Source organism: Wyeomyia smithii, chromosome 2 (assembly GCF_029784165.1).
Source record: "Wyeomyia smithii strain HCP4-BCI-WySm-NY-G18 chromosome 2, ASM2978416v1, whole genome shotgun sequence".
NCBI lineage: Eukaryota > Metazoa > Arthropoda > Insecta > Diptera > Culicidae > Wyeomyia > Wyeomyia smithii.
This window is the reverse complement of record NC_073695.1, coordinates 200,791,466-200,862,592: the sequence shown is the minus strand read 5'-3', so window position 1 is coordinate 200,862,592 and position 71,127 is coordinate 200,791,466. Positions and strand designations below refer to the sequence as shown.

Sequence of the window (71,127 nt, the reverse complement as noted above, 5' to 3'; positions counted from 1 at the left end):
TGATAGTCATGCGGTTTCAAAGGCACCAATCTTGAAAAAGATCTATCATCCCCTGAAGTTCCATGTCGTTGAATAATACTGGACCAAGGTTGCTACCTTGGGGAATGCCAGAGCTGTTTGTGAAATGATCTGATTTGGCCGCAGGTATTATTATAGCAAACATACGAAAAAGTTTTGCAATCAGTATTCGATGATCAACACGGCCGAAGGCGGCCTTTGAATCGATTTGATCACCATTCTCAATTTTCTTTAGGCAAAATGACGTAAACTGAACAAGAATCGTGTCAATAGAACGCCCGGTATAATGTTTGATTTGGAAGCAGAAAATATGATATCTCCTACCAGAAATTCACGTAGTTTGGAACCTGCACAAAGCGATGTAATTCCGCGGTAATTGTCCACATTACGTATATCTCCTTTTTTGTGAACAGAAAACATAAACGACTCTTTCCACGGTGTAGATAATGTAGATTCTTCTATCGAACGATTGCAAATAACGGTGAGTGGGAAACTGAGCAAATCGACGCATTTTTAAAATCAGAGACGGAATGCCATCTGAACCAACAGCACTTGAGGGTTTCATTTCTTTGATTTCCATCAAGATGTCACGTTCAGCAAATCTAACGTTGCCAATGTCCAAAACATCATGAGGGACATTTGCCAAACCATTATCGATCAGCTGAGTGGAAATCGATTCCAGGAGAAAAACATCGGCAAAATGCTTTGCGAATAAGTTGCAAATTTCTTCGCGTGTATTGGCTTCTTCGTCATTTAGAAAAACTGTAGTAGACCATTGTCCTTCCTTTTCGTATTCATGAACGACGAAAAAACGTTGGGTGCTGCTGGAGATTTGATTCCATGCGCCTAGTGTACCATACATGAAGCAATTTCTTATACGACCTGTTTCTGTGGCGATATTGAATATACATTTTGTAATGGGAATTCTCATAGTGAATTGTTTCAGTGCACTCTGAAAATTATGCACGTAAAATCCACCTGAAAAATCACGTAAGTGACTGACCTTAAGAAAATCTGCCATTTTACGTGACGTTAGTAACTTTCACCTAAACTTCACGTACACTCTGAAAAATATGCACGTAAAATACACCTGAAAAATCACGTAAGTGACTGCCATTTTACGTGACGTTAGTAACTTTCACCTAAACTTCACGTACGATTCACTGTCAATTCACGTACAACCGGTATATGGTTTCAGCGCGTTGGTATTTGTGTTTTTTTAACTTTGTCAGTGTTAGTGCGGCTGTGGTTTGACGTTTCCGACAACGATGTTTACGGGAATTTTTAGTATGCAAAAACGTCAATATGGCGGACAAAGGACTCCTGAGTTGCTCCAGCTAATTCAATATTGGAAAACACGCAATGTAAGTAGCCAGAATAATATCTATATTAACAAAAGAAACATATAAATCTTTTGAATTTTTAGTTGTTGAATTCTTTCCGGAACGACTGGAATCATCAACAGTCACTTTCGAGCAGAACAACTCCGGCACCAGCTGCGTTGACAATCGTTCCGGCCAATCCTGTTTCTCTCCTGTCGGAAATGTCGATTCGGAGCATGTAATTATTTGTTGATAATTGAAAATAATCAACGTGTATTCTATTTACTTAAAGATCACATGGATTCCATCTGAATTGTAAAAGTTAAAAATACGTGAAAACCATGTGGGGTTTATGCGTTTTATTTATGGTTTCACCCAAATATCACGTAAAAATGTACGTGAAAATCAGGTAACAATTACCTGACCAACACCTGGTTGATTGACACTAACACACTGACACATGGTCGGCTTTCGAGAAATCGGCAAAAGTTACGTGAAAAGAAGGTGGATGAGAATCAGTCACTTTTCCCGGTAAATTTTACGTGCATTTTTTGCAGAGTGTGCCTTGGCACAGTGCGTTGGTTGTATGGTAAGACGGGACAAAAATCAGAACTACATGATTTTGTCGGCTAATGACATTGATGTAATAAGGAAAGTTGTTTATTACCTTCCGAGCAACTAATTACATAAAAGCCTTATAAGATTCACTGAATGGCAAAAGTGTCCCAAACGCCAACTTCCTAGTCTAATATCAGAAACCGTTTTTTTCTGTAAAAGTTGTCCATAGTAATGAAATCGGAGGTTTTTATACATTATTCAATTTTAAATAATTGCTAAAGTGACTCAAATGCAGTTATAACCAGTGCTGATAAAAGTCATTTTCCCCAGCAAAATTCTTCGAAAATTACAGCCAATCATTTTCAATTTTCACTTCCAATGATCGCAGCACTCTTTCAGATACACTAGATTTTCGTCCTAGTAACGTGCTGTTATACTCAGATGAAATAGATCGCGGGCATCGTTCACGGTTACGGAATAAAATTTGACGACAAATCCAACCAAATGATCTTCACTTCAAAGCGAAAAAGCAAAACAAACAGTTCACCCAACCAAAATGAACCTCACCGAAACACTTTTTCACTGACACTGACCGATGCCTTGACAATCTTCGTTAACTGATAAACTGATTTTGTTGTCTTGCTTTCATCGCATGAAATATAATGAGGTGTTTTGACAGTTCACTTCCATGCAAAAAGCGGGAAGGGAGAACCCTGAAAGGATTGTAAAAAACAACGTTTATGGATGCTTTTTTTCACTTTCACTCAAGAGTGTCAACAAATATCAACCCTGGTATAACGAGAATAAAAAAAAATTTTTGAATTTGTTTTTGTTATGATACTTATTTGATTACTACAAAAATACATGTACATACTCAGATTCATCTTCTGACAGAGACAAGATCATACATCAAAGTCTTTTGATTGCCATTACTCACAACATAGTGCATTTTTAACTGTCAAAACATCGTCTAAAAAAACGTAAATAGCGGTTGAATAGGCAAGTTTCGGCAGCTGAAACCACTGCTAGCCTTTAAAGGATACTATAAACGATGAGTGGGGACAATATTAGAGATGTATTTTGATATATATTTCTGTAATGTCCAATTGAACTTTGAACACCTTTTTTAACACAAAATACGCATGATTGGCGTTTGTTTTCGTATGTATGACAATAAATCTTAGAACTCTGCCCTCAAACGTCTTTTACTTACTTGCTCTTTCAGTTTCCAGTTTAGTTAGTACAATGAAAACCCCCACGAGCTGAGGAAACATAAGTTAAACTGAATATTCTTTTCAGAAAAATCATTGAGCACATGTTGTGATAAAACTTTTTTGCAGTATAAGCATATTACAGGTGTATCAGTGATCTCACAAGGCTACTTATACACGCAGTATATTTCGAACATAAATAAAGAGCACTGCGTACTTTATATAGTGAAATATGAAAGTAGAATTTTTTAATTTTGTCTACGGGACGCTGCACTGTGCGACGCTTCACAGTTCGCAAGAAATTGTTGGACCATGGTGGTTTTCTTCGGGGAAGTGGAGCCGGAACATAGTGGTGCAATAACTCGTTGAGTATTTTGACGAGTAACTCAACAGCGCAATCGACGTTTTGAAGTGCGGAAGAGAGCTCCAATCAGTATTAGTTAAGGCATAATTGAGAGCTTCAAAGTCTGCCCTGTTGAAGTCAAAACCATTGATAAAGTCGGCTACTTCATACTGCAAAGGTTTGTTATATGCTACTGATTAACATAGGAGAGGGTGACTTGGGTCCAGGTCGATTAAGGGATCGTCTACGGGAAGGACTGTGCACTCAGGGGTGGCGTCGGCATGGATTAACCAACCCGGTGGCATCGGCCTTGTTTCCTGAAGCTGTCGTGAAAGACAGTGGCGCTAGTCTCATCTATGTTTTTGAAGGTTTGTTCACACAGAAGTGTAAGCATGACGAACGAAGCATAATATATGTGTTACAGAGTTATGCGCTCGAATCAATTCAATCATTTAAAAAAAAGGTCAGCTTAGCTTTGTAAATGTTCAAAAGTAGCGTTGATATTTTATCTCATTGACACATACGTTGAGATGTTAATCATTAAATCATCGCGCGATGTCAGCTGCCTGCAAGAAACACCGCCGTTCGAAATGGGCAAGAATAAATACATCACCCAAAAACAACACATAAACACACTGCCGCTGAACACCGATACTGTATGGACGTATGAACACTGCTTTTTTTTGTGTTTCGATGAATCAGCATGTAAAATTGATCCAGTGATCCAGCTAATGCTGGCTTCACTTATGTTGTACGTAAACGTCAGTAATGCCACCGGGTTGGGATTAACACAAGGTCTAGGATGCGATCACGGCAGTTTTTGATGTAGTTTAGGATGGCCAACCATTCTCTGAGATCTGTGTCTGAGATACTGGAACGTCGGACATGAGACTCAATTGCCGGAAGCCAAGGACTGGGCTCGATACGCTTCAGCATCGCTGGCGATCACTCTGCAGGCGTCAACGCGCTTTTGGTCGCTATTACGATCCTGTAGGTGTTACCCACGGGTTCGTATTAGCGCTCGCGCATATGCCTTTTGCTGCTACCCTCTTGCTTACCTTTATTGCACTCTTCAACATCGATCTTGCAGAATCGAATGCTCGCGGCGCTCTGTTCTTTGTTTCGCGCACGCGGCATCCTCCGTCTTGCACGGAGCCACGCACCAGTAAACCGGTGGCTTCCCATTCCTAGGTTGGTGAGTCCTAGCCATGGTGGCGTCGCACGCCCGCGATAGTGTTGTCACCTCTTGACACTTCGGATCGAACCACGTGTTGCGGTCGTTGCCAACTCCTCTCGCACTGTATTTCTGGACCGTATCGTAAATGTGCCTCCACTGTTCGTTCAAGTCTCCCACCGGTTCACCAACCCGCTAATCAAATTTTCGAGTGTACACAGCAGTAACTCCGTCAGCTAACAAACTCTCGATGTCCAACCATATGCTTCACGAAATACTCGAGTTGTACTTTGCCATTAGGGTGTGCTACAGACTGTATAAAAATACTTCACAACTCAGGATGGCAAATACAATTCCAGGACCATACACAATGGTACACGTCAGCAGTCAGCCAAATAACAACATTCCAAGCAGAGATGCCAGAGGTATTTCGTGCAAATCCATAAATTCTACCCGCTGTACATCCTGTACATCTGTAGATTTACGACGAATTCCGTAGATCTGGTAAGACTGATTCTAAGCTGCTGCAACTGAATCCAACAGTGATTTGTAATTAACTAAACAGGCATGTTACTCTTCCCCAAGCAGCAAAATTTGTTTCGATTGAACTTTGTGCATCACAGCAACAAATTCTCATGCGAAACTAAGTTGAAGCTACATTATAGTATCTTGTACAGTACAAAAAAACGCAGGAGGCGGAGCAATTGCAACATTTTCGTTGTTGTGACACAAGTTTTAAAAATAAAACAGCAATGTGTATGAATTTATGCATGAAATTTGATAACAACATGGTAAACGTTGCATGATAGAATTTCGGCAACGAAGATGTATCGTAACCAGGGCCGGCTTTACATTATTTTCCTGAGGTGTAGCTTAGGGGGGAACCTACTGATACCTGAACATAATTTTACGACAAATCGACAGTGCATCAACAATAAGGTGCCAATGGAATGAATATGAAAAATAAGATTTTTGAATTTCGTTCAGTATTATTGTTTGCATTAAAAAAAATGGATATTTTCGGATGGTGATAGAAAAAAACCGAGATAATTGATTTTAATTAATTGGGTTGTTACGGATAAAAACTGCTCGAAATCGTTACAATGACACATATTACACTCTTTTACTGGATATATAAAAATCAGAAATCAATGAGTAGCTAAACAACCCGATTTCCCATTAAAGGTAATTATAGAAATTTACTAGTAGAAGCAATTTCACGCCTTTGCGAGTGGCCTCCCGGGAGTTTACCGGAACATTCGCCATGGTGGACAAAAACATGCGTGTGGGCATGTTTCTGAGTTCTTTCTTCGTTTTATTTATCAACTCCTCCTCAATTTTCGCGACAAAATTGTTGGTGTAGGTCTTACGCATCTGGTATGTCCAGAGACTCTGGATGGGGCGCAGCTGAGGTTGACCGACCTGGCTACGATTTTTAGCCGCTCCATCTCCTCCAACGATTGCTTCGAGTAGTGGGCCGACACCAGATCCGGCAAGATCATCGCGTCTTTGCCCTTATGATATTTCTTGATGAACGACGCATCTTCCGGCAGGCACTTCGTACTATAATTTTCCCCCTTTATGGTCAATACGAAGCTTCTCGCTGATTGTCAGCCAAAGCAGCACCTTCTTTGGCAATTTGGTGTGTGAAATGAACTTCTCCTCAGAGCTCATCTCCTTCATGGGGGAAGTAAAATACGAAATGCCCTGCCAGTTGTTGCCATCCAGGGTGAGATAGGTATCGGCTCTCCCATCACGTCGCGATTCGCCGGAAAAATCGACTTAACCATCTTATTCAGCCGCTGAGATACCGGAACAAGAATAACCGGCATCCCTTTTCCGTACGATGTTCGTTTTCAACGCGGCGGGGTAAGGTCCTTTGAGAGCGCATACTTCTAAGCGGAGTAGCTTCACTGTTCTCGGCATCGCGGTCAAAGTTCGACTCAATTTTTTTCTGTTGACTCATGGGTTACTATGATTGATGCTGTATGGGTAGTTTCGTCAGTGCGTGAATGAAAAATCGGCAATTTTTGAGTCTTTTTAATGCAAACGTTAAAGCTCAACAATTTTGTCTGCTCGAAAAAAGTCTATCTAGGGAACATCCATAAATGACGTAGCTTTTTTTAAAGGTTTTTTAACCCCCTTCCTTCCCCCATCGTAGCATTTCGTCACAAAGTCAGACCCCCCTCTAGATAATTACGTAGCTTTATAACACCTCCCCCCCTCCCAAACATGACAATTTTTTTGCAAATTTTATTACCAAAAATGTACCTTGTATCATGAATGAACAAGAAAAGACAAGAAAGTAATAAAAATGATCCTAAACAGACAAAACAGTGATAAAAAGAACAATTAGAAAAAATCCAAACTTTTTTCTTAGTTTTATATTTGCTTCGTAGCTTGGCTTGACCCCCGACCCTCCCTCTCGTCACAAAACTGTAGCCCCCCCCCCTTTCCCACTCGAATGCTACGTCACTTATAGATGTTCCCTTACAGTCGTGAAAGTCTTATATTTTTGCCCAACAAAAAAATGCGCAAGGGTAGCTCCTGAAGTTTTCGGAATCGAATTTTTTTTGATGGCAAATCTCTTAGAAATGCATGAAATGTCGAGATCTGATGTTATTTCATAAAAAAATGTTTAAAATAATTAATTTTCAAAGGACATGCGCTGGAAGACTCGAGCTACACCAGAACACTCAAGAGACACTCCCAGCCAGAACATTTTTTCCATCGATCAAAAAACTGAAACTTTGACCGCTTTGAGGCTCTACTTCCCGAAGTCCGATTGAGCTCAAATTTGGCATGGGAAATTCGTAAATGAAATTCGAAAAATCGATTTCCATTGGAATCCTAATCAACTATCAAAAAAAGTGAAAATAAAAATTATTCAGGTTCGTGCAAAATATAAAATACACTTAAGTCGCTTTTTACGCGGGGGATACGTGCCGCGTAAAAGAAACCGCGTAAATTCCGGAATCCGCGTAAATTTCGGAATCCGCGGAAAAAACAACGCCTAAATTCCAGAATCCGCGTAAAAAACGCGTAAATTCTGGAATCCGCGTAAAAAAACGTGTAAAAAAGACCGCGTAAAAAGCTACCTTGGTGTATATCAAATCTAAGACTAAAAAATTGCCTACAAACGGTAGCTATATTATTTTTTATCTAGGAGCCATCATTTAAAAACAATTGATCCTTTAAAAAAGCCGTATATGAACAAGAAGAAGAATGAGATTAAAAAACAGGAGGGTTGTGTGCAAAGCCACGACCGCAAGGTTGAAGTAGAATACTTTTACAAGAAAGATAACCCGGCTGCTTGCGTGTCAGTCATTTTTTCTAGTAAATAAATGTGATCAATCGAATTTTGCGCTTCAACAAGGATTGCCCATTTTCAATAATATAGTAAGTTGCTTGTCATAGTAGGGCTTGACAATTTTTAAATTTTGAGATGAAATGTTTTCGGATGTCGTGCTAATGACTGTCTGTGTTACTAAAGTGCCTCACTGCAACAGCCGCTATCGATGCGGAGATCCGCTGCAACTAGTGCGCTAACCATAGCCATACCACAGTTGTGGCCGCTATACGCAGCCATTGTTATCCACTGTCCCTGCATCAGCTGGCCCAGCTGCTTTCATTGCTGGAATCCGCTGCAACTAGTGCGCTATCCACTACTACGCCACAACTGTGGCCGCTTTCCGCAATCGCTGGTATCCACTGCACTGCTAGTGCGGCTGCTAAGGGAGGACGACTGCTGTTGTCGTTGTCTAGAACTATTATGAGCGGCTTCGGCTGAAACAGGCGCTTATAAAGGCCAAATAGCATGTTTTAAATTGCAAGGTATATGATTCTGTCGATCGTGCTTCGGAAGCAATCATATAACGACCAATCAAAGGTCGAATTTTTCGTTTTGACAAGGCTTGACTATCTTCAATAGTACAATAGTGTGAATAATAAAATTACAATTATCTTCTTTTGGGAAGAATCTTAGATGATTTTCCAATCTATTGCTGCAAGAACGAAGGAAATCCATCTAATACTAACCGATTTATTAGCATTTGAAATTGGACATATTTTTCACTCTTTTCGGTTTAAGATTTTCATTTCACGTATTTATGTAGCCGAACTTCCTGAGAGAAGTATTCTACTTCAAAAGGGAGTCTTTCATCAAAGTATTTCGCAGGTATGATTGAAAATTTTGCACTTCAAAACAAACGCGGATATTTGTTTCTTTTTAATACATATTAATTTTCATTTTGCGGCTACTGCTTTGAAAAGCTGAATATGAATAAAGAATCGCCACGTAATTAAGCCGATTCTAAACAATTGCAGTTTTTGAATAGTTTTTGATTAGACACAAATCAGAAAAACAATTCTTTCGTTACAACAAGCTTGGTATGGACTAATCAGAGAAAACAAATTCGAGAACAATCAAAAAAATAATCCTTTTCCCCGAAGAAACTTCACAACTGTACATAAATCTGTAACCTCTCGCCACAGATGATTAGAACAAGATAGCAAAAAACTTACAGTTTTTTCATACATTTTGCCTACGACACCTTCACAACGGTTAGTGCTGCCATCTGATGACTTAAATGCGCATAAAACTGATATTAGCAAAATCGATTCATCGTGCATAATCCGCCAGATGAAAATGAAAACTAGATGGTAGCACCATATAAGGATATTGAAAATTATATGGCAGGATCATACAAGAATATTGAAAAAAATTGCTTCACCTTTCGCCACCTTGCCATCGTCATCAAATTCTTTCGTTCACGCGCAGCGACAATTGTATCCGCTCTAGTCATCTTTGCTCTCGCTCAACGATATTCATAAAAAAAAACTGTTGCTCGCAACATTACTTTTTTTTTTGGTTTTGACCGATTGTTTCGTATGGGTGAGTATCAGAAGGGGTGACGCCAAACCAAAAGACCAAAATATGCCCACGTGGTTTAGTAAAGGCCTTCAATTGGCCGATAGATAGCATTTCATCTTTTTAAACCTTTTAATAGGAATGCCCTGGTGATGATCTTTTGTCGGATTTCATTTTCAATAGGACTCACTACGTTAGAATAGATTGGAACACATTTTTAGTAATTTTCAATTCTTTTTAAAATTGTTCTGTTTTAATGTTTATAAGGTAAATGGTAATAGGGTAAATACTTTGCTAACAATAAAATAACATTTAACTCAGGATTGATTCCGAATCGACATGTGATCATTTTACGTCGAGTTATCACATGGGTACATCATATTTAGTCTTTTTATATCCTTTACACTCATTTGATCACGTTGTCCGAGCTCAGTACCATCCTGCGAATACAAAAAAGCGTCTTAATTCGGTCAGTTGTCCAAGGCTAATCACTAGCGGCTTCATTCTTACCAGCGCAACAATCGTCTCCTTGCCGTTAGAAGTGAATGCTAAACCACTGCGATGCATAATGCTATCATAATCGTACGGTATTCCAAAGTCATTATCGATTTGTGTGGAATATTTTTCCAGATTAATGTAATTATGAGTATTTATATTACTGTAGTTGACTTGTACGTAGAGGTCGCGATCTGGTCTACTAGAAGGATGACTGAATCCCAGCGTATGCAGTAACTGATGAACGATGGAACCAATCGTAAAACATCCACGAGGATCCAGATTTACGACCTGAGCACCACCAGTCATTCCTAATGTTGCCCAGCAACCGGATTCTTTCGTAGTGACAACTATGAAATTTTTGTTTGTGAGTTCCCAGATCACAAACTTTACACAACTGCGGCTTTCTATATAGTCCATAGCTTGCCGCAAGATTACAGCTTCATCGGTAGCTATTACATTAAATCAAAAACTTATTAAAATTTACAAGACTGAATTCAAAGTTCTCGTTACTTAGGTTGGACAACAAGTAGGGTACCGTATTGTCGGTCCAACGGGTATTTTGTACTCGACCACTAGATATCACTAGATCGCCATGTTGTTTTTGTCCAAGTTCTTCATAGACGTGAAAATAATGTCCTTTTACAATTACCACGGTGAACGTGAGAAGAAGGAACAAACTCTGTCGAAAAAGAAACGAAATAACATTGGTCCTAGTGTCGGAAATTTCTAAAGTACCAAAACACTGCTTACCTTCATCGCAGGATTAGTTTATGTGTACACTTACAATAGGAAATGATAACTGGAGAACTTTTGCGGCAATCGCGCAGTTTATTCCGAAAAACATTTGTTTGCTTTATGATAATATAGCTGCGTACCTCAATTGTAATTATTTAACCGTCGAATTATATGCCGACTGCATTTGCGCGCTTTGCAAAAAAAAACTTACAATTTTTCAGGCAGGTAGGTATACCGAAGCAATGTTAAGATCGGTGATATATTCATAAAATATCCTGTTGAAAGTTTTGAATGAAACTCAACTTTGCATCAAACTTTGATTTGATGGACTAGGACTAGAAGCTACAAACCATTCAGCACGAATTAGTAGCGAAATCAACTGAACAATACAGTTACGTACAGGTAAATAACATTTTGCATAACTTCTTTTTGACAGTACACCCAACGCAAACGGGGAATATTTTATTACTTTTGGGCAATTTTTTATTACTTTTTGTGTCTTATGACTGCGCATTATACACAAAAAGTAACAAACAAAAAGTAATAAAAATTATGACGGCCACACGCTTGTATGTGTTTCTGCAGGAGAACATACAGCCAAGCACCGCAATGCATGTGTTGGCAAAACTTCACTCGCTGCATTTGTATTGATGCAACGATCTGGTTCATTTTTGTCTCCCTTCATCCACACATAATCAGAATCTCAACCGTCAACCTCAAATGTCCAATTAGAAACACTTTCGTTTCGTCCCCCAGTGTTTACTTGAAATGGAAATATGTAATACTGTCTGACCAGAGTTGCCGAAGTTGCGAATATTGTTCTGGATGGGCACGAGTTTTGTATATTCAAACAGGTCCAAATGAGTTTCCATGAACCAATGATTATGTGCTGTAAATAGCTTGCAAGAAAGCGAATGTTTTTATTTTTCTCTAACGCAGTTTACAGATCGTGATGTCATTTTAAGGCGCATTTCAAGTCTTTGAAATCATCAACGTTTGCATACTCTATGACGGGGAAAATGTTGCTTGGCAGCTCTTGTCATATTTTTTCGCTACTCCGTATGCATACAACAAGCGAACTAATACACGCCCACCGGATGAATTGGAGATTGAAAAAACTTGTAACATGTGCAACTTATGCGACGGTGTGTGATTTTTTTTGACTTAAGGTGGAAAGGGAGCATTTTTCGACAGAAAAAACGTTGCATGTGGTTGAAACGACCATTATTAGATAGTCGTACTCTCATAACACGTGCTAAATATATGACAGTATGTGTTGTTACTTGACTGGGGAAGAATTTTGTTGCTTTTTAAGTAATGGATTTGTTACCTAAAAGGTAATTTTGCGCTATTGCTTCTAAAGTAATAAGGAAAAGTTTTGCGTGTATGTATCTTTGGGACAGCTAGGATGTGAAAACTAGATGTAACACTAGTAATATGACAAAAATTTACTAGAACACTTTCGAAAATACTTTGATACAATTTTAGTACAATGAAATCACTATACGCGATATTCGGACATCATTGAAACCATCATCGAACAGGAGTCCTGATTACTGTCTTATGTTTTACATTCTTCTTAATAATCCCAACACACCAACATAGAAATATTTTCGTTACGTTGCAATTTGATGGGTTGTTAAGTGTTTTTTTTTTTAATTCACAACGTCATGTTCGAATGAGATGTTTCTCCAATAGTAATACCACTATGTGGCTATTAAGTGATTATCAAATTCTACTTATCTTAATCTGGGCCGGAAACTGCCGCAGACAAAGTAAACAACAGCCTTTGTCTACACAGCGTCCAGAATGAACAATTTTCGTGTCTACGATGACATTAGATAGCGTATCTGTCTGCTAGTTATTTTATTTCGTTTATTGCCATTTTGCTATCCAGAGGACGTTTATTTGCAAGAAGTGTTTATCCTAAATGGTGGTTATCTTATCGAAAAAATATGTTTAATTAGGGTAAAGTACTACTTCCTCGTAGCATATCGTCTGTATCCGGCTTTTTCAATTTGAAATATCAAAAATTCCTCCTCATGCTTGAAACTCCTGTTGTTTAGAATATGGTGTAATAACTTCACAAAAGTTGCAGCAAAAAGAAGCGTGGAAGCAACATCAACATTAGCAAATACATTGTATGATCTTTTAAACCTGAGAGTTTCTATTAGTTTTTATTTCAATCGAAGTGTAAACTAGAGAAATTCTAACATGTTAACCGTAACGGTAAATTAGTTTAACCGCATATAAAATTTGTAATGTTTGATTTTATGTTATTTTACTAAATGTAAAGTTGGCTAGGTTCAATAAACACTTAATGCAAAATAATCAGTGCAAAAGTTTAAATTCAGATGAAAAATATTTTTTACAAATATCTGCTCATGGAAATTCTCTGTAGATTCCGAGGTGACGTAGTTTACTCAAAAAAGAAAGAAACATACTCCATTTTGGAAGTGCCGACACCGATAAAAGATGTGTAAAAACGTCATTTACCAATAAGTGGTAATGCTCCCGCTATGTGACGCCCGCGTCACTTACAAGCACTGATATCGATAAAATATCGATACGGCAATATTTATGCAGTGCAACTGGGGCACCAGATTAGATGAAGAAAAAAAACTGGGGCACAAGACAGATGTCGTTAATTTTTTGATTCAATTTTTTTAAAAAACATAAATATGTATTGTGCCGTGTCAAATAAATGCTAGTTGATTAAAAAAAAGACACACGAACACGATTTTCCAATTTTTTCATGTAAACATAAATGTCTGTTCTCTGTAGTACCGATTTCAAAAAAACAACTTTGGTGTAGACGGATAAATTATTTTTACGGCAAAATTTGAACTCATAGGACTCAGAGGATTTTCTACTAAATTGTAGGTACCTAGTATGTAATTTAAAAAAAAGGGGGTAATATTCTTTTTACACCGGAAAAATGATACCTACGATCGAAAGATAAATATATTTCAAAATTTATCAAAAGCGATGGTTTTTTATTTAAAATAGAAACAAAATTATTGGTAAAAAAAACAATATCGCACGCTTAGCCTTGGGGCTAATAGCGGTCTCGATCAACTAGATTAGTTGAGAGATTTCGTTATCGATATTGTTTTTTTGGCACATTTTGCATGTGTAGGATAAGTACAACGATACACCGTGCCCGAGTGCTGAGTCGAGAAAATTTCCGGCTCGAAAAGATCCTCGACTCGATCGGGAGTCGAACCCGATATCACAACCGTGTGGGACAGCTAGCCGATCGACATCGCTAACCACAGAGCCACGGGGACCACAAACACATTATTGGTTTTATTCATTACTCTGGCGGAAATTAAGTACATAACCCTAGTTGCATGCAGAAAAAAGAACGTATCAGCAGCAAATACGTTTGCAAATTTGAAAAAGGCCACCACCGGCTTGGAAGTTGAATCATTTCAAATAAGGCAGTTACGGCGGTTACATTGCTAGAAAAAGAACACTAGTTTGAAAAAGTGAGTTTTGTTATATTATTATCGTCGATATTTCACACGTTTCGATCAATTCATATATTTGAAATCCTTACTCTACGATTCAAGTTTGTTAATTAACCTAGTTTAGACCTACAATCGTAAAAAAGTGAGATAAAAGTTTGTGGAATAACGAAAGTAACGGTGATCGTAGAAATAATGTCCACAGTAATTAGTATGATATACTACAAACTAATTTAAGTCTTGTGGGCATGAGTATATTGATAACTTATTTATACCTTGTACTGGAATGTTTTTTAAGAAAATCTAGCGACAAATAGTTTTATTTTCGCCAACTGTGAACAGTGAACAGCGGATTTGAATTTGTTAATTAATTCGAATATTTGCAAAATATGCGCGACTTTCAACTGTGAACCGGTGATGGAATCACTGGAATTGTTCTTTTTCCTGACTGATAGATGGCCTTGGTAGCTTAAAGCTGTTCTTTTTTTCGTTTTTAACCTTCATTGATGGCCGCCATGACAGTGCATTTTTAGACATAGACAAAATTGATGAAAGTTATGCGAATCAATACATTCAGGGAGTCTGGGGTCCAAACAAAATGATTAAAGCTGTGAAGACTGTGAACCTCGCCCTAAACAACCAAATGAGGTGAACATTCCAGAAATGGTGAACAAAATCCATGAAGCGATATCAGACGACTGTCGATAGTGTTATATATAGCATCGGTTTTCTGGAATGCACGTGGAAAAATGTTTATTTATTACTTGATTCGACTCAGTCGAAAGAGCTAATTTTCTGTTTCTTTTCGAAATCTCACTTCTAGAAAATGCGCGTTATACGATTTTTGTGGTTTCTTGTATTCGTGGGGTCTACTTGCTGTGCGCCACTAGATACAACAGCCGAAGACCAGGAGTTAAGTAAGATTTCAGCCTAAATCTGAAACTGGAGCAAATATCTGTTTTATTTCAAATTTTCTACTGTTTAGATGATCCAATTGCTAGTCCACTCGAGCAAGCCGGTGGCTATTTTCAAGGTGACATAATTTTAACAGCAGCTCAAGAAGATACCCTTAAAACCGGCAAAACTTCCTTGATCGGTGCAACCTACCGATGGCCGAGTAACACCGTGTATTATACAATCGATACCAACGCGTTCAGTAAGTATTTGTAACATCTGTCAAGTACTTTCAATCAATCATTAGGCTAATTCCATTTCTCTTGAATAGCACTGTTCCAACTGAATTCCATCAAATCAGCGTTACAGCAAATTATGCTCATTAGTTGTGTGAAGTTTGTTGAGCGTACCACTCAAACGGATTACGTTAAGGTGACGGGCCAGTACACCGGTTGCTGGTCCCATCTGGGCCGTCGTGGAGGAATGCAAAACGTGAACTTACAGCCAAACGGATGCATGAGCCGCGGCACCATTATGCACGAGTTCCTGCACACGTTGGGATTCGTCCATATGCAGAGTGCTTCGGATCGTGATTTCTACGTACAAATCAATTGGTCCGCTATTCAAGCGGGCAAGGAGAGTAACTTTGACCGGTACTCATCTGCCATAATTGACGATTTTGGTGTTCCCTATGACTACGATAGTGTCATGCATTACGGAGCAACAGCGTTCAGTACTTCTTCAGCCGCCACGATTATTCCGTACGAAAGTGGAGTCACCATCGGCCAGCGAGTCGGTATGAGCTACAAGGACATCAAACGCTTGAATCTGCTGTATCCTGATTGTGGCTAAATGATTGGTGAAACAACGGTTGCTTCCATAACGACGAAATGATTGTATAAAGCTATCGATCAAAAGATTGCAATTTTAATTCGTGATTTCCTTCAAATACGTGCCGTTTCCGATTCTGAACTTCTTTCAGATTTTTTAAATACAACAATAATAACGTACACACTTAATTTATTTCGGCATATTTCCCAACAGCTGATTGAGCTCGGCGAAGTTTTTAACAAATGTCAGCAATATATTTCGACGAACATTCAGCAAATATATCGATTTACCGTAAACCAGCAAGTATTGACATTTTATTTGCCGAAGTTCTTGGGAATTCTGCCGAAAATTTGTAGAACATTTCGCTGAATTTATCAGCTGTTTAGCTCTCGGCAATAAGTTTTAGTGTGTAAGTGAAGTTCTCAACAATTACAGCAATTATAGATTGTCAACTACTATTTAAAAATAAACAGAGAGAAAAGCTTTATAGATTCTTAGATTTTTTTAACTTCTTAGAATACTGTGATGTAAGAAACCCAAGAAATTTCAGAAAATATATAAGAACATGCAAAACTATTCAAAAGACCATATTACAAATCCTTTTTTCTATTTTAAAAGTATAAGCAGTAGTTAGTATAAACTAACAAATCAAACGCGACAGTAGGGCTATGTCGAAAAAAAAAGAATCAAGCAAACAGTGTTTTAGTTCGGTTTTGGAAAACTAAAGATGAAAAACAAGTCTGAAGAAAGGAATGAAAAATGCATCGGATAGTAGAACAGCTTTCGTCTAGTAGGAAGGTTTAAATAATGTTAAAACTTATCTTTCAAAACAGTTTTACTCTCAAAGAATATATTGAGAATATCCAATTAAAATGTGATAAGTACACAAAGTGTTTATATTCTCTTATTAACAGGAATTCTACACCTTTTCTCAAGAATAAACTGATACCTTACAAACAAATATGTTGTTGTGCAACCAGAAAAAAGTAGCTTTAAAGGATTCAGAATGAACTTTTGAAAATAATTTTGAAGCGTACTCCCTGGCTCAACATGAATGAACTACATACACTAATGTGGAAATATATGTCAAACCAAATTATCAACAAATTCCGACGAAAATCGTTGCAATTCTAAACGCTTAGCTTATGGTTCACAATGATTCACGAGCGTTGACAGTAGAGATGGTCGGGTACTAGTCAGGTTCGGGTTTGGTAGAAAAAAAACCGGGTTCGGGTCGGGTTCGGGTTTGGAAATGTCGGGTGTCGGGAAGGTCTAAAACTGGAAACCCGACTATTTCAAATAAGCATTTTTATAAGATAATTATGTGTAATTCCATGCAACTATAAAAACCACCTACATTTCAATACCATTCAAAGCTCAAAGCTTCAGAGTAGCCTCGAATTGGTACAAAAAATCGACCCCCAAAAAAAAATCTTGGGTTCGGGTTTCACAGTTTCGGGTTCGGGTTTCCCAAAAATAAAATTTTCGGGTTCGGATTCGATCGAAAAAAAAAAGTTTTGGGTTCGGGTTACAACCAAAAAAAATCGGGTACGGGTTTGAAAAAAGCCAAACCCGACCATCTCTAGTTGTCTCGGTGAACTTCGGGTTCGCACAAACCATCGGTTCTAATGCGCTTAAATAACCGCGACTCTTTTTCGTGAGCCGTTCGTTCTTTCGCTCTTATCTAAGAAGCGGTCAATATGAACGGCTCGTGAGCCGTTTACCCATCCCTAGTTCTGGCCCTAAAACCAGTGATGGAAACGAAACGAATATGATGCAATCGTCGTTTATTCATCATATGTTCACTTCACGATGTGTACAGGCCGGGACTAAACTCGAATCCTCTCCCCAAACCTCCCAAACCCATAATGAAATGATGACAGGGTGCATAGGTTTCTGGGAGAAAACAAACACATGACTAGACTACATCAGCTCTGAGAAGCGATTCGATCGTTGCGTTTGTCTCTCCATAGGCCGGTAGTTACGGGAAGAAAGGATAGCAACAGGAGAAAATCATGCCGCCTGAACAGCAGCAGAGGTGTGGTGCGGTGAGAGAGAATGTGTGGGGGAAGGAACTACTTCGGCAGCGGTTGAGTTTAAGCGAGAGTAGGAGAGCATACACTGCCATTTTCTTTCTTTTTCTGACAAAAAATCATATTCATGAGTCAAAAGAATAAGGATATAACAAGTTCTGATCGCTCTGTGTAACAGAGACGAATAACTTCATATACCGAGTTGTGCACATTGAGAACCACGTATTGTGGAGTACACTAATGAATAGAAATATATCGTAAAGAGGAAAGCAAAAAGAGTGCACCAGCACCGATACTTTGTTTTTCGCATACTGACGACGATGTCAACGCATCCTAGGCTTGTTTTATATGTATTCATTAATCGCTAGAGGTTTTTTTTTCCTTCGCTGCCTAAAACATGAATGTAGCAATCAAACAAACCATAGTTCATTTTGAAACCTGAACTAAACTAACGGGTGACAACTAAAAATTTGGAGTTTTTTCTACAGCTGTCAAAAAAGGTGGAAGAAATTAAAAAAAAACTGATTTATTTCCCATTAAGATACATTCCTTGTGAACCTACAAAAAATATTGAACATTTGAGAAAGGTCCGTTACCAGCCTCGCGACGAAGTTTTTTTTTTTTGATGCCGAAACAAGAGCGTTGTACGGCCTTCAAGTCCGCTTTTCGAATGCATCGTTTGATTTTACCGATCAACTGTTCGTAATTCGATGATTTCCAGTTGTTTTTGCACCAAAGGAACTCAAAATCCCAAGGAAATCTTCGATTGGACGACACTGGGGTGGATTCGTTGGATTGCGTTTTTGGGGTACAAATGGAGTCGAGTGGTTGCTTAGAAACATTTGTGTTTTTTGAAGTACTGGGATGATATTTTTTCCGGCTAAATCACATACACAATTCATCTGTATGTTTTATAAAAAAAGGGAATCATAATGTTGTTCAAACATTCGTTTTGGTATATATTTGAATTGATAGCCAAACCACTAGGCTTGAACCATGATTTGACAAACAGGGTAAAGTCCTTTTCTGTTCACTACGCAGGCTGGTCTTCAGCTTCCTTCCTAGCGGATTATAGTTGAGGTTTGCAGGAAACCATGCACAATAAAAACCGGAAGATTTTCGCTTTCAAAATGGTTTACCATCACCTCTTGTCAAAATTGTTTTGCAGTTTATACCGAACCGTACAATGCACTTGCGGAATGCTCCTTGTTTGGACGTCATTTTTAACCGAGCTGAGCATGCATAAACAAAACAAAAAATACTGACAAAATAGGAAAGATAGAGCTAATTTCATTTCTCTCTAAGCGTGTTCGTTGTAGAGTGAAAAAACCCCAAAAAATTGCATAATTTTAGTTGTCACCCGTTACCACAACATGATCTACCACTACTCTCTCCATTATGCGAGAACATTACAAGCCAGGGGTTACAATCGATATGAAAAATGTCGCCAAGAGGTACGCTGGTAAAAAAAGATTGAGAACCGCTGATCTAAACTCTAAACTAGTTTCGAAACCGTTACATAGGTTCACTGATAGGGAAACTAAGATGATATGTTTAACAAAATTATCAGTTCCAGCAAAAAAAACGTAACCATCAACAATTACAATGAAGTTCAAGTTTTAAAAAAATCACAGGAGGGTTGTGTGCAAAACCACGACCGCAAAGTTGAAGTAAAGTACTTTTACAAGAAAGATAACCCGGCTGCTTGAGTGTCAGTCATTTTCAAATCGGATTTGTTTCGTATATACCGCTTGTTAAGCACAGTATCAACAAATCGTAATAAACATCGCACTGCTGTGCATTAGCAGCAGCATTAAACCTCAGTTGCAGTTTATGAATAACCATTCATTATGCTCTTCCCAAAACATTTAGTAGCCTTGAAGAAGGCCGATTGCTGCAATTGCATTTTTCATTCAATTATCAGATATACCCGCTGCAACTGCTACGCTATCCGTAGCCACAGTTGTGGCCGCTATACGCTGCTTTTGGTATCCACTGTCCCTGCATCAGCTGGCGCAGCTGCTTTCGATGCTGAGATCCGCTGTAACTAGTGCGCTATCCATTGCTATGCCACAACTGTGGCCGCTTTCCGCTATCGCTGGAATCTACTGCACTGCTACTGCTGCTGCTAAGGGATTACTGCTGTTGTCGCTGTCTAGAACTATTATGAGCGGCTTCGGCTGAAACAGGCTCAATTGCAAGGTATATGATTCTGTCGACCGTGCTTGGGAAGCAATCATATGACGACCAATCAGAGGTCAAATTTTTGTTTTGACAAGGCTTGACTATTCTCAATAGAACAATAGTTTGAATTATAAAATTACAATCATCTTCATTTGGGAAGAATCTTAGAAGATTTTCCAATCTATTGCTGCAAGAACGAAGGAAATCCATCGAATACTAACCGATTTATTAGCATTTGAAATTGGACATATTTTCCACTTTTTCGGTTGTAGATTTTCGTTTCACATCCCTATGTAGCCGAACTTCCTGAGAGAAGTATTCTACTTCAAAATAATTTTGACGTGGGACTACGACTTTGTTTACTATACTGGGATGCATTCTGTAAAACTGGAAATGAAACTGGCAAATGTTGCGTCAAATTTCAAACGTTAATAACAGCATAACCACATGATGGATAACAATAACCAATATGTTGATGGATAGATAAAATGTAGAACAATTTTGTAATATGCTAGTTATCACGCTAATTTCATTGCTAAGCGGTAAAATTGATAAAAAGTTTCAATGACAAATTTACGCGAATAATGAACCAATTACATGCGAGCATTCCTAGCACAGACGACGTGAATGGACACCATCCGTTTCCTGTGATATTCTCTGTATCAATATCGAAATAAAATTTGACAGAGTCTCCCCGTCCTAATAGGTCGATTTATTATTGTTCCATGAGCTTAGACTAATATGATGTCTCGAATATAAAAGTTTTCCGAAAAGTTTGAAACAATCCCCATTGTTCATTAAACATACAGTTAACGGGAAAAAGCCGTTGTTAAAAATAGAAATTTAGTTCGAACAATCCCCATTCTTGAACAATTTCTAAGCCTGCTTTCAGAACCTAATAAAAACTGATGTCTTGAAAGAAAACATGCCGGTAAAAGCAACAGTACCAGTGGAGTAAAGAACCGCAGGACTCTCTTCGTCTATGATTGCAGCGGTACACTTCTATTCGTACTGCAGCGGTACTATTCATATTGCAGTGGTACACTTCTGTTCGTACATTTCTATTCTTGTGCAAAGGAGGAAAAACTGCAATGCTGCTGTTGATGGTGATTGAAAGTTTATCTCATAAATATTATTACCATAAATTGCTCAACGAGAATTGAAAATTTTTACAACGGATATTTATTTAATTTCATCTTCGATATTCACTAAATAATCGTGACCAGATAGTGTCGAAAGAGTAAATTCCCAAATATACACGTTTATAGAAGAGTAAGAGCCTGCGAATGCTTGTGAATTTGTGTTTTTTGAAGTACTGGGATGATATTTTTTCCGGCTAAATCACATACACAATTCATCTGTATGTTTTATAAAAAAAGGGAATCATAATGTTGTTCAAACATTCGTTTTGGTATATATTTGAATTGATAGCCAAACCACTAGGCTTGAACCATGATTTGACAAACAGGGTAAAGTCCTTTTCTGTTCACTACGCAGGCTGGTCTTCAGCTTCCTTCCTAGCGGATTATAGTTGAGGTTTGCAGGAAACCATGCACAATAAAAACCGGAAGATTTTCGCTTTCAAAATGGTTTACCATCACCTCTTGTCAAAATTGTTTTGCAGTTTATACCGAACCGTACAATGCACTTGCGGAATGCTCCTTGTTTGGACGTCATTTTTAACCGAGCTGAGCATGCATAAACAAAACAAAAAATACTGACAAAATAGGAAAGATAGAGCTAATTTCATTTCTCTCTAAGCGTGTTCGTTGTAGAGTGAAAAAACCCCAAAAAATTGCATAATTTTAGTTGTCACCCGTTACCACAACATGATCTACCACTACTCTCTCCATTATGCGAGAACATTACAAGCCAGGGGTTACAATCGATATGAAAAATGTCGCCAAGAGGTACGCTGGTAAAAAAAGATTGAGAACCGCTGATCTAAACTCTAAACTAGTTTCGAAACCGTTACATAGGTTCACTGATAGGGAAACTAAGATGATATGTTTAACAAAATTATCAGTTCCAGCAAAAAAAACGTAACCATCAACAATTACAATGAAGTTCAAGTTTTAAAAAAATCACAGGAGGGTTGTGTGCAAAACCACGACCGCAAAGTTGAAGTAAAGTACTTTTACAAGAAAGATAACCCGGCTGCTTGAGTGTCAGTCATTTTCAAATCGGATTTGTTTCGTATATACCGCTTGTTAAGCACAGTATCAACAAATCGTAATAAACATCGCACTGATGTGCATTTGCAGCAGCATTAAACCTCAGTTGCAGTTTATGAATAACCATTCATTATGCTCTTCCCAAAACATTTAGTAGCCTTGAAGAAGGCCGATTGCTGCAATTGCATTTTTCATTCAATTATCAGATATACCCGCTGCAACTGCTACGCTATCCGTAGCCCCAGTTGTGGCCGCTATACGCTGCCATTGGTATCCACTGTCCCTGCATCAGCTGGCGCAGCTGCTTTCGATGCTGAGATCCGCTGTAACTAGTGCGCTATCCATTGCTATGCCACAACTGTGGCCGCTTTCCGCTATCGCTGGAATCTACTGCACTGCTACTGCTGCTGCTAAGGGATGACTGCTGTTGTCGCTGTCTAGAACTATTATGAGCGGCTTCGGCTGAAACAGGCTCAATTGCAAGGTATATGATTCTGTCGACCGTGCTTGGGAAGCAATCATATGACGACCAATCAGAGGTCAAATTTTTGTTTTGACAAGGCTTGACTATTCTCAATAGAACAATAGTTTGAATTATAAAATTACAATCATCTTCATTTGGGAAGAATCTTAGAAGATTTTCCAATCTATTGCTGCAAGAACGAAGGAAATCCATCGAATACTAACCGATTTATTAGCATTTGAAATTGGACATATTTTCCACTTTTTCGGTTTTAGATTTTCGTTTCACATCCCTATGTAGCCGAACTTCCTGAGAGAAGTATTCTACTTCAAAATAATTTTGACGTGGGACTACGACTTTGTTTACTATACTGGGATGCATTCTGTAAAACTGGAAATGAAACTGGCAAATGTTGCGTCAAATTTCAAACGTTAATAACAGCATAACCACATGATGGATAACAATAACCAATATGTTGATGGATAGATAAAATGTAGAACAATTTTGTAATATGCTAGTTATCACGCTAATTTCATTGCTAAGCGGTAAAATTGATAAAAAGTTTCAATGACAAATTTACGCGAATAATGAACCAATTACATGCGAGCATTCCTAGCACAGACGACGTGAATGGACACCATCCGTTTCCTGTGATATTCTCTGTATCAATATCGAAATAAAATTTGACAGAGTCTCCCCGTCCTAATAGGTCGATTTATTATTGTTCCATGAGCTTAGACTAATATGATGTCTCGAATATAAAAGTTTTCCGAAAAGTTTGAAACAATCCCCATTGTTCATTAAACATACAGTTAACGGGAAAAAGCCGTTGTTAAAAATAGAAATTTAGTTCGAACAATCCCCATTCTTGAACAATTTCTAAGCCTGCTTTCAGAACCTAATAAAAACTGATGTCTTGAAAGAAAACATGCCGGTAAAAGCAACAGTACCAGTGGAGTAAAGAACCGCAGGACTCTCTTCGTCTATGATTGCAGCGGTACACTTCTATTCGTACTGCAGCGGTACTATTCATATTGCAGTGGTACACTTCTGTTCGTACATTTCTATTCTTGTGCAAAGGAGGAAAAACTGCAATGCTGCTGTTGATGGTGATTGAAAGTTTATCTCATAAATATTATTACCATAAATTGCTCAACGAGAATTGAAAATTTTTACAACGGATATTTATTTAATTTCATCTTCGATATTCACTAAATAATCGTGACCAGATAGTGTCGAAAGAGTAAATTCCCAAATATACACGTTTATAGAAGAGTAAGAGCCTGCGAATGCTTGTGAATTTGTGTTTTTTGAAGTACTGGGATGATATTTTTTCCGGCTAAATCACATACACAATTCATCTGTATGTTTTATAAAAAAAGGGAATCATAATGTTGTTCAAACATTCGTTTTGGTATATATTTGAATTGATAGCCAAACCACTAGGCTTGAACCATGATTTGACAAACAGGGTAAAGTCCTTTTCTGTTCACTACGCAGGCTGGTCTTCAGCTTCCTTCCTAGCGGATTATAGTTGAGGTTTGCAGGAAACCATGCACAATAAAAACCGGAAGATTTTCGCTTTCAAAATGGTTTACCATCACCTCTTGTCAAAATTGTTTTGCAGTTTATACCGAACCGTACAATGCACTTGCGGAATGCTCCTTGTTTGGACGTCATTTTTAACCGAGCTGAGCATGCATAAACAAAACAAAAAATACTGACAAAATAGGAAAGATAGAGCTAATTTCATTTCTCTCTAAGCGTGTTCGTTGTAGAGTGAAAAAACCCCAAAAAATTGCATAATTTTAGTTGTCACCCGTTACCACAACATGATCTACCACTACTCTCTCCATTATGCGAGAACATTACAAGCCAGGGGTTACAATCGATATGAAAAATGTCGCCAAGAGGTACGCTGGTAAAAAAAGATTGAGAACCGCTGATCTAAACTCTAAACTAGTTTCGAAACCGTTACATAGGTTCACTGATAGGGAAACTAAGATGATATGTTTAACAAAATTATCAGTTCCAGCAAAAAAAACGTAACCATCAACAATTACAATGAAGTTCAAGTTTTAAAAAAATCACAGGAGGGTTGTGTGCAAAACCACGACCGCAAAGTTGAAGTAAAGTACTTTTACAAGAAAGATAACCCGGCTGCTTGAGTGTCAGTCATTTTCAAATCGGATTTGTTTCGTATATACCGCTTGTTAAGCACAGTATCAACAAATCGTAATAAACATCGCACTGATGTGCATTTGCAGCAGCATTAAACCTCAGTTGCAGTTTATGAATAACCATTCATTATGCTCTTCCCAAAACATTTAGTAGCCTTGAAGAAGGCCGATTGCTGCAATTGCATTTTTCATTCAATTATCAGATATACCCGCTGCAACTGCTACGCTATCCGTAGCCCCAGTTGTGGCCGCTATACGCTGCCATTGGTATCCACTGTCCCTGCATCAGCTGGCGCAGCTGCTTTCGATGCTGAGATCCGCTGTAACTAGTGCGCTATCCATTGCTATGCCACAACTGTGGCCGCTTTCCGCTATCGCTGGAATCTACTGCACTGCTACTGCTGCTGCTAAGGGATGACTGCTGTTGTCGCTGTCTAGAACTATTATGAGCGGCTTCGGCTGAAACAGGCTCAATTGCAAGGTATATGATTCTGTCGACCGTGCTTGGGAAGCAATCATATGACGACCAATTAGAGGTCAAATTTTTGTTTTGACAAGGCTTGACTATTCTCAATAGAACAATAGTTTGAATTATAAAATTACAATCATCTTCATTTGGGAAGAATCTTAGAAGATTTTCCAATCTATTGCTGCAAGAACGAAGGAAATCCATCGAATACTAACCGATTTATTAGCATTTGAAATTGGACATATTTTCCACTTTTTCGGTTTTAGATTTTCGTTTCACATCCCTATGTAGCCGAACTTCCTGAGAGAAGTATTCTACTTCAAAATAATTTTGACGTGGGACTACGACTTTGTTTACTATACTGGGATGCATTCTGTAAAACTGGAAATGAAACTGGCAAATGTTGCGTCAAATTTCAAACGTTAATAACAGCATAACCACATGATGGATAACAATAACCAATATGTTGATGGATAGATAAAATGTAGAACAATTTTGTAATATGCTAGTTATCACGCTAATTTCATTGCTAAGCGGTAAAATTGATAAAAAGTTTCAATGACAAATTTACGCGAATAATGAACCAATTACATGCGAGCATTCCTAGCACAGACGACGTGAATGGACACCATCCGTTTCCTGTGATATTCTCTGTATCAATATCGAAATAAAATTTGACAGAGTCTCCCCGTCCTAATAGGTCGATTTATTATTGTTCCATGAGCTTAGACTAATATGATGTCTCGAATATAAAAGTTTTCCGAAAAGTTTGAAACAATCCCCATTGTTCATTAAACATACAGTTAACGGGAAAAAGCCGTTGTTAAAAATAGAAATTTAGTTCGAACAATCCCCATTCTTGAACAATTTCTAAGCCTGCTTTCAGAACCTAATAAAAACTGATGTCTTGAAAGAAAACATGCCGGTAAAAGCAACAGTACCAGTGGAGTAAAGAACCGCAGGACTCTCTTCGTCTATGATTGCAGCGGTACACTTCTATTCGTACTGCAGCGGTACTATTCATATTGCAGTGGTACACTTCTGTTCGTACATTTCTATTCTTGTGCAAAGGAGGAAAAACTGCAATGCTGCTGTTGATGGTGATTGAAAGTTTATCTCATAAATATTATTACCATAAATTGCTCAACGAGAATTGAAAATTTTTACAACGGATATTTATTTAATTTCATCTTCGATATTCACTAAATAATCGTGACCAGATAGTGTCGAAAGAGTAAATTCCCAAATATACACGTTTATAGAAGAGTAAGAGCCTGCGAATGCTTGTGAATTTTTGGTTTATTTACTAAGATTCATTCAGAATCTCTTTTTACATTTCAAAATTGTTGGATGATATATTATTATTCTAAGCTTTAACATAATAAACGTATATTAGCTGTCTTCGTAATACAGTAATGAGAAAAATTGTCAAGCAAAAAACAAAAATGGATTTGATTGCTACAATTTTTTGTTGGAACTTGTTAATAATTTTGTTTAACAAATCTTCTTATGTTTGCCAATTATTGAACCTCTGTAAGGGCTTCCATATTATTTTGAAAGTAAGATCCATATTATAGATTTGATTTAATCAGAGTTAAATAAGACAAAACCATTCATTATGATAACGTTAGTGTTATTGGATTTGGTTTTTGAGGATATATAGTTAATTCTGACTTTGACACATTACGAGAAATTCTTGGTGCTTCTTCAACAAATACATGTTGTTTGCACAAAAAAAGACTACAGGCATAATATCGCCAAATGAAAAAAATATTCTCTCGAGTGTTGTTGAATATATTTCAAAAATTGATTTCCAGGAGAGGCTGAAAATAAAAATACGTACAGTCGCTGAGCAAGCACATTGATTCTGTCAGCAGACTCTGTTTATTTTGTAACAAAAAAAAACCTTAATTACAGTGTTTAGTCTCACGTCACCATTTCATACAACCCTAGGGCCTAGTATTTTTTTTGCTTGACAAGTTTTTTCATTTGCTAAAAATTACATTCACTGTTTTACAAATTACAAAAGTTTTTATGTTTTTGAATCTCCTACAACTTTCCTGAATAAATCATTCTCCTATCTCTCAACACAAAAAAGTTAGTTTTTTTATTATTTTTAGTATAGTAAACTTTTCATAATTTTTGACAATTGGCAATTGGGTCATTCATACAAACAAGTGTTCCGAAGACACTATTTTACCTTATTGGACCACTGTGCAGCGGCGCTCTGTTTCACATTTACTGTACGATAGTGTTGCTTCTACCAGCATGTTTTCTTTCAAGACATCAGTTTTTATTACGCTTCAACAGAAAGTTTGGAAATTGTTCAGGAAAAAAAAAATGTTGTAACAAACTTTTCGAAAGACCTTTACTTCGGATAGTACGCCATTTGGTTCGAATTTTATTTTGAAAATCTTTAACTACATTTGGTGATTTAGTGGTTTCAAAATCTGAAACCCTGAAAGCTTTACCAACCAACAGTTTTTGTATGTGGTGCCTACAGGGCAAACCAGTTAGTTCTCTTTCGAACATCCTGTTCTAATGCTTACTTGCTCCACTTTTTCTACTAGTATTTGATGCTATGATATCAATCGATGTGAAGAATGTGTATATTTGGGAAAAGTTTTTCAAGAAAACTACATAATGTTAGTCCTCCAATTTGTGACAAGAAATGCTATTTTCAAGACCCATTCAACAACAGCACTTGCACTGCTTGTTCTAGCCCAGTCCAGTTTGGAATTGTTGGAACAGTCAATATTTCGCAAATTTTTAGCCAAAGACGACTATTGCTAAGCGTTCAGTTTTAGGAAGTGCTTTCGATGGCAGTTACATAAACTATAAACTAGGGCAGTAATTTCGAGTCCCAGTGCACTGTTAAGTTAACTTTTGGCTTGAATGATACCTTAAAATCGCTCTACTTTTGCTTTCTAATTTTATTCTTTGCTATCCGACAGACTCCTTATTCAGTACTATTGTTGAAATATCTTTCCGCAGAGCTTTAACGATCGAAGTAATAAAAACACAGCATTCCTATTGAACACTTTGCACCGATCCGAACCAGCACTTCAATGTTCGAATTCAATTTCTTCTTTGTGATAAAGGATAATTATTTCAAATTTTTTAAATTGATTCTTTTTGATTTTTTGAAGGAAATTTTTTTTACGGTGTATATTCTATTGGAAAGACAAAATTATTATCAACAGCTTTGCCCAAAATGTTACACCGAGTAAACAAATCGTTCTGACTCTAAAATATATGTTATTATCTTATGTGGATGCTTATCGACTGTGACATACAACTCGGGGGAGGATTTTCGGCTATTCAGTCTATTTAGAGCAGCTAAACGATGTTTCGCTTCTACTATCCGACGTTTCGATGATATATTTCATCTTTTTCAAGGATTCTGGAATGTTTTACATAATTTTTTGTTATCTATACATAAATTGCATGTTGTGTTTGACTTACAGAGGCTATATCGTTTGTTGTTAATGTATGTATGCATGTAGTAATATTTGTCCTAATCTGTTTTCCTTACTAAAATGGCGTCAATTCTAACTATTGTCAAGATATATTATAAATTAAGCTTATTTGGATTATTATTTTAACACTACTCACTATAATTTGTTATAACTTTATTTTCGCTATGTCTGTTTAAACTATTTATTTGTTACCGGGCGAAAAAACGGGTCAGTACGGTTCAATTTGGCTTGAGCGTTCTATTTTAGCGTTGGTTTATCGTTTGCTTTGCTATCTGTTCACTGTGTTGGTGTGTGGCAACTATGTTTGCTGATTTGACGTTTATGGATGAATGTATAACAGTTTTATTTAGCTGTGTTTTTAAGTGTGTGTATTACTCCTGCATATATCGAATTAAGTCCCTGTGTGTCTGTACGTTTGTTTATGCTGTTTTCGGTTGTCATAATATGGCATACTTCTAAGTACGGTAGTGACTGTTGTTTCTTATGTTTATCTAGGATTTTGGTGTGGTTCAAGTCGAACCGATGGATATATTTCATCTTTTTCAAGGATTCTGGAATGTTTTACATAAATTTTCATCGGATAGTTTTACATTTCATCGACACGTCGGATAGTAGAAGCGAAACATCGTTTAGCTGCTCTAAATAGACTGAATAGCCGAAAATCCTCCCCCGAGTTGTACGTCACAGTCGATAAGCATCCACATAAGGTATATACTATGGCACATATTCCAAAGGTCAATTTCTATCGCAATATTAAGGTTCAGTACGGTGTAGAAACAAAACAGTGGTTAAAAGAGTACGCTAAAGTTACCCAAAAATTAGGAAACATAGTAAACAGAAAATCATTCCTTATTCGCTGTCGCAAAAGAGGAGTTTTCCCAAACCACATAGCAAATAGCTTTAAATTCACCTTTCCGTTGATGGAAGAAAATGGTCCACATTTAAAAAAACTAAATAAGTGCATAGCCCGGTTCAAAAAGACAATTCTAAATGTTGAAATCCAACACACTTACTTTAAATTATCGTCACTGGAAAAACAAAAGGCCGTTTTAGAAAAGAAGATCCACTCCTCAAATGTCACTGCACAAACATTAACTTCATTCTTCGATAGCCAAAACAAGTTTTACGAAAAAAACGTCCGAGAAAAATGCAAAACAACGAAAAGGAAGTTCCAAAACATATTACAGAAAAAAATTAAAGCATCAAACGTAACAACTCTAGAAACCAACTCGAAAGCACTACACAACGGTACAGACAAACAAATTCCGCCCGAAATGGAAATACTCCTTAGTTTAGGACCAAGTTTTGCCATCCCATCATCAACGATACAAAAAATACCATATTTCCACCTCATAGCAGAAATAGAAAACATACTAAAAACGAATCCCGATACAACAATACAAGACCGCACACGGTGCACAATCACCAACTCCATTTTGAACCATATCCACCACAATAAACATAGTTCCCCGAATGACGATAACCATAGATTTTATTAAAATGCTATAAGAATAGTTAAGAATTTTTTAAAAAACAACCCGGACATATACGTGTTAAAATCAGACAAAGGAAACAAAACAGTACTTATGCCAATGCAAGATTATCAAACTAAAATGCTACAGCTTCTAGACAATGAACATACATACCAACGCGTACCACGTGATCCAACATCAGGTTTCCAACAAAAGAATAACAACTTCGTACAACGCCTACTCACACTTAAATTAATAGACAGAAAAACAGCTTCAAAACTATCTATCCACAACGCAATTTGCCCCAGAATATATGGTCAACCAAAAGCACACAAAACAGGACTTCCGTTACGCCCGGTAGTACCAAACATGACAGCCCCATCATATCAATTATCCAAATTCGTCAGTAAAATAATCCATAGTTCGATACATAGCCAATACAATATCAAAAACTCGTTCGCGTGCTGCGAATTGCTGAACAAAATGACCTTGCCTCCAGGATATATTTTAATATCCTTGGACGTAACATCCCTATTCACGTCAATACCCAAAGACCTTGTTATGCATGACATAATCAACAACTGGAATCAAATTAAGCAAAATACCAACATTAACTTGGATTTGTTATTAGAAATAGTTGAATTTTGTATAGACTCGAGCTACTTCCGTTATAATAATCAGCACTACCAACAGATCTTCGAAACTGCCATTGGGAACCCTTTGTCCCCAGCGCTATCCGACCTAGTAATGGAAAATCTACTGGATTCCGTACTACGAATACTAGATTTTAAACCACCATTCATTTGGAAATATGTGGACGATTTATTGATGTCGATCCCCCCTGACAAAATACAACAGGTTATGGACATTTTCAAAAACCACAACCCGCACATACAGTTTACGTACGAGCTAGAAATAGATAAGCGTATTCCATTTCTTGATATGCTCCTTATCCGAACCGACGACCAACAGATTAAAACAGAATGGTACATGAAACCTATCACAAGTGGAAGATTCCTCAACTACAATTCGCAACACCCGTTGCACCAAAAAATCAATGTTGCAACGAATTTCATCAACAGAGTACAACGCCTGTCTACAAACCTGGAAGATGCAGAAATTAATGCAATCATCGACAAACAACTCAATCTCAATAGCTACCCGAGAGGTCTACGGCGCAGACTTATAAACCGGAAACAACAACACAATAACATCGCTGAACCGCTGCCGAACAACTCGCAAAACCTGGAAAATACTTACCGCTCTATAACATACATACCGAACTTGTCTCATAAAATAGACAAGCACCTGAGAAAAGAATACCCCAACATACGACTGGCAACACATAACATAAATACCGTAGGTAAACTTTTCACCAAAGTTAAAGATCCCGTAACCAACGACTTCCAAAGCAACGTCATCTACAGCATACCTTGCATAAACTGCGAAGCATGCTATATTGGAATGACAACAAACAAACTAAAAACGAGAACTAGTGGACATAAAATACACTACAATGCACTGGACAAGTTATCAGCAGAAAAAACAGCCACCACCACTGACACTGATTACACGGATACACAAATAGCCACACTGAAGGAGAAAACCGCACTAATGAATCACAGCATAACGTTAAACCATCGGTTCGACTTGAACCACACCAAAATCCTAGATAAACATAAGAAACAACAGTCACTACCGTACTTAGAAGTATGCCATATTATGACAACCGAAAACAGCATAAACAAACGTACAGACACACAGAGACTCAATTCGATATATGCAGGAGTAATACACACACTTAAAAACACAGCTAAATAAAACTGTTATACATTCATCCATAAACGTCAAATCAGCAAACATAGTTGCCACACACCAACACAGTGTACAGATAGCAAAGCAAACGATAAACCAACGCTAAAATAGAACGCTCAAGCCAAATTGAACCGTACTGACCCGTTTTTTCACCCGGTAACAAATAAATAGTTTAAACAGACATAGCGAAAATAAAGTTATAACAAATTATAGTGAGTAGTGTTAAAATAATAATCCAAATAAGCTTAATTTATAATATATCTTGACAATAGTTAGAATTGACGCCATTTTAGTAAGGAAAACAGATTAGGACAAATATTACTACATGCATACATACATTAACAGCAAACGATATAGCCTCTGTAAGTCAAACACAACATGCAATTTATGTATGGATAACAAAAATTTATGTAAAACATTCCAGAATCCTTGAAAAAGATGAAATATATCATCGAAACGTCGGATAGTAGAAGCGAAACATCGTTTAGCTGCTCTAAATAGACTGAATAGCCGAAAATCCTCCCTCGAGTATGTTATTGTCAATACCCTTTATACAGAAACCTTTTTCAGAAATTAGTTGCGCAAAGTTCCGACATGTTGCTGACATTTTACGAAGACCAACCAATCAATTTCTGAGACTTTTTTACTCAATATAAGATATAATTTGACTACCACTTTTAGACATTAGCGCATTACCATTAATGCTAAGACATACTCGATATTATTTTGCCTTGTAAAATATACTAAAACCATGCCAAAAGCGGTTTCATAGAATCACCGTTTTGAGCTCAGTTTTTGTCCGATTTGAGATCGGTTTTTTAAAGATGGGTAAGAAGATGCTCATATGTGGGCAAACTCTTAGAATTTTGATATTTGGTCTTAAAACAAAATGGCGTCGAAAAAAACATCTGAGCATCATTCTATTAGTTTGGGAAATATCCATATTGGGGTGTGTTTTATATTTTTACTGTTCATAGAAACCAGAAGTTACCACCTGTTTGACATTTTTAGCAGTATTATACGATATTTAGCATTCTAAAATTACAATTTTACGCATTTTGATGGATGCGTAGCTGATTATCCAATCGATTGCTGCAAGAACGAAACTAATCCGTTGAGAACTAACCGAGCTATAAGTAATACAAATAAATAATTAAAGATGTCAAAAAACAGTAAACTGCACAGTTCAAATTTAGTTTCACTAGTTTACTCTTCCAGATCAACAAACTTAAAAAAAAAAACTTCAAAACAAGCGGCATGAGCTTGGGTTATTCCTTCTGCAACAGACAATGATATTGAATACAATTAACGTAGCAACCAAAAATGATAGATTCGGCTGATTATCATTATCAAAATAAAGCCAATCAAGATGAACAATCTGATCAGACCTAGACGAAATTATACTACGCCATTGCATCTATAAAATTTACTGCATTCCGCCGTTCGTTATGCAGTTGGAAATATGAAAGCTATACATTTTTTATCAATCTTCGCATTCGGTTGCTACTGCAACGGTGCTCCTTCCCTGAGGATCTTGGCAAACACTGCAGAAAATAGTAATAAAATATATATTTAATTACTAATTATTCAAAAACTATTGCTTAAATTACAGTCGCTCGGCTTCGTAGTCTTCGTCCGGATGAACTGGCTGAAGAACTAAGTGGCCAGTTCGAGGGGGACATAATACTCACCGAGAAACAGTATGCTAACATATACCGCAAGAATGGCATGCTGGCGGAAAATTATCGCTGGCCCTCGAATACGCTAGTGTACGAAATTGAAGAACAGTGGTTCAATCAGGATCAGATCGACTACATCCATCAGGCAATGCAGATCATAGAGGATGCAACTTGTTTACGATTTAAAACTCGTGAAACACTCGACGATCCCAGCTACATTAGTATTAACGGAAATAGTACCGGCTGCTCGTCAACTGTGGGTTACACCGGAGGAAGTCAGCAAGTTAGACTGATGCCATACCCAGTGGGTAGCGGTTGCTTCCGGCTTGGAACTGTTATACACGAGTTGATCCATGCCATAGGATTTTGGCACATGCAAAGCACTCACAACCGTGACGAATTCGTTGAGATTGAATGGGAAAATATCGAACCGGGAAAGGAACACAACTTTAATGTGTACGGTCCGGAAAGGGTAGACAACTTTGGGGAGGAATATGATTATGGTAGTATCATGCATTACAGCGAAAAGTCGTTCAGTAAAAACGGGGAGAAAACCATTGTAGCGTTGCGGGTTAGTTTACGGTTGAAGATCAACATCCGAAGTACATTTTGTTTAACGACCTTTTTTTTCTAGGAAACTGGTCAGACAATTGGGCAACGAGACGGAATGAGCCAGTGTGATATTCTGAAAATAAACAGAATGTATGGTTGCTAACATCTGAACCAAATCCAATTTGAACACTGCATAGAAGACTACCGAAAAGCTGGTTCAAAAAATATTGACTCATTATACCTTAATTGCTTGAAATAAATTTCATGAACAGCTTATAATGGTAGTAAAACAAAATTTCTCTGCAGCAGCTTACAGGAAACATACGGAGTGGTTAAACTTTGATCGCCGATTACTCGAAATAATGTTTTTGGCGCTTGGTACGGTCTGGTCGCACGCCGATCATTTGTAAAGTTGAAAATAAAAAAATATGTAACAATGTTGAAATTTAAAAAAAAAATCTGAAAAGATCTTAGTAAATGGACAAAAAAATCATAAGCACTCGCCGGCTCTTACTTTTCTATAAATTAGTATTTTTAAGAACTTACTCGCTCGATGTTATGTCGGTCACGATTATTTAGTGAATATCGAAAATAAAAAATAAATAAAAATAACTTATAACCGTTGCAAAAATGCTCAATTCTTTTTGAGTAATCTATGGTTTTAATGGTAATCATATTCATGAGATAAACTGCCAATCACCATCAGTAGCAGCATTGCAATTTTGATTGCACGCGAACAGAAGTCGTGCCCGCTGCAATGGTAGACGACAAGAAACTAGCGGCGCATTGTTCCACATAAACTCTACGGTACTGTTGCTTTTACCAGCATGTTTTCTTCCAAGACATCACTTTCTTTTACGCTCTAACAGCAGGCTTAGAAATTGTTCAAAAAGGGGCTGTTTCGAGACATCACAGTAGTCTAGGTTGATGGAAGCAAACATAAATTGACCTATTGGGAGACTGTCAATTTTTTTTTTATATTTATACAGAGAATATCACAGGGAATGGTTGGTGTCTATTTATGTCGTCTGTGCAAGAAATGCTCGCATGTGATTGGTTCATTGTTCGCGTAAATTTGTCCTTGTCTTTTTTATCGATTTTTACCGCTTTGTAATGAAAAAATAATGATAACTAGCGTTTTACAAAATTGTTCAACATTTTATCTATCCAACAACATATTGGTTATTGTTATCCATCATGTGGTTATGCTGTTATGACCGTTTGAAATCTGACGCAACATTTGCCAGTTTCATTTCCAATTTTACAGAATGCATACCAGTATAGAAAACAAAGACGTAGTCCCAAACCAAAAAAAAAATTGAGAGAGGTTAGTAATTGGCTTACCGTCGAGCTTTCTTTTGACCTCTTGATTTTACCAATTAATTGTTTGCAGTTCGTTAATCTCCAGTTTTTTTTTGCACCGAAAGAATTTGAAAAGAAATCTTTTTTTTTTTAAGGGGGGATTTGTTAGTAGCTTAAGTATTTATGATAAATATTAGTAAATAATGAGTATGTGTGTCCAATCACAAATGGTGACTTCTCAACACTGTTAGAAATTTGTAATTTTAAATGTTAGGATTTGTTTGCTTTCGCAGTTAGGACTTATCATTCGTAGGGATTTAAACCTACTTGTCAGAAAAGGGGGAGTAAACTTACAACTAACTTAATTGCTAACTTATTGGCTATAAAGAGAGCTTATCGTAGCAATTGAGGATTGCAACGATTTTTGTCGAAAATTGTTAATAATTTTATTTGACATAGCTTCTAATGGTTCAACACCAGTAAGTCTATGTAATTCGAGTGTACCAAACCAAGGAAGACGCTTCAAAATCATTTTCAGAATTTTATTTTGAATCCTTTGGAGCGTTTTCTTCATTGTTAAACAGCAACTTGACCAGATCGGTACAGCATAAAGCATTGCTGGTCTAAAAATTTGTTTGTAAATCAAAAGTTTGTTCTTTAAACAAAGTTTAGAATTCCTGTTAATGAGAGGATATAAACATCTCGTATATTTGATGCACTTGGCTTGTATACTTTCAATGTGCTCTTTGAAAATAAGTTTTTTATCGTAAATTAGTCCCAAGTACTTAACCTTGTCAGACCAACTTAAAATAACCCCATTCATCTTGACAACGTGATTATTGTTTGGCTTGAGGAAAGAAGCCCTAGGCTTATGAGGAAAAATTATCATTTGAGTTTTAGAAGCATTGGGAGAGATTTTCCACTTTTGTAAGTAGGAAGAAAAAATATCTAAACTTTTCTGCAATCGACTGCATATGACACGAAGGCTTTTTCCTTTTACGGAGATGCTTGTGTCATCGCAGAACAATGACTTTGTGCATCCTGAAGGCAAATCAGGAAGACCTGAAGTGAATATGTTGTACAGGACTGGACCCAAGACTGAACATTGAGGTACACCTGCTCTGACAGGAAATCTATCAGATTTTGAATTCTGATAGACAACCTGCAGAGTTCGATCAGTAAGATAATTTTTTAAAATTTTGATTAGGAAAATTGGAAAATTAAAAGATTGCAATTTCGCAATCAAACCTTTATGCCAAACACTGTCGAATGCTTTTTCTATGTCTAAAAGAGCAGCTCCAGTGGAATAACCTTCAGATTTGTTAGCTCGTATCATATTAGTAACTCTGAGCAATTGATGAGTAGTGGAATGCCCATGGCGAAATCCAAACTGTTCATTTGCAAAAATTGAATTTTCGTTGATGTGTGACATCATTCTGTTAAGAATAATTCTCTCAAACAGTTTACTTATTGAAGAAAGCAAACTGATTGGTCGATAACTTGAAACTTCAGCTGGGTTCTTATCCGGTTTTAAAATTGGAGTAATTTTTGCATTTTTCCATAATTTGGGAAAATATGCAATTTTGAAGCAGCAATTAAAAATTTTCACTAAAGATTCCATTGTGCTCTCAGGGAGATGTTTGATTAGTATATTAAAGATTCCATCGTCACCAGGTGCTTTCATATTTTTGAAATTTTTAATAATTGATTTAATCTAATTCAAGTTAGGAAAAGAAATCTTTGATTGGACGATAGTACAAATGGAGTCGAGTGGTTGTTAAGACACTTTTTTTATTTTTTTTTTACGTAATGTGATGATATTTTATCTGACTAAAGCACATTTTTTCATCGCTTTGATTTTTGGAAAAAAATGGAATTAAAATTTAGTTCAAACACTCATTCTGGTACACATGTTGATTGATAGCCAAGCCACTAGGCTTGAACCATGATTTTGACAAGAAGGGGAAAGGCCTTTTCTGTTCACTACGCTGCACAGTGGCCGGAGGCCGAAAAAAACTTCGATTTTTCACGCAATATTTTTGATGTTTTGCATTTCTTCGAAAATTCTCAAACTGTAAATGATCTTTTTCCAAAGCTTTATGACAATCGGTTGAGATATCGATTTTTAATCGCACTTTGAATGTTGCTATATCAGGCAATTCCGATGATTTTCATGTTTTGAATCACAATTTTTAGTTTAGCTTCAAACATCTGAAACTCCCTCAGTTTTGATCCGATTTTGATTCAACAAGTTTCATTTTGAAGAGAAATTTATGTACTTTTTGGTTGATTTTTAAGACTTGCCAAAAATACAACCAACTTCTCAATCGAGGTAAAACATTTTGCAGGGAAGCAAAAAAACATGTATTTCTAATTTCATTTCTACCGTACAATCTTGTGAAACAGTTCGAAACGATCGAATAACCAACAATCAATGGGAGGTTTATTGTACTTTTCAGATTTTTGGGTACCGTTTTGCTCATCGTTGCTCATATGGAGATATTATGAGAATAAAAGTATGGAGACGTATATTTAGTTTCGTATATTTAAACAAAATGATTGACTGGGAAATGTACATGAAGTTTTTTCCAGTAGTCTTAAGCATTTTTATATAAATTTGTAAACTGCTTTCAGTACTACAAGATGTATAGAAAGAGGATAAATTGAATTGATGACAAAAAAAATATATCGTCTTTTATATTTCCAATGACTTTTAAATAAACTACCGTAATATCTCATATTTAAAAAAAAGACCTCTAACTTGTCGTAGATCTTGAATTGGTTAAACGGTTTAAAAGCAACAAAAATATACGGTTCTAAAGTTTATCGATGAAGAACAAGTAAGGGAATCACCCGAATATTCATCTTAGCACCTATATTCTTCTCGTTGCTTTTATTTCGCTCTTAACTTTCGACTACTCGACTAAATCGAGAAGTAAAATAAAACTAACTTTATTTTGAAAAAAAAAATACAGTAAATTAGACAAATAATAGCAATGAGATGAATATAGGTGTTGAGATGAATATAAGAGCGGATCCCCTATAAAAATTTTAAGCAAGATTGGAGCAAAAAAAAATCTTATCATGAAAAAGACCTAACGCACTTTAGGGACGTAAATTGCTATTTTCAACATTTTCTGACCTCAGAAGTGAGTTCACCATCCCAAAATTGTAATACTATGTAATTTCCAATCATTTGAAAAAAAAACTCTTTGGTTTTTTCCGACTTTTGTTCAGAGACCTGCCACTGTGCGTTGGCCAGTCTTCCACTACCCTTCTGGCAGATCATTGTTGAGGTTTGCAGGAAATTATACACACTCGAAACTGGAAGATTTTCGCTTCGAAAATAGTTTACCGTGAGCTTTTCTGCCAATGTCGTTGTGCAGCTCATAGTGAACTATTCAATGCGCTTGGGGAATGCTCCTTGTTTCGACGCCATTTTGAAAAGAACTGGACATGCATAAACAAAGTAAAAAATACTAGCATAGAGAGAGCGAGAGTGCGAGAGATAGATAGAGGGAGAGAGAGAGAGAGAGAGAGAGCTCACATATACATACTGTCATTTCTCTTGTTGGTTTGTTTCGCGTGTTAGTTCTAGAGTAAGAAAGCCTCAAAAAAATTCCAAATTTATAGTTGGCTCCCGTTATAGTCGAATGCAGTAGTTCACATTTTAAGAGTAATTTATTTATATTGACAAACCCCTTTACGAATACGTATCATAACCAATTCTATAAATTTTGTTTTACTTTCAAGAACTCCGTTTACCACCGGTGTGGTCACTTGACACTGAATGACCTCACCGTTGATATTAATGCCACAAGTGACGAAGCTAGCTTTAATCAGATTTACGTAGCTACGAGATAACAGATATATTTACAGTTACAGAGGGTAATATTGTCTTAGATAAAGTTATTTCTACTGCAAAATTAGTTTAACAAGCCCCGCTGTTATACCCTGTAATGTTGTAAACAATTAACGTAGCCTGCGATAATCGCTGGACTTAGCCGATTATTGTTATCTGCCTTAAAACCTTATAAGATGCGAAATTAGGCCTTAATGAGTTTTGATTGCTTGCCTATAAAACTGAACTCAACACTTCGATTCTGTCGTTCATCACATATTGTTGGAAAATGAAAATTCTACAGCTTCTGACCTTGTTTACGTTCGTTTTTCTCTGCAATAGTGCTCCTTCGCTGAGACTTTCAGAAAACGCAGTTGAGAATGGTAATAATACGCTTCAAAATAATAGTGCATCAATTTCAAGAAAACTTAAAATAATTTCAAATTCTAGTCGCTCGACTACGTCATCTACGCCCGGATGAACTGGCTGAAGAGTTGAGTGGTGAGTTCGAGGGGGACATGATACTAACCGCAGAACAGTACGTCGACATCTATCGCAAAAATGGCATGTTGGCGGAAAAATATCGCTGGCCCTCGAACACGTTGTTGTACGAGATTGAAGAGGGATGGTTCGAGCAGGATCAGATCGATTACATCCACCAGGCAATGCAGATCATTGAGGATGCAACCTGTTTGCGGTTCAAAGTACGCGATGATTACGACAATCCCAGCTTTATCAATATCCATGGCGATAGTACTGGATGTTCTGCCACTGTAGGTCATAGCGGAGAAGGCCAACATGTAAAGCTGAAACCGTATCCAGTCGGCAAAGGATGCTTCCGGCTTGGATCCATCGTACATGAGTTGATTCATGCTGTCGGATTTAGGCACATGCAGAATACACACAATCGCGATGAATACGTTCAAATCATGTGGGAAAATATCGAACCAGGAAAGGAGAAAAACTTTTACCTATACGGTCCGGAGAAAGTAGACAACTTTGGGGAGGAATATGATTATGGGAGTATAATGCACTACAGTGTAACGTCGTTCAGCATAAACGGGGAGAAAACAATTGTACCGTTGCAAGTAAGTCATGCTAAATCCTTATGGTTATATAATTCTATAGTAATCGTGGCTTGTAATTGTGCTTTTTAGGAAACGGACCAGGAGATTGGCCAGCGTGATGGAATGAGTGAAAGTGATATCCTTAAAATAAATAGAATGTATGGATGTTAGGTAAAAAAATGTGTACACAGTTACACAGTGGATTGAAGAAAAGCTAGCATTGAAACACGTCTTGTCAAAACAAGAAGTGAGTAAGTGAGAAGCATGAAATGAAATGAAGAAAATAAATAAAAGTTTTTGAGCTTATACGGAAAGAGATTAGATACTGTTCTGCTCCTTTTGACCACCCCTTCCCCTCCATACCTAAATCCGGGCTGCGTGTCAAGTCCTTAAAAATACATATTCGTCAATTTCCGAGAAACCGGAGGAACAGGTAATAGTCACTGGAGGGCAGAACACGGCGAATACGGAGGATGGTGAACTTGTTTATCGCGAGCAGAATGAGCGGAATCGTTGTCTTGGTGAAAAAGGCCCTTTTTTCTTCGCCATATACCGTTGGCGTTGTTTGCCTTGATTTCAACGTCCAATCGATTGAATAATGTGTAAAAATATAGTTTATTGATGTTTTACCATGTTCAAGAAAAGCGATGCATACTAAAAACACACTTCGGATAACATTCACCTGCTTCACCCCGTTAATAATTTATGGAAATTGGACGATTCTTTTTTTTTTCCTGTGTGGGCTCATCACTGCGACCAGAGATTAGATCTATTGTGATATTGCCCAAGTGTTTTCTGTACTCCGCACTTCATATTATTGGTAGTATCACTATTGATAGTAAGTGATACGCTTATCATTCATATCCGTGCTTGTGTGTAAACCTTTCCGTTTCAAGCTTACTACTCTACTATACCGAGCCTCTGTCCCTCCTAACAATATCGCCTAATTACAATTCCCTGGAGAGAACTTTCATACGTTACTCATACCAGTTTTATTATAACAGGAACTTATTTTTGTTAGAAAGAGAGTCAACAGAGGTACTGTAGAATTTAGATTGAAGGAAAGGTACTTGGTGAGAAGCCTGAGAATAAACCCATGCTAAAGTCCTTTGGCAACCAAATGGCCTGATTCTACTAAGATTCGAACCCACGACCATCCGCTTACCAAGGCGGACTCTGTAACCTTGCGGCTACGGAGCTTCCCTAAAAAATTGGACGTATCTGAAAGTTTAGAAATCTACAAACATCCATCCACACTGCTCAATAAAGACGTGGGTAATCATTTTTCATGGCTTTTCAAAATCCTACCTAAAAACCCTGGATCCAGTTCAGGACAAAAAACAACCACACCATATGACTACCTAACTTCAATTTAGGCATTTTCCGTCTACCTACTTCTACCTACACGAATATAAGAAGGGGGCTACTCAGTTATGTTCTTCAACAGTCCACATAAGCCCTGATGATGGTTGCATGTAGCAGCCGAAATACGTATCTGCGGACGGTATTCGATCTTTTGTAGTAGAATTAAATGGAAACATAACCTATTCTTAATAACCAATTCCATTTACTAAGACGCTCAGAAAGAAATTTATTTGCCGCTTTTTATGTTTTCATCCACGAATGATTTGATCAACACTTTTCTTTGAGATGCCTACGGTATTTACCATTCCCATAAATTTCATTGTGCGATCATTTAGCATGATTTCGCTTTTTTTTATATTTCCTGTGACATTTGTTTAAAAAATTTACAGCTTGAAAGTAGTACATATAAAATTTAGATTGTTTACGCAAACTTGACAGCGCTTTATTATTTGGAAACAGGTTTATTTTGTCTTTTTTTTTTCCGGAGAGCATAGACGCGTGTGGATGGGTGAGTTTCGCTCATCTAAGGGGTTTCAGAGTGTAGTGACTTCGCGGGGTGTACCCAGATATTTTGTCATGTCTCACGGTGACCGTTTAGCCGGAGACTGCCCGCTCGTTTCTTTAATATAAGCACGTCGCAAACCGGAGTACGTTGCGCTTGATCGATAAATATCGTGATTGATCTAATGATTACGCGATGCCGATCTTGCTGCAGGTTGTGCATGGTTTTCGCTCACGCCGCGCGGATCGATTCGCGGTATTTGACAAGAAAGATACTCATCGTTCGTCTTCGTAATGAGTTAACTTCGCTCGCAATAGACGGATTTCATCCCAAATCGTTTCAAGGATTGGCAGCACCCTCTCCGAATTGGTTGAAACTTTTTGGTTGTGAAGACATCACCTAATTAAGCATCTCTGCATACTTACTTTTTACAAAATTAGTCTAGACTGTCTTCTGAAAAGGGCGAAACTTTTTTTGTCGATTTTTTGTGAATCAATATAATTCAAAAACGGTAAATTCTACAAAAAAGTGTTGTATAAGTAACTTTTGGGAAATTGTCTGAATTTTCATAAAAAAATATGGGAAAAATTATATATCAAGTCCTACACTGCAGTTTAAACACAAAACATCGATTTAAAAAAAATGATCATCTCCGAATTAGCTAAAAAAATTTTTGGTGAAAGACAACATTGTTGGCTACATCTTGTTCATACATCGCAACTTGAGCATATTTAAGGAAAAAAAGTCATTCTCAAAATTAAAAAAAATTAAAATGCAAACTAAAATTAAGGTACATTATTTTTTCAGTGTAAGATAACCTGACAGAATGAAATACTTGTTATGTTTTGATTATTTTAGTTTTAAACAATTTAAAACAAGTAAAACTCAATGCCTAATTTCAATATATTATGTGTATGCATGTACCTAAAGTTCATTGTATTACAGATGTGAATGCTTCTCACATCTTATGAACCTACCTGATAAATTTACCTATGGAAATGGTGTTAATGTGGAAGAAAAAATCGATTTTTCTACTTTATAATTCAAATGTTTTGTTTTAAAACATAATCACTTAGCATCTATTTCTTACCACTACAAATACAGTAAATATTTTTGGGTCGTCTTCTGAACTAGAATATCTTTTAACTGCACTGTAAAAAAAATTCACGCCGAAGTGAAGTGATTTGCTGTTGAATTCGCTCTACTTGCCGAACATTTCAAAGTGAAAAGAAAATCCTTCGAAACATGTTAATGCAAAGAACGGTGAAATCAACAGCAAATCACTTGATTTTCTGTTGTTATGTTCATCTTTTTTGATATTCTTATGTTTGAGATACAAAATGTTGGTCATTTGGATATTATCTGCTAATCACAATAAATTTAAAAGGTTTCTGTTTATTTTAGATTTTTCAATTTTATTTTATTCTAGGTTTTCAATTTTATTACAAAATGACCACTGTCGCTGTGTCGGTGTATTCGAATTCAGGATCTGTAAAAGAGTTGTTTTATTATTATTTTATTAATATCAAAAATTCAATAGAACTTACTTCCAAACAAATTTTTAATCTCCGGGGAAAATGTGCTACTTGCGCCTTTCGCCATCGCGACTATTTCTGTTTAGTTTTATGTTTTTGACGTTTGTCAATTGGAATCGCAGCTGTAATTCAATTGATTTGAACAGTGGTGCAAATTCAAGAGATATTCATTATAACATGATGGTGATTTCCATTGAACAGTTTTCAACGCAAGATCATTTCATTAGAAAGTGTTAATCATTGTGAAATCAACACTAAATCACTTCAATTTGCAGTGTGACGTGACGAATCGAGTCAAGTGCAAAAACACTTGAAGTAATCGTATCATTTAATTACAGTGTGCTATTTGATTATTACACTGAAAGAAATCGACACGACATTATAAAGTGTTTTGCACTTGAATTCGCCCTACTGGTCAAAACATATAGAATTCATATGCGAAACACTTTAGAATTATTTATCGTGCAACACCTCATTTTCAAAAGGAAAACACTTTCAATTCTTGTGTTATGACATATAGACATAAAGTGTTTTGATTTTGAATCTCAAATGAATGTTAATCGAGCGTCGAATGATTTTTATTCGATTTTGAATTGAAAACAGTTTTTGGAAATGATTGCATATAATGTAACCTTTGTTTTATTTATAAAGTTTAAATTTCACTATAATAATTAATCACCAAAGATAAACTTTCCTTCTCTGTTGAAGAAGCCTGTAAAGCAAACAAAGAATTTAATTAATTTAATTTCATTAATTGATAATTTAGTAAAAAATACTTGCCTCTAGCGTAAAGATGAAAACATCAGAATCTCTGTGATCTTGAGCTAGAAGAACGGAATAAGATTAAAATTCGATCCTTTTACATGACATAAATTACATACCTTGCAAAAAATTTCCGATGTAGTCCGGAAAATCGTCGAATTCCTAAGCCGCATGACACTCACTGACTCTTCTGTCACCATTTTCCTACTTTTCAGCACAAACGGCACTTCATTTGACATATAAATACAAAACATATCAACTGAAAGTGTTTCGCATATGATAATCACTGTGATGAAACAGTGGGGCAGATTCAAGTGCAATTCACTTGAAAGGGATGTTGGAATCATACGTAAATGAAGTGTGGCTCATAGATGTAAGTTGATGTGTGTGACAACTTGAAACGAAAGTGAAAAATGATTTAATTCGATAAGAAAAATTCTTCAAATAACGATGCAGAGTCATTTTCATACCCAAATGATGAAACACTTGGATGGAGAGTGTCCAGTTTTTTCAGTGTACTTAAAGGTACAAAACTATGAAATTTCTGTGTTCCAGGTATAGGTTTTACTTGACTGAATAGTTCTTCTAGTTCCTCTGACATTTTTGTGTAATGTTCTTTGCATATGTAGCAGAAATTTAATTCAGTTATACACTTGTCTGTTTTTTGAACTGCCCAGTCGTAAAGTTCTCTTGGAGTTTTAATAGTATTTCCGTAATCTCGGGCAAGACTTGCTCTCTTTGCCATTCGTTTGAGAGTACCTCCGATTGCGTCACAGGGACCTTTCCCATGTGATGTTGCGAAAAAGTACCACTCTACTTCTAATTTATGCCTTAATTTGAAATCACAAAGGCTCGCAAATTTTTTTTTTTTTTGTTTTTATTATGAGCAGCTGCTCCATCTGACATAAAAATAATTTTTGAGAAAATAATTCAATTTTTGATATGAATAGCTGGGCAGCCACAGTATCATACGTCAAAATTTCTGATATTACAATGAAACATACATTTTCTAATTTACCATCCCTCTTATAATAAATTTCAAATGGATGAATTGTTGCTTGAGAATTATTCCAATGATAACCCTGAGCTGCATTTTGGATAACAAATGAGTAATTTTCCGAAAAGTCGCAAATCACAAGAATTTCACCTTCAGCCAACGAATCTTTTCTGTCCTTAAGAAATGAAGACTGTTTTTTGTAAATGAAGTCATGAGTTATAAGCTTATCAATTTTCTCAACGAAATACGAAATAAATTCGTCAACAGGCTCTTTGAGAGGCATCATTAAAAGACGTTTTTGAACATGTTCTTTTTTGCCATTTCGAAGCTCAGACACAAAATCGTTAGTTCCTGGCATAGGTCGAGAAAATACCTTCCGCATAGATTTTTCAAACGTGCCGAAACAACCGGACAATGCCAAAGTGCATAGTTTCTGTGCGACCATATTGGGTCTGAAGCAAGGTGAAGTGCTACGAATACAGAACAGTAGAACCCTGAGGGTTTCTCTTGTGAAAGTCGTGGATTTAGCATTGGCGCAGCGAATATGCGAGGAACACGACAACAAACACGATATTGCAGTCGATGGTAAAAATTACCCTTTGAGGATCACCCTAGAGGACGGAACAGTGGAAGTGAGGCTTTACGATTTGTCTGAAGATGTGACGGACCAGAAAATTGCTGATTTCTTGAGTAGATACGGTGATGTTATCGCGATACGAGAACAGCAATATGGAGCCGATGTCGACTTTCCCGGCATCTCGAGGGGTATTCGAGTTGCAAAAATGATTGTGAAACGAAACATTGAATCGTGGGTGACCATAGACGGGGAAATAACGCAAGTCGCGTACTATGGGCAGCGCCAGACGTGTCGACATTGCCGCGAGTACATCCATATTGGAGCTACCTGCGTGCAAAATAAAAAAATGCTCGTGCAAAAGTCTTACGCCGATGCTGCAAAACAAATGAGTCCGGCCAGCATCGCTTTGCAGAAAACAAAACAACTCACTCCAGCAGTGAAACATACAAACTCAAATCCAAACCACGCTACGCCTGGTACCAAATCAACCTCTATAAACTCGTCGCCGACGGAAAAAATCACAGGAAGGTTGTGTGCAAAGCCACGACCGCAAGGTTGAAGTAGAATACTTTTACAAGAAAGATAACCCGCTAAGCGCTACCCATTGCTATGCCACAGCTGTGGCCGCTTTCCGCTATCGCTGGCATCCACTGCATTGCTACTGCTGCTGCTAAAGGATGACTGCTGTTGTCGCTGTCTAGAACTATTATGAGCGGCTTCGGCTAAAACAGACTCTTATATAGGCCAAATAGCATGTTTTAAATCGCAAGGTATATGATTCTGTCGACTGTGCTTGGGAAGCAATCATATAACGACCAGTCAGAGGTCGAATTTTTCGTTTTGACAAGGCTTGACTTTTTTCAATAGTACAATAGTTTGAATAATAAAATTACAGTTATCTTCACTTGGGAAGAATCTTAGAAGATTTTGCAATCTATTGCTGCAAGAACGAAGGAAATCCATCGTATACTAACCGATTTATTAGCATTTGAAATTGGACATATTTTTCATTTTTTTTCGATTTTCGATTTTCATTTCACATCCCTATGTAGCCGAACTTCCTGAGAGAAGTATTCTACTTCAAAATGCCGCCGCCGAAACAAATTCCTCACCGGCAACAACAGAAAGCGGTTCATCCACCAATCCTAACAGAACAAAATTTCCCCTCGTTAGCCTCGACTTCGAACCAACCTGTTTACCCAGTCGGCGGGTCGTTGACTTCTCCTGCAGGTCAACAATCCCACGCTGCTGCGGGAATAATACGTAGGACTTATGGTGATGAGACTGATTCGTCCATTGGCTCGTCCAGCTCCAGAAGGCAGCTTCGCACTCGAACTACTGGAAAAAAACCTCGCGTAGAGGACGACGACGACTCGAGAGATGAGAATATTATTTTGTCGTAATGGCTGAGTTCTCCAGTTACAACCTCGCTTCCATCAACATCAACAATATAACAAACGCAACGAAGATCGGCGCACTTCGGAACTTCGTACGAACGCTAGAACTTGACATCGTTTTTCTCCAAGAGGTGGAGAACGAGCAACTCTCCCTCCCCGGCTTTAACGTGATTTGTAATGTGGATCATGCAAGGCGGGGAACGGCAATTGCGCTGGAAGACCACATCAATTTCTCACATGTGGACAAAAGTCTGGATGGCCGCCTCATTGCTCTGCGGGTGCAGAATACGACTTTCTGCAATCTATACGCTCCTTCGGGTACAGCTGCCCGTGCGGAAAGGGAGAGCTTCTTCAACGGCACGATCGCTTACTACCTTCGTCACAATACGCAACACGTCATCCTCGCCGGCGACTTCAACTGCGGGCTTCGCTCGAGCGACTCCACAAGTGCTAATACGAGCCCCGCTCTCCAAGCGACCGAACAGCAGCTCCAACTGCACGATGTGTGGCTGAAACTGTACCCCACAATACACGCTCCTACTTACGTCACACACAACGCTGCTTCCAGACTTGATCGCATGTATGTGAGCACTGGCCTATGCGAGCAGCTACGCAGTGCGGCTACGCATGTATGCTCTTTTACAGACATCTATACATCTGTCTCCCCCACCTCGGCCGTGAACAAGGGCGCGGTTTCTGGTCCCTTCGTCCTCACCTCTTGACAACCGAAAACATCAGCGACTTCCAAACCCGATGGCAATTTTGGACCCGGCAACGAAGAAACCAAAAATAAAATCATTTTTCCGTTGGGAATCCAGCGAAGCATTTAACTTGTTTAATGCTGGACATCAACGGCTATATGCTCAACTAAGGCTCGCATATGACGGTTACTTCCAAAACCCAAACATGTTGGTAACCATAAATCGCATAGAAGCGGAAATGCTCACACTACAACGCCGCTTTGCGCAAAACTTCATTCGAATTAACGAAACATTTGTTGCCGGTGAGAACATCTACACTTTCCAGTTGGGAGATAGACGTCGAAAAAAAACGATCATCACACAGCTGCAAACGGAGAGTGGGGAACAAATTGTGGGATCCCAACCGATCGAACAACACATGCACCAATACTTCCGGGAGCTTTATGCGTCTGGAGAAAGAAGACAGGCAGGAGGGGAAATTTTTGGTACCGACAGAGCAATTCCCGAAGACGACGAAGACAACGCTGCCCTAATGACAGAGATCACAGTCGAAGAAATACAAATGCAATCCGAACGTCGCAAAAGCGAAAATCGCCAGGCATCGATGGGCTGCCGGTAGAATTCTACCTACGGACATTTGACGTCATCTACAGAGAACTCTACTTCGTTATCAATGAAGCGATGACGAATGAGCTACCGTCAGAATTCGCCGATGGTACAATCGTGTTAGTTAAAAAGCGTGGTGGTGATGGGACAGCGAGAGCGTACCGTCCGATGAGCCTGCTCAACGTGGACTACAAGATTCTCGCCCGTGTGATGAAGACCCGATTGGAGCACATTCTCCGGACACACCGAGTGCTGAGCGACGCGCAGAAGTGTGCAAACACCGACCGTTCCATCTTCCAAGCGACGCTTTCTCTATAAGATCGCATGACCCAGCTGATCGCGAGAAAGCAAAGAGGAAAGATGATTTCGTTTGATCTTGATCACGCTTTCGATCGGGTCTCTCATGAGTTCCTGCATCGCACCTTTCTCTCCCTGGGACTGAACCAGGACTTCGTCGGATGGCTGCATTGGTGCTGCCTCGTTCTCTCGTCTGCTAGTCAACGGACACTTGTCACAACCGTTTCGAATCGAACGCTCTGTACGACAGGGAGACCCATTGTCGATGCTGTTGTTTGTTCTCTATCTGCATCCACTACTCACGCGCTTGGAGAAAGTATGTGGTGGAGACCTGTGCGTTGCTTACGCTGATGACGTCACGGTGATCGCTACATCCACACGGACAATCGAACGGCTATATCAGCTGTTCGATAATTTCGAGATCGTATCCGGGGCAAAGTTAAATCGGCAGAAAACGGTGGCAATCGATATTGGATTTATCAATGGGAACCCACTGACGGTACCGGGTCTGCAGACAAATGACACCGTGAAATTGCTGGGGGTAATCTTCACGAACTCAGTGCGAAGCATGGTAAAACTAAACTGGGATGCTTGAGTATCCAGAGTATCGCAACTATTATGGTTGCATAGCATGCGGACCCTTAACCTGCAGCAGAAAGTAATCTTGCTGAACACTTTCATCACGTCAAAGGTGTGGTATCTTTCGTCTGTGATTCCACCACAATGTGCACACACAGCAAAGTTAACAGCGAGAATGGGGATGTTTCTATTTCGTGGGCTGCCAGCACGAGTTCCAATGCACCAGTTGGCGCGTAACAGAAAACAGGGTGGATTAAAACTGCAACTTCCGGCGATCAAATGCAAAGCGCTACTGATCAATCGCCACCTAAGAGATCGAATCCCTTCCTTATTATAACTCCCTTCTAATTCAAAATACCCTTCCTCCGGCGGACCTGCCGTGTCTCAAAATCCTCGCCCAACAGATTCCTTTGCTTCCACAGCAGATCCAACAAAATCCCTCCAGCGATCAAATGCATCGCTACTACTTGGACCAAACCGAAATACCAAGGGTTGAACAAAATCGACCCAACATGAACTGGAGGAGAATATGGGGGAATATTTCTTCAAGCAGACTATCCTCTCACTACCGTAGCGACCTCTACATGCTGGTCAACGAAAACACGGAACATCGCCGCCTGATGCATGTAATCGGTCGGGCCAACGATCCAAATTGTCAGCACTGCACGATAGGCATCGAAGATATCCAACACAAATTCTCCGAGTGCACTCGAGTGACTGCTGGACGTACGTGCAACGAAGAATAACGACATTGCTAGAAGGATGGTATAGACCATCTTTCGACGATCTACTGCGACCAGTTTTGGAAAACATTTCAGTAACTGTAAAAAATGAAATTTTGAAAACTTTTGCAAAATACATCAACTTTATTAATTCAAATGTTAATAACAGAATCGATGTAGGAGAATTGGAATTTACGCTGAGTTTGAATAACTATTTGTTTTAAAATATTTGATGAATATTTATAAACCAAGGTAAATAAACCATATTTTACATAAATAAAAAAAATCATTGTCAAAAAACCTATGTTCTACAGCGACCGCGTGCTTCACGCAAGATTTTGGTTCCAGAGTCAAAAACAACACTCAAACACTGGTTCTACTATTACCTAATATATTTACATTAGACATTTACACAACATAACAAGTATCTCATTCTATCAAAGTGTTTCACACTAAAAAAAAATCATATACCTTGGTTTTAGTTTGCATTTTCAATTTTTATTTTAGAGAATAACTTTTTTTCCTTAAATATGCTCAAGTTGCGATGTATAAACGAAATGGTGCCAACAATGTTGTCTTTCACCAAAAATTTTTTTAGCTAATTTGGAGATGACCATTTTTTTAAATCGATGTTTTGTGTTTAGATTGCATTTTTTTCAGTGTAGGACTTGATATATAATTTTTTCCATATTTTTTTAAGAAAATTTAGACAATTTCCTAAAAGTTACTTTTACAACACTTTTTTTGAATTATATTGATTTACAAAAAATCGACAAAAAAAGTTCCGCCCTTTTCAGAAGACAGTCTAGACTAATTTTGGAAAAAGTAAGTATGCAGAGATGCTTAATTAGGTGATGTCTTCACACCCAAAAAGTTTCAACCAATTCGGAGAGGGTGCTGCCAGCCGCGGGTTCATTTGGCGCGAAATCCGTCAATATTGTTCGACTTCGTCACTTATCACGGTGACACAAACCTTCCTATCCATCGCAGTCATGGAGATGCAGAAGTAAACTTGGTCTCCGACAGTAACGACTATTACACCTCCGTTTTAACAAACTGAGGCTTTCATTCGGACTCTATAAGCTCAGCAAGGTATAAGCACGGCTCCAAACTGATTCATGTTTGTTTCCGCGGATAAGTTTGGGAGCATTCGTATATTACGTAACGTGCTCAAGGGAGGGTAGGATATAAACTGTAGCCAGAAGAGTATCAGGTAGTTTTGACGTAAAAAAAACTGCAAAAAACGAATCACTATAAAGTTTCAGCAAACACAAGTGATAAAATTTTATCCGTCAAAATTTAATATCCATAATCCATCCATTCATTTCTATTTACAGTCCACTTAAGCATAAACTTCGGTACTTGAGAGTGAGACGAGCTACCACACGCAATGTACTGTATTTTAGCAACACCCTTTTTTCTTGGTGATAACGCCGCCATCGAGTGTTATCATCACTTGCGGTTACAAGGTCGAGTATTAAGTACTCGACTAAGCTATTTTAACAAACCCACAGATTAAAAATCTGGAAAATTGAACCTGAAGCTTGAAACAAAATTCTTCCCTTTACAATAATTATAGAACAGAAACTATTCCAGCAGGCCAAAAAAACGTTTTTCTGTTTCTCAGCTGAAACCGTTTTGGATGGCTTTGTAAGCCATTTGAGTTGAACATTTTTGAAAATTGCTGTAGTAATTGTCAAGAGAAAAAACAGAACAAAAACACTATAAACAGCTAGACGTGAGATTTAGTTTTTTTTATCATAAACAGAAACAATATACTCATTTCAAGATGAATCAATGATTTTTATTTATTGAACCATCACATTTGTACATGTGGTTAAGCTTAGCAATGTCCTTCTCACTCATACCTTTACGCTGTCCGATGGTAGCGTTAGGATCTTTCGGGATAATCGTGCGTTCCTCATTCACGCTGAAAGCGGTAGCTGGGTAGTGTAAAACACTTCCATAATCGTAACCTGTGTCAAAACTACTGATTTCAGTACTGGCGTACTTTTCGAAGTTATGCTCCCTTCCCGGTTGAATGTTTTCCCACACGATAGTTACGTAGTCATCACGGTCACTGGCGCTTTGCATGTGGTAGAATCCTAAGGCATGGAGGAACTCATTAATGATCGTACCAAGTCGGAAACAGCCCTGCTCTAGTACATTTGGTGCCAGGTTCAAATCTTGGATGGATCCAGTGAAACCAACTTTGGAAAAACAACCCGTAGTGTCGCCAACAACTCTAACATACGAAGTTGCATCTGGCGCAGCTTCCACGAACGTTAAACAAGATACGTTAGCTATTGTGTTGAGCGCCTTGTGAATATAGTCAATTTGTTCAGAAGCTGTGGAAAAATTGAATTATGAAAAAAAATCTGTTTTTTTTTCATTTTTTCATACTCACTTAAGTTTTCCGGAATGATTTTGTATTGAACGGTGTTATTTGGCCAGCGGTACTTTTCATCCAACAATCCGTTGCGATTAATGTTCAAAGAAGATCGCTGTTCATTGGAGAGAACCATATCACCTTCGAAATTTCCGCTCAACTCTTCAGCATGATCATTGGTCAGTGGTAACCCACTGACCAGAAATATGACCAAAGATAAACACAAAATTGCTTGAAGGTAGCGATACTGGAAAAATACTAATAATCATTACTAACTCTAGTGGCTAACTGACAATAGGCTTACCATTTTTATCGCCTTGATCTACTCAGGTTAAATCAATGAACGATTGCGAACTATGATTTTAACAGCCTGCGGCTCCCAGTTTATATACTGGTCTTGCAGAAGTAGAGTAATCTTAAGTGGCTTTGAGCCGAGTACTTAAGACTAGGGGAAACAGTTCTCTTACTCTCGTCATAGCGGCAGTAGGAAATACCAACGGCTCCCATCAGTGTAGAACTACGTATGCTTGTTATCCTCAATCAAATGACTAAATGTAGGAATGTTAGGCTTTTCTGGATGTTTTTATTTTATTGTTTTTCAATGTTTTTAAATTCGACAATACTGGCAGATCATTGTGTTAACAGATTCTAAATTTTTAAATTGATCAGAGAATTTATACCCGGAATCACAAAAAAAATCGGTTCGGACGGAAAGATGGTTAGGATTGGGGGCAGAAAGTTCATCCAAAGACAGTTTTATGCAAAAAAAATGAACTGCACAAATTATTAAAAAAACGGACTCAAATCTATCAAGAACGGGAAAGGCTTGGACATCTTTAAGGGCGAGTTAGTATACCGGATCTTCTAGCTGAACGACGTTGAGACTTAACTCAAATAATCGATTTCTAATCTGGTATACCGAGCTCTCTTGCTTCGCACAGCTTTTAAGCGATTGTTTTTTCCTCATTCCTGTAGGGTAGTTTGGGGTAATTCGGACCCCCTAAGGAAACTCCACTCGCAGCCTGTGTTTTCGTAAGGTATCATAGTAATATAGACCTGTTTTCTATGTTTTCACACGAAAAAAATCATGATATTCAGGTCAAAAGAACGAAAACTTAACGCAAATAAAAATATCAATTTTCGGACATAAACAAATCCTTTGGGATGCAATGGACAGCTATTGGGGTAATATCCTTATTATAATTCCCTTCTAATTCAAATTACCCTTCCTCGGGCGACCTGCCGTGTCTCAAAATCCTCGCCCAACAGTTTCCTTTGCTTCCACAGCAGATCCAACAAAATCCCTCCAGCGATCAAATGCATCGCTACTACTTGGACCAAACCGAAATACCAAGGGTTGAACAAAATCGACCCAACATGAACTGGAGGAGAATATGGGGGAATATTTCTTCAAGCAGACTATCCTCTCACTACCGTAGCGACCTCTACATGCTGGTCAACGAAAACACGGAACATCGCCGCCTGATGCATGTAATCGGTCGGGCCAACGATCCAAATTGTCAGCACTGCACGATAGGCATCGAAGATATCCAACACAAATTCTCCGAGTGCACTCGAGTGACTGCTGCGTGGACGTACGTGCAACGAAGAATGACGACATTGCTAGAAGGATGGTATAGACCATCTTTCGACGATCTACTGCGACCAGTTTTGGAAAACATTTCAGTAACTGTAAAAAATGAAATTTTGAAAACTTTTGCAAAATACATCAACTTTATTAATTCAAATGTTAATAACAGAATCGATGTAGGAGAATTGGAATTTACGCTGAGTTTGAATAACTATTTGTTTTAAAATATTTGATGAATATTTATAAACCAAGGTCAATAAACCATATTTTACATAAATAAAAAAATCATTGTCAAAAAAACCTATGTTCTACAGCGACCACGTGCTTCACGCAAGATTTTGGTTCCAGAGTCAAAAACAACACTCAAACACTGGTTCTACTATTACCTAATATATTTACATTAGACATTTACACAACATAACAAGTATTTCATTCTATCAAAGTGTTTCACACTAAAAAAAATCATATACCTTGGTTTTAGTTTGCATTTTCAATTTTTATTTTAGAGAATAACTTTTTTTCCTTAAATATGCTCAAGTTGCGATGTATAAACGAAATGGTACCAACAATGTTGTCTTTCACCAAAAATTTTTTTAGCTAATTTGGAGATGACCATTTTTTTAAATCGATGTTTTGTGTTTAAATTGCATTTTTTTCAGTGTAGGACTTGATATATAATTTTTTCCATATTTTTTAATGAAAATTTAGACAATTTCCTAAAAGTTACTTTTACAACACTTTTTTTTGAATTATATTGATTTACAAAAAATCGACAAAAAAAGTTCCGCCCTTTTCAGAAGACAGTCTAGACTAATTTTGGAAAAAGTAAGTATGCAGAGATGCTTAATTAGGTGATGTCTTCACACCCAAAAAGTTTCAACCAATTCGGAGAGGGTGCTGCCAGCCGCGGGTTCATTTGGCGCGAAATTCGTCAATATTGTTCGACTTCGTCACTTATCACGGTGACACAAACCTTCCTATCCATCGCAGTCATGGAGATGCAGAAGTAAACTTGGTCTCCGACAGTAACGACTATTACACCTCCGTTTTAACAAACTGAGGCTTTCATTCGGACTCTATAAGCTCAGCAAGGCATAAGCAAGGTTCCAAACTGATTCATGTTTGTTTCCGCGGATAAGTTTGGGAGCATTCGTATATTACGTAACGTGCTCAAGGGAGGGAGGGTAGGATATAAACCGTAGCCAGAAGAGTATCAGGTAGTTTTGACGTAAAAAAAACTGCAAAAAACGAATCACTATAAAGTTTCAGCAAACACAAGTGATAAAATTTTATCCGTCAAAATTTAATATCCATAATCCATCCATTCATTTCTATTTACAGTCCACTTAAGCATAAACTTCGGTACTTGAGAGTGAGACGAGCTACCACACGCAATGTACTGTATTTTAGCAACACCCTTTTTTCTTGGTGATAACGCCGCCATCGAGTGTTATCATCACTTGCGGTTACAAGGTCGAGTATTAAGTACTCGACTAAGCTATTTTAACAAAGCCACAGATTAAAAATCTGGAAAATTGAACCTGAAGCTTGAAACAAAATTCTTCCCTTTACAATAATTATAGAACAGAAACTATTCCAGCAGGCCAAAAAACCGTTTTGGATGGCTTTGTAAGCCATTTGAGTTGAACATTTTTGAAAATTGCTGTAGTAATTGTCAAGAGAAAAAACAGAACAAAAACACTATAAACAGCTAGACGTGGGATTTAGTTTTTTTTTATCATAAACAGAAACAATATACTCATTTCAAGATGAATCAATGATTTTTATTTATTGAACCATCACATTTGTACATGTGGTTAAGCTTAGCAATATCCTTCTCACTCATACCTTTACGCTGTCCGATGGTAGCGTTAGGATCTTTCGGGATAATCGTGCGTTCCTCATTCACGCTGAAAGCGGTAGCTGGGTAGTGTAAAACACTTCCATAATCGTAACCTGTGTCAAAACTACTGATTTCAGTACTGGCGTACTTTTCGAAGTTATGCTCCCGTCCCGGTTGAATGTTTTCCCACACGATAGTTACGTAGTCATCACGGTCACTGGCGCTTTGCATGTGGTAGAATCCTAAGGCATGGAGGAACTCATGAATGATCGTACCGAGTCGGAAACAGCCCTGCTCTAGTACATTTGGTGCCAGGTTCAAATCTTGGATGGATCCAGTGAAACCAACTTCAGAAAAACAACCTATGCTGTCGCCAACAACTCTAACATACGAAGTTGCATCTGGCGCAGCTTCCACGAACGTTAAACAAGATACGTTAGCAATTGTGTTGAGCGCCTTGTGAATATAGTCGATTTGTTCAGAAGCTGTGGAAAAATTGAATTATGAAAGAAAATCTGTTTTTTTTTTCATTTTTTCATACTCACTGAAGTTTTCCGGAATCAGAAACAATATACTCATTTCAAGATGAATCAATGATTTTTATTTATTGAACCATCACATTTGTACATGTGGTTAAGCTTAGCAATATCCTTCTCACTCATACCTTTACGCTGTCCGATGGTAGCGTTAGGATCTTTCGGGATAATCGTGCGTTCCTCATTCACGCTGAAAGCGGTAGCTGGGTAGTGTAAAACACTTCCATAATCGTAACCTGTGTCAAAACTACTGATTTCAGTACTGGCGTACTTTTCGAAGTTATGCTCCCTTCCCGGTTGAATGTTTTCCCACACGATAGTTACGTAGTCATCACGGTCACTGGCGCTTTGCATGTGGTAGAATCCTAAGGCATGGAGGAACTCATGAATGATCGTACCAAGTCGGAAACAGCCCTGCTCTAGTACATTTGGTGCCAGGTTCAAATCTTGGATGGATTCAGTGAAACCAACTTTGGAAAAACAACCCGTAGTGTCGCCAACAACTCTAACATACGAAGTTGCATCTGGCGCAGCTTCCACGAAGGTTAAACAAGATACGTTAGCAATTGTGTTGAGCGCCTTGTGAATATAGTCAATTTGTTCAGAAGCTGTGGAAAAATTGAATTATGAAAAAAAATCTGTTTTTTTTTCATTTTTTCATACTCACTGAAGTTTTCCGGAATGATTTTGTATTGAACGGTGTTATTTGGCCAGCGGTACTTTTCATCCAACAATCCGTTGCGATTAATGTTCAAAGAAGATCGCTGTTCATTGGAGAGAACCATATCACCTTCGGAATTTCCGCTCAACTCTTCAGCATGATCATTGGTCAGTGGTAACCCACTGACCAGAAATATGACCAAAGATAAACACAAAATTGCTTGAAGGTAGCGATACTGGAAAAATACTAATAATCATTACTAACTCTAGTGGCTAACTGACAATAGGCTTACCATTTTTATCGCCTTGATCTACTCAGGTTAAATCAATGAACGATTGCGTACTATGATTTTAACAGCCTGCGGCTCCCAGTTTATATACTGGTCTTGCAGAAGTAGAGTAATCTTAAGTGGCTTTGAGCCGAGTACTTATGACTAGGGGAAACAGTTCTCTTACTCTCGTCATAGCGGCAGTAGGAAATACCAACGGCTCCCATCAGTGTAGAACTACGTATGCTTGTTATCCTCAATCAAATGACTAAATGTAGGAATGTTAGGCTTTCCTGGATGTTTTTATTTTATTGTTTTTCAATGTTTTTAAATTCGACAATACTGGCAGATCATTGTGTTAACAGATTCTAAATTTTTAAATTGATCAGAGAATTTATACCCGGAATCACAAAAAAAATCGGTTCGGACGGAAAGATGGTTAGGATTGGGGGCAGAAAGTTCATCCAAAGACAGTTTTATGCAAAAAAAATGAACTGCACAAATTATTAAAAAAAACGGACTCAAATCTATCAAGAACGGGAAAGGCTTGGACATCTTTAAGGGCGAGTTAGTATACCGGATCTTCTAGCTGAACGACGTTGAGACTTGACTCAAATGATCGATTTCTAATCTGGTATACCGAGCTCTCTTGCTTCGCACAGCTTTTAAGCGATTGTTTTTTCCTCATTCCTGTAGGGTAGTTTGGGGTAATTCGGACCCCCTAAGGAAACTCCACTTATTTCGCAGCCTGTGTTTTCGTAAGGTATCATAGTAATATAGACCTGTTTTCTATGTTTTCACACGAAAAAAATCATGATATTCAGGTCAAAAGAACGAAAACTTAACGCAAATAAAAATATCAATTTTCGGACATAAACAAATCCTTTGGGATGCAATGGACAGCTATTGGGGTAATATGGACAAAATTTGAGTTTTATAGTATCAATGGTTGCTTAAAACATAGTAAAAATTGGTATTAGCCATACGGAATGATAATTTCAATTCTTACACATTGCACAGTGGTCCCATCATAGCCAAAAAAAATACCCTTTTCCAATTATTTGAACTAAAAACTGAGTATGCGTTCGTGTGTCATGTGCGTCTGCTTTTACCCATGCTGAGCAACCTAAGCTGGACAGCTAAAGCCCTTGGTCTCCCCGGGACCGCCGTTAGGCATTACTTCAGGGAGAGGGCCCGTCGTGCTTTTCGCACTTACCTCTATGGGTAGCAGAGCAGCCTATACAGGCCAGTTAGTTAACCGTTAACTAACTGGGGCGCGTCGATGGTTTCCCGTCGATTGGTGCCCTGCAAAATACTAACGATCTGTGATGCTGCCGTGATGACCGCATCCCAGATTTCCCTATTTTCGCACATCCTACGCACTATATTCTCTGGCGTGGTGTCCATCCCACTTATTGCCAGCATTTCGTACCGTACCCGCTCGAAGCGCGGACATGTGAAGAACACATGCTCTGCGCTTTCTTCCGCACCCGTACAAGCGAGGCACATAGGGGACTCGGCGTACCCGAACCTATGCAGGTACTGCCTAAAGCAGCCATGGCCTGACAGGATCTGTGTCAGATGGAAGGTTACTTCCCCATGGCGCCTATTAATCCAGCCTGCTAACTCTGGAATGAGTCGGTGTGTCCATCTACCTTTTGTAGTGTTGGACCACTCCCGCTGCCACCTGGCCATTGAGGATGACCGTATGGTGTTGCGAATACCCCTCGTGTCGCGTTGGTCGAAGCACTCTACATCCTCTTTGACGATGATGCTGATGGGCATCATGCCATCCAGGACGCAAACCGCCTCGTACGACACTGTTCGGTATGCGCACGCGACCCTTAGGCACATTAGCCTGTACGTACTCTCGAGTTTGCCGCGATGGCACGAGGTACTCAATACCTTGGACCACACTGGTCCTCCATACCTGAGTATGGACGTGGTCACGCTAGCAAGGACTTTGCGCCTGCTGCTACGAACCGCCGAGCTGTTTGCCATCATGCGAGATAGCGCTGCCACAGCCATGGAAGCTTTCTTGCAGGTATAATCGACGTGGCTCCCGAACGCGAGCTTGTCTTCGATCATAACCCCCAGAAGCTTCAACGAGCGTTTTGAGGCGATAGTGCATGTACCGGCACTAATCGATGCCTCCTGCTCAGACTTTCTGTTATTTACAACAATAGCTTCAGTCTTATGGTGCGCTAGCTCCAGTTTCCTGGAGTGCATCCAGTCTTCCACTACGCGTATTGATAGCGCGGCCTTTAACTCTACCTCTCTAATAGACTCGCCATAGACCTCAAGAGTTATGTCATCGGCGAAGCCCACGATCACCACCCCTGGAGGGAGTGTTAGTTTTAACACGCCGTCATACATAGCGTTCCACAGTACCGGACCCAGGATGGAACCTTGCGGTACACCTGCGGTAACCGGAACGCTTTTCTGACCCTCGTTTGTGTTATACACTAGCACTCGATTCTGAAAGTAGTTGCCCAAAATCTTGTACAGCGGCGTCGGCACTCTGAGACTCTGTAGCGCTAAGGCTATGGAGTCCCAGCTGGCACTGTTAAACGCGTTCTCCACGTCAAGCGTGACGATCGCGCAGTAACGAATGCCCCTCCTCTTGCGATGGATTGCAACCTCAGCCGTTCTGGTGACGGAGAGAATTGCATCCACCGTGGACCTACCTTTTCGAAAACCGAACTGGTTGCTTGATAGACCGTTCTCGCTTTCTGTATATTTCACCAGTCTATTGAGGATTACCCTCTCAAGCACCTTGCCCGTCGTGTCCAGCAGGCAGATTGGTCTGTATGCCGATGGGTCACCTGGTGGTTTCCCAACCTTCGGCAACAGCACCAGCCTCTGGCGCTTCCACACGTCCGGGAAGAGGCAGTCGTCAAGGCATTTCTGCATGACCGCCCTGAACAACCCGGGGGCTTCTCTGATGGCCGTCTTGATGGCCAAGTTCGGGATTCCGTCTGGTCCCGGAGCCTTGCCTACCTTCAGGGAGTTTGCGATCTCGATCAATTCATCTTCCGTCACCCTTACCGCATCGTCAGCCTCTGCACGGCTGCCGTCACTCACGGTAGGTGGTGACTCGTCAGCCGGAGGCCAGGGACTTGGTTCGTGGCTTGGGAAGAGGCCCTGAATGATCGTTTCTAGCATCGCTGGTGATTGTTCGGCCGGGGCTAGCGCACCTCTAGTCTTGGTCATAACGATCCTGTAGGCGTCACCCCACGGGTTCGAATTGGCACTGGCGCAGAGTCGTTCGAAACAGGCTCTTTTGCTGGCTCTGATTGCGCTCTTAAGCGTTGCCTTAGCGGATCTGAATGCGACACCGCGTTCCGCTCTTTGCTCGTCGGAACGTGCGCGTTGCATCCTCCGTCTTGCACGGAGGCATGCATTGCGCAGGCCTGCTATCGTATCGCTCCACCAGTATGTCGGTGGCCTACCCTCTCTAGGCGGACGAGACCTAGGCATCGTGGCGTCGCACGCCCATGACAGCATCGAATTTAGATGGTCCACATCCGGGAGCAGTTCACCCCCTTCGTGCTTCCATCTAATTGCCTGCCGAAAAACATCTGCATCGAAATGCAATGTTTTCCAGCCGTAGGAGGATGGAATATTGGCCCTACTCGCTGCTTGCTTCCGCACGCCTACCGCATAGCGGATCGATTGGTGATCGCTATTCGTGTAGCTGTCGTCTACCCTCCAGTTCGTGATCAGTCCCGGGCTGCAGAACGTCACATCGATAATCGATTCGGCACCGTTTCTACTGTAAATGCATTTTGTACCAACGTTAGACCAACTTGGCGGAGCATAGTAACTGCAGTAGAATACTCAATCCACTTTGGCAATAACGTACCCCTGTCTGGCGGTCGACACAATCTCCTGAACCGGGGACCTGCCTGTCGTGCAAATGGCCGTCTTCCCAGACTTGTCCGATACCCAGTTACCGTTTCCGGTTGGGATACGGTATGGGTCCGAGACGATGGCCACGTCCGACAACGACTCAGCAGCCGCTTGGTGTAGCAACTGCTGCGCCGCATAGCAGTGGTTCAGGTTTAACTGTATCACCCTCAGGCCTGCGGCTTAGTGTTTGGCGTCCCGTTTACCGGTGCATACCAGACACTTGGGAGGTGCACCGTAGTCCCGTGCCTTGTGGCCTGCGCCACCGCAGCGGCGGCATAAATTGGACCTGTCGGGCCCTTTGCACGACCAGGATTTATGCCCCCGCTCAAAGCACCTGAAGCAAACGTCAGGCTGTTGGAAGGTGCCCAGAGGGCAGACCGACCAACCCACCTTCAACGTGGCCTTCTTCAGGGCCTTGTTACCCTCCGCTAGTGGAAGCTTTATGGTAGCAACCTGGGTGCCGGCCGGGCCCCTGCGGAGACGAACTGCCTCTGCGGTCACTACCACTCCACACTCTCGTTCGAAGGCTTGTGCTATGTCGCACCCTTCGGTGATCTCGTCCAGGTTTTTAAGCTGGAGAGTCACTTCAGGAGTGAGGGCTCGGATTTGAACCTCCTCGCCTAGCACTTCCTGGGCCGTCTTTTTATAGGCACAGCCCTTGCCCTTCGCCTCTTTGCGGAGTGCGTGACCGACGAATTGACCTGACGTCCGTGCCGAGGTCTTTGAGCTTGGGTTCACCTCTCATGGCCTTCAAGACTTCGGCGTACTCAGACGCATCGGTCTTGAAAATGAGCGCGTCACCCTTGCTCCGCCTTGCGGCTTCTTATTGCGGTCGCCGCGCTTCGCGCGTCGTTCCCGCTTCTGCCGCTTCTTATTCACCACGGTGGTCCAATCCGTGGCTTCGCCGTTTGCCGGTTCTTTGCTCGGCTGGACCGACGAGCCAGCTTCCTGGCTGTCACCGAACAACCGCCTTCGTTGCGTCCTGGGGGCCGTTTCCCCCGGAGAGCCCCTCGCACGTTTGCCAGTCGGTTCAGTTGAACAGACTTCGGCAAACGATGCTGCAGCTGTTTGTGTGTATTTAGACACAGCTGCAGCACTCCCTTTTTTAGGCTGGTTGAGCCTCGCCTCTAGCGCGAGTGCCTTGCTTTCGGCATCGTTAGCCCGTTTAAGGGCTTGCGAAAGCTCGGACTTCGCGCTGCAAACGTTCATACGTAACAACAGAAGACATTGTTTCAGGTCTTTTGATATGTTGCTACGTTCGTCCGTGAACTTGAGTATTTCATCCAGTTGTACGGACACCGCCTCCACGCTTGGGAACTTATTCATGTGGCTTTCTACCGCAGAGAGTAGCATAGCCCCAGATATCTGATCCCGCTCCTTGGCGGTTTTAGGTGTTTCCACCTTGCACCAGTCTTCGCCGTTCCGGTTGGTGCTGGCTTAGTCGGAATTCCCCTGTGTCGCAAAAGGTGTACCAACCTGTGCGCCGCCTTTACCGGCATCGGCCAGTCTCGGTGGAGACCGGGCGATGCCCCGCCTGGCAAACGGGTTTACTAACCCGTCCGCCCCATCCACTACCTTCGCCTCTTCGTCGATTTTATAGGTAAACATTTTGGTTAAAAGGGTCCCCCTTCCAGCCGCTATCCTTGGTCATGGTGGAGTGGTCGCCTATATGGTCCCATGGTGGCCTATGCCGGAGCAGTGAGGTCATGGCTAGTGAAGGTCGCCATAGCCCCTCATGAGCAACTATGACGCCTCCCGACCGGCGTAAGTCAGGAAAGGGCATCTGATCCCACTCCTGCCTGATTACCATCAGGCAATGACCGCGGAACGTACTGGAAGGCCTGCCAGGTTTTACGGGACGGAGACCCCTGCAGCCGTATGCCACCTCGCCGTTTCAAGCCGTTGTCACACGACTTTACTAAGGGAGCTCGGTGCAGGTGCCAGCCCTACGTCGTGGTATAAAATCGTATTCCCTCTCAAAAACCTAAAAACACAGCGACCAGTACACCATAATTGGGACCTTACTGGTATCAGCCCCAATAGGCAGGTTTGTGCATTTGGATGATGGGAGCGGCACTACTCGCTCCGTCGAAGCTGCTTACGGGTGGCCGTGGCTTTTACGGGGAATCGACTGCCCAATGCCCGAAACCCCACCACTCCCTAGGCAAGCTCCCGCTGCCGGCCCAGGACTAATTGATGCTATCATACACCTATCGGTGGTCACACACGCGTGCATGGCCTCGACGGTCGCCAGGCGTCGACCCGTGGTGGCCTGCAGCTCGGCCAGGTGTCATGTGCGTGTGTGTGTGTGTGTGTGTGTATGCGTGTGTGTGTTTAGGTGAATAACATTTTCTGACATCAGAAATGAGTTAAGCAGCTCAAAATTGGCATTATACATCATTTTCATGCACGACCTTCAGAACGACCTTCAGGTTTTTACGACTTTTGTTTAGAAACCTGCCACTGTATGCGGGGGATTGAAAACACTTTCGATGCTTTGTGTACAGATAATTTATCCCGGACTGTCCAATACTTTTCACAGTTCATCCTTTGTACACCGCCGTCTGTCCGTTTTTGAAAGCCCGCGGCAAGTCCGATAAAAGAATTTAATCAAACTAACCTGACCATATTACCCCAAAAAAAAAATTTCCATTTTACCCCAAACAGGACACCTTTCTAAAAATGCAATTTCTCCCACTATTTTCGATCTAACTTATCGTAATCTTTCATCAAAATGTAGCCTCTTACTAGACAAACACGGCTGCAAAGTTGAATAGACTGAAAGCATTGAAGAAATTTTCAAAGAACCTTGAATACACGAGCGTAAAACTTACATCAACATCAACTTTCGATGTTTACATCGGCAATGCAGTACACCTATCACAGCAAACCATGAAATTTTTATGTTAGATAGGGTTTAGTAGTTCAAGGAAAGGATATAGTTGTACCTGGAGCCCAAAAAAATTATACTTTCCAAGATAAAACACCTGTCCATTTCACCCCAGGGGTCCAAATAACCTCAAACTACCCAACGAGCCTTTCGTGGATGATCCAACGCAGTATCGATTTTGGTGAGCCTTCAGTTGAAAATCAATTGTATTAATAGTGAGTATTTTTCAATGTCACCATCGTCGCTTCGTGATCACAGGAGATCAAGCTCAAGTTTTCCATCACCCTCAGTAAGGAGCATATTGAAACGTGCCTGAAACAGCTCCAACTTCTCCGACATTCTTTTTGCCAGCGAAAAGACCTGGGTGTGCTGTGATCAGTTTTATCCGAAAGATGTTTAAGATGATCGTCCACTTGTTGAAGGAAGACATTTTTCACGGTTCTAAGCTTGTAATCGATATCCCCCAAGGCTTGATTTATTGTGTCTATGCTGTTCCCAAATTGTTCCATCGATACTCTTATTCTGAATAAATTGAAATCTTCACGGTCTTGGTTTCTAGTTAGATCACCTTATCAGTGAAATTGTTCCTCAAATATTCCATATCGGTTGTGATTTCTCTAATTCATACGTCGTTTGCATGTTAAATGTTTCGAAATTAGTAACATGATCAGTATTCCTTTGTTCTATTTTGAATTATTCTCGAAAATTCTCTTTTGCAATGTCCAAAAAACTCGTGAAAACTCCATGTATTTTCCAGTCGCTACTTTCTAGGCCAATTCCAGTATCATTAAATATTCTTCTCTCTCTTGAAACAATTCGTCAATCTCTTTCTGCACAATACGCAAACTGATTGGCACTTATAGCCGGATTCAGAGAATAGGGGGTGGGGGGCATGGCCCCTTACAAAACTCGGTCAAGGGCTGCTCCTCTCCAGTCTTCCCTTACACCCACTGCTGTGGCATCCTCGTCGACAGCACACATCCAGGGCATGCGAGGTCTGCCTCAAAGTCGTCGGCCTCTACCAGTTCTCTGCTATATATTATCTTTGCTGGTCGCTCATCCGCCATCCGTGCTACGTGGCCAGCCCACTGTATCCTACCGTGTTTGATCAGCTTGACAATATCAGCGTCTTTGTATATTTCATACAGCTCGTGATCCATGTGGTGTGGTACCTCATTTTCTAGTTTGCCTCCGAGTGTTGATCGCAGGATTCTACGCTCGAAGACCCCAAGCACTCGTTATTTGGCCTTTTTCCACGTCCACGATTCATGTCCGTAAAGCGCCACCGGGAAGATCAGAGTCCCATAGAGCGCAAATTTCGTACGGATCTGTAGGCTACGGGACTTAAGCTGGCTACGCAATCCGTAATAAATCCTATTCGCTGCCGCTCTCTGCCAGCCACGATGTAATTCGTTTTGGTAGTGTTTATGATGAATCCATTACTCGCAGCTTCCCTTTTAAGAGTCGTAAAGGCCTCCTCAACAGCTCTACGGTTAACATCAATTATATCAATGTCATCCACGAGGCCCAGAGTCATGTGAGACTTCGTGATGATGGTGCGGCTCCTCTGCACACCCGCCCTTCGTACTGCACCTTCTAAAACTATGTTGAACAGCAAGTTCGAGAGCCCGTCACCTTGCTTCAGAAACGCGTCCGAAAATTCACCCGCTGTCCTGACGCATGATGTGAAACCGTCAAGCGCCCCACGTAACAGTTTAATTAGTTCTATTGGGAAACCACGTTCTAGTATTATTTGCCACAGCTAGTTGCTTTTCACTGTGTCGTAAGCCGCCTTAAAGTCAATAAACAGATGATGCGTCTGCAAGTTGTGTTCTCGAAACATGTCGAGAATCTGTCCCAAAGTAAACATCTGGTCCGTTTTAGATCGCACCACTCGAAAACCGCATTGGTATTCTCCAACAAAGGCTTCCTGCAACGGCCTCAGCGGAATTGAGAAGAGTTAATGCCTCGATAGTTACTACAGTCGAGTATATGTCCCTTCTTGTAAATAGGGCGTATGAGTCTTTCCAACCAGTCCGTAGGTAGTTGTTTCTCAGACCATACCCTTAGGATAATCTAGTGAATTGCACTATACAGCCGCTCGCTTCCAACTTTGAAAAGGCCGGTAAGCCGTCCTTCCCAGCGGCTTTGTGGTTCTTTAGCTCTTTGCAAGCATTCTTTACCTCGTCCAATTTTGGTGGGTCCACAGCTTGTCCGTCCTCCCCAATTTCTATCCTGTTCCTCTCGACGACTCTACTACCTTCCTCACCTTTCAATACCACTTCAAAATGCTGCTTCCAACTCCAGGCCACCTGCGATTAGTCGGTAATCAGGTTCCCCTCCCTGTCATTGCACATGGCACGTACTGGGACAGTCCGGTTCCTGATTCCGTTGATCGTCTGGTAGAAGCTCCTCGTGTCGTGCCTGGTAAAGCAATTCTCCGTCTCCGCGAGGACGCGATCGTAGTGCACACGTTTCTTACGGCGGTGAAGCCTCTTTTCGGCAGCTCTTGCCCCCCGGTATTTCTCCCGCATCTGGCGCGTCACACAATTAGCTGCTACTAACGTGTTGGCGTAGGCCCGGTTTTTCTCTTCCGTCCCGTCCCAAAAAGTCATGGTTTAGTACAAAATTTCACAGCCAGAAGAGTATTAGACAGTTTTAGTCACCAAAACAATCTGCAAGAAATTGGCGTCCAAAAAACGATGCACTACAAAATTGCAAGCAAACAAGTAGGTAGCCTTGTTTTTTTAGTAAAGTGAGATTATTTACGAAGTGATAAAATTCTATCCATCAAAATTTAATATCCGTAACCCGTCCATCCACTTCCATCAACAGTTCACTTAAGCATATACTTCGGTACTTAAAAATTTAGACGAGCTACCACATGCAATGCATTTCAGTTATTCCTCTTTTCTTGGTGATAACATCACCATCGAGTATTATCATAACTTTCGATTGCAAGGTCGAGTATTGAGTACTCGACTAAGCTCTTTCTGCAAACCCACAGATTCACAAACCTACAAATCTGAAAAATTGAACCTCAAGCTTATATAAAGAAATAGCTTCATTACCATTAACTATTTCATTGGGCAAAAAAAGCGTTTTTCGTTTCTCAGCTGAAGCTGTTTTGAATGGCTTACGACTGAGTTGAGCACTTTTGAAAATTACTGTAGTAATTGTTCAGAGAAAAATCAGAAACAAAAACACTATAAACAGCTAGACGTGGGATTTAGTTTTTTTTCACCATGAATAGGAACGGAACACTAAACTTATTTTAAAATGAATCAATGATTTTTATTCGTTTAATTATCACATTTGTACATGCGGTTGAGCTTAGTAATATCCTTCTCACTCATACCTTTACGCTGTCCGATGGTAGCGTTAGGATCCTTCGGGATAATCGTGGGTTCGAAATCCAAGCTAAATGCCGTAGCTGAGTAGTGTAAAACACTTCCATAATCGTACTCAGTGTCAAAATGACTGACTTCAGTACTGGCATACTTTTCAAAGTTGTGTTCCGCTCCCCGTTGGATGTTTTCCCACACGATAGTTACGTAGTCATCACGGTCACTGGCACTTTGCATGTGGTAGAATCCTAAGGCATGAAGAAACTCATGAATAATCGTACCGAGTCGGAAACAGCCCTGCTCTAGTGCATTAGGTGCCAGGTTCAAATCTTGGATGGATCCAGTGAAACCAACTTCAGAAAAACAACCTATGCTGTCGCCAACAACTCTTACATACGAAGTTGCATCTGGCCCAGCTTCCACGAAGGTTAAACAAGATACGTTAGCAATTGTGTTGAGCGCCTTGTGAATATAGTCGATCTGTTCAGAAGCTGCGGATAAATTGGATTATGAAAAATCTATTCAAGTTGTTGCATTTTTTGATACTCACTAAAGTTTTCCGGAATGATTTTGTAATGAACGGTGTTATTTGGCCAGCGGTACTTTTCATTCAACAGTCCGTTCCGATTATGGTTCCGAATTGATCGCTGTTCATTGGAGAGAACCATATCACCTTCGAAATTTCCGCTCAACTCTTCAGCGCGATCATTGACGGTCAGTGGTAACCCACTGACCTGAAGTATGACCAAAGATAAACACACAACTGCTTGAAAGTACTGAAAAAATAGTAATAATCATCACTAACTATAGTGGCTAACTGGCAGTAGGCTTACCATTTTTATAGCCTTGATCTACTCAGATTTAATGAATGACGAACTATGATTTTAACAACCTGCGGCTCTCAGTTTATATACTGGTCTTGCAGAAGTGGAGTAATCTCAAGTAGCTTTGAGCCGAGTACTTAAGACTAGGGGAAACAGTTCTCTTACTCTCGTCACAGCGGCAATCGGAAATACCAACGTGTTAAAACTGCGTATGCTTGTAGGAATGCTGGGGTTTCCATGAATGTTTTCAGTTGTGTCCACGATTCCCAAGGTTGAATTGAGCTGAACATTCGCATGAAGGCTTTTTTCGAAAAGACGGAACTTTTGAGCATCACTTCTAAGCGGAATTCGAACAGCCAATTCTAATTGCAACCCTAGTATTCAGTTGTTCTAATTATGATTTATTTTCCGAAATTCTTTCTTGAAATGCCTTAGGGGCCATCCACATTCCACGTGGACAGTTTTGGAAGGGTTGTGTTATGTCCACGGTCTATACAAAATTTTTAGAATTTATATAGAGAGTTTTCCACGGAGGGGAAGGGGGGTCAAAATCGTAAAAATCTGTCCACGTGGAATGTGGATGGCCCCTTAGGAACTCGTGAAACAATATACAATACCGCAAGTTAGCTTGGAGGTCTCGATCAACTAGATTAATTGAGAGAATTCGTTTTCGTTATTGTTTTTGGCACATTATGCATGTTCTATGATAAGTACAACGATACATCGTACCACAATGCTGAGTCGGAAAATTTCCAGCTCGAGAAGATCCGCGACCTGCCGGGAATCGAAACCGACATCACAACTGTGTGGAAGAGCTAGCCGATCGATATCGCTAACCACAGAACCACGGGGACCACCACCAAGAACTCGTGAAAACTTCATGTATTTTTCAGTCGCTACTTTATGGACTGCATCCAATATCATTGAACAATCTTCTTTCTCTTAAAATAATTCGTCAATCTCTTTCTGCTTATATACTTTTACTTTACTCTACTTTTGTGGCGACAGACCGATCATCGATCCAGTGCCGAATCCACAATATGTCGACATAACACTTTATCTTTGGTTGCCAACATCCAACGATTGCGAGGTCTACCACGAGGTCGACGGTCTTTATCGAGATTTCGGCTAAATATGGTTTTTGCTGATCGTTCTTCCGATATTTTAGCTACCCAGCCCACTGTAGTCTGCCGTACGCTTCATAGTTCAAGCGTCTGCGCCAAACACCATTTTCTAGTTTGTCTACCAAAATTGCCCGCAAGATTCAACATTCAAAAACACCAAGAGCTTACCGATCAGCCTCTTTCAGTGTCCATGCTTCATGGGCATAGAGGGCCACCGGGAGAATAGATACAGTGCTAGTTTTGTACGGGTTTCCAGTCTGCGGGGCCTCAGTTGGTTACGCAATGTGTAGAAGATCCTATTTGCGCCGCTATCCACCTCTTTCAATACACAGGTAAATAAAATCGTCGACTACTTCAAATGATTCCCCATTTATCACCCCCGCAGCACCAACATCCGACGGGATACCACAGAGTTTATGACAAGCCTCGCAAAATACTCGCAACTTCCCTCTTAAGAGGTCCAAATGCCTTTTCCGGTAAATTCCTATGATGTCGATACGAGACTTCGTGATGATGGTGCCGCTTCTTTGCACGTCAGCCCCCAGTATAGCACTTTCCAATGCTATGTTGACCAATATGTTGGACCAGGCATGAGGGAAAACACAGCACACCAAAGCGCGTGGGGCCCATCTGCTAACAAACACACAACGCAGGGCTATTCGTAATACCCTCCGTCGCTAGCTAGAGACAAAACACTGGAAAGCCTTCCGTGAACACGCGAGCCGAGGGTTTTTTAACTTCGGCATAGAGGCAACCGAGGGCTCGCAGTTTCAGGGAACACACAAGCATTGGTCGCCACGACGAGATCGACAATGGTATAATATTGAAAAGCTTGACGGTAGTCAGCGCATACAACCACCTGCAATATTTTTTTCATATGTACTTTTGTAAACATGATGCGTTTGAGAAAACACGTGTTAGCAAGCGGGCTTGCGAGGGCTCACGAATTCGGGAACACTCGGGCATGTGTTTGCCGAAGCTTCTGAAGGGCTGTTTTATTTAAGCCACTGTGGGTTTCGGTTTTGTATAAGCACTGAAGGGCAATGAAAAACCCTCCGTGGCATCGCC

General features: G+C 39.6%; 7 protein-coding genes across 9 annotated transcripts; 2 read left to right on the top strand and 5 right to left on the bottom strand.

The window, feature by feature from the left end:
* Positions 1-9,747: 9,747 nt before the first annotated feature.
* On the bottom strand, positions 9,748-10,785 carry LOC129725112 (zinc metalloproteinase nas-14-like). The gene is made up of 4 exons (XM_055680567.1): positions 10,745-10,785; positions 10,505-10,673; positions 10,007-10,443; positions 9,748-9,936 (listed from the first exon to the last, which is right to left on the bottom strand). Exons 1-4 carry the CDS (start codon positions 10,748-10,750, stop codon positions 9,847-9,849), a joined length of 702 nt encoding a protein of 233 aa, XP_055536542.1. The 5' UTR covers positions 10,751-10,785; the 3' UTR covers positions 9,748-9,846.
* Positions 10,786-14,137: 3,352 nt separating this feature from the next.
* LOC129723813 (zinc metalloproteinase nas-13-like) lies at positions 14,138-16,710 on the top strand. Of its 3 annotated transcripts, none has more exons than XM_055678261.1 (4): positions 14,138-14,220; positions 15,023-15,116; positions 15,185-15,355; positions 15,425-16,710. In XM_055678261.1, the coding sequence occupies exons 2-4, from the start codon at positions 15,026-15,028 to the stop codon at positions 15,943-15,945; spliced, it is 783 nt and encodes a 260-aa protein (XP_055534236.1). In that variant the 5' UTR covers positions 14,138-14,220; positions 15,023-15,025; the 3' UTR covers positions 15,946-16,710. The 3 variants fall into 3 exon arrangements, with proteins under 3 accessions (XP_055534236.1, XP_055534235.1, XP_055534237.1); XM_055678260.1 differs by lacking the exon at positions 14,138-14,220 and adding an exon at positions 14,297-14,403; XM_055678262.1 differs by lacking the exon at positions 14,138-14,220 and adding an exon at positions 14,755-14,847.
* A 23,090-nt stretch (positions 16,711-39,800) lies between these two features.
* On the top strand, positions 39,801-40,952 carry LOC129724356 (seminal metalloprotease 1-like). The gene is made up of 3 exons (XM_055679189.1): positions 39,801-39,950; positions 40,018-40,655; positions 40,725-40,952. Exons 1-3 carry the CDS (start codon positions 39,857-39,859, stop codon positions 40,803-40,805), a joined length of 813 nt encoding a protein of 270 aa, XP_055535164.1. The 5' UTR covers positions 39,801-39,856; the 3' UTR covers positions 40,806-40,952.
* Positions 40,953-52,468: 11,516 nt separating this feature from the next.
* Positions 52,469-53,501, bottom strand: LOC129720344 (zinc metalloproteinase nas-4-like). Its single transcript, XM_055671809.1, has 3 exons — positions 53,368-53,501; positions 53,082-53,310; positions 52,469-53,022 (listed from the first exon to the last, which is right to left on the bottom strand). The coding sequence occupies exons 1-3, from the start codon at positions 53,368-53,370 to the stop codon at positions 52,469-52,471; spliced, it is 786 nt and encodes a 261-aa protein (XP_055527784.1). The 5' UTR covers positions 53,371-53,501.
* Positions 53,502-56,428: 2,927 nt separating this feature from the next.
* On the bottom strand, positions 56,429-57,076 carry LOC129720343 (zinc metalloproteinase nas-15-like). The gene is made up of 2 exons (XM_055671808.1): positions 57,043-57,076; positions 56,429-56,982 (listed from the first exon to the last, which is right to left on the bottom strand). The coding sequence occupies exons 1-2, from the start codon at positions 57,074-57,076 to the stop codon at positions 56,429-56,431; spliced, it is 588 nt and encodes a 195-aa protein (XP_055527783.1).
* LOC129723256 (seminal metalloprotease 1-like) lies at positions 56,898-59,287 on the bottom strand. Its single transcript, XM_055677360.1, has 4 exons — positions 57,987-59,287; positions 57,701-57,929; positions 57,043-57,641; positions 56,898-56,982 (listed from the first exon to the last, which is right to left on the bottom strand). Exons 1-3 carry the CDS (start codon positions 57,987-57,989, stop codon positions 57,088-57,090), a joined length of 786 nt encoding a protein of 261 aa, XP_055533335.1. The 5' UTR covers positions 57,990-59,287; the 3' UTR covers positions 56,898-56,982; positions 57,043-57,087.
* Positions 59,288-68,066: 8,779 nt separating this feature from the next.
* On the bottom strand, positions 68,067-69,034 carry LOC129720341 (zinc metalloproteinase nas-4-like). Its single transcript, XM_055671807.1, has 3 exons — positions 68,945-69,034; positions 68,662-68,887; positions 68,067-68,602 (listed from the first exon to the last, which is right to left on the bottom strand). The coding sequence occupies exons 1-3, from the start codon at positions 68,945-68,947 to the stop codon at positions 68,067-68,069; spliced, it is 765 nt and encodes a 254-aa protein (XP_055527782.1). The 5' UTR covers positions 68,948-69,034.
* Between the last annotated feature and the right edge of the window lie 2,093 nt (positions 69,035-71,127).

Excerpts from the sequence above, each read along its gene's own strand:
- LOC129720343 (XM_055671808.1), bottom strand. The coding sequence starts at position 57,076 with ATGAGTATATTGTTTCTGATTCCGGAAAACTTCA. Across the intron at positions 56,983-57,042 it reads TCTGATTCCGGAAAACTTCA|CTTCTGAACAAATCGACTAT; the intron begins GTGAGTATGAAA and ends ATTTTTCCACAG.
- LOC129723813 (XM_055678260.1), top strand. Across the intron at positions 15,117-15,184 it reads AGCCGAAGACCAGGAGTTAA|ATGATCCAATTGCTAGTCCA; the intron begins GTAAGATTTCAG and ends TCTACTGTTTAG. Across the intron at positions 15,356-15,424 it reads AATCGATACCAACGCGTTCA|CACTGTTCCAACTGAATTCC; the intron begins GTAAGTATTTGT and ends TCTCTTGAATAG.
- LOC129724356 (XM_055679189.1), top strand. The coding sequence starts at position 39,857 with ATGAAAATTCTACAGCTTCTGACCTTGTTTACGTTCGTTTTTCTCTGC. Across the intron at positions 39,951-40,017 it reads AGAAAACGCAGTTGAGAATG|TCGCTCGACTACGTCATCTA; the intron begins GTAATAATACGC and ends TTCAAATTCTAG. Across the intron at positions 40,656-40,724 it reads AAACAATTGTACCGTTGCAA|GAAACGGACCAGGAGATTGG; the intron begins GTAAGTCATGCT and ends TGTGCTTTTTAG.
- LOC129720341 (XM_055671807.1), bottom strand. Across the intron at positions 68,603-68,661 it reads AATCATTCCGGAAAACTTTA|CTTCTGAACAGATCGACTAT; the intron begins GTGAGTATCAAA and ends ATTTATCCGCAG.
- LOC129723256 (XM_055677360.1), bottom strand. Across the intron at positions 57,642-57,700 it reads AATCATTCCGGAAAACTTCA|CTTCTGAACAAATTGACTAT; the intron begins GTGAGTATGAAA and ends ATTTTTCCACAG.
- LOC129725112 (XM_055680567.1), bottom strand. Across the intron at positions 10,444-10,504 it reads CTACTTGTTGTCCAACCTAA|CTACCGATGAAGCTGTAATC; the intron begins GTAACGAGAACT and ends TTAATGTAATAG. Across the intron at positions 9,937-10,006 it reads AGGAGACGATTGTTGCGCTG|GATGGTACTGAGCTCGGACA; the intron begins GTAAGAATGAAG and ends TTGTATTCGCAG.
- LOC129720344 (XM_055671809.1), bottom strand. Across the intron at positions 53,023-53,081 it reads AATCATTCCGGAAAACTTAA|CTTCTGAACAAATTGACTAT; the intron begins GTGAGTATGAAA and ends ATTTTTCCACAG.